Consider the following 72,089-nt stretch of genomic DNA (forward strand, 5'->3'; position numbering starts at 1 on the left):
CATAATTTATAAACACTACCAATGCTTATAAACAAACCTTACACACTCAACTCAAACTAAATCCCAACACTCTCTTTCTCTCTTTTCTTTTTTGGTTTTGATTTTTTTTTTTTAATGAATCAATCTCAATCCACAATCCCAAGACATCAATGTATACATTGGCTCTCTCAAACTCAAGATATAGACAGACACTCAACACACATCTTTTGTACACGTGCATTCTTCATCCTAAAACATAGAAAACTAGTTCCTCACACAAACCCACACCACATTCTTTAAATAACCTTCTCCTAATGCAGAACTCCCCTTGTAAGAATACTGCTTTGAGCCAAAGCAATATAACCCGTAGAAGCAATGATACATTCCTTAAATTTGTTCATAAATTTGGAGAAGATTGATCACGAAACAAAGATAGAAAATATATGACAAGACATGAAGTAGGAGGCAAACATAACAGAACCTGTAGAAACATAAGAAAAAGAAAAACTTACTTGTGAGCAGTAACCAAAACTTGCAGCAGTCGAAGAATAACGTGTAGCTATGTTGATGAACAACAGTAACTTCAATGGTGTCTCACAAAACAGCAGTAGCTTCACTTTGTAGCAAATAGGCAATAACGTGTAGCTATTTTTGTTTTTTTTCTCATGACTAATTGAGAAAAGAATGGCTGATATTAAATGGGTATTTTAGGGATTTTAACAAAAAATTCATTAAACCTAAATCTATTTCCTCTCATTCTTTCCAATTTTGAGAGAAACAAAAGTTTGAGATTTTAAGAGAAAATGGAGGAATGAGCATTCCCTCCTAACTATTTCATTCCCTCCTACTTAAACTCCCAAACAAGATAATGGGCCTTTCATTCTCTTCGTTAAAACTCCAAAACAAGACGAGGGAAGAATATTCTAATGATTATGTTATATATTTATGAGTTTTTAAAATATTAAATATCTCTTAGCATATGTATGTATGTATGGTGCAAATTTATTTTTTATATTCAAATTTTAGTTTATACAAAAATAGCCTAGCTAGTCAAGTGGGAATTCCAAAAATGTTGTGTTTGTGACATTATTCTTTCAATAATGAGTTTGTTGATAACCCTTCTTAGTTGGAATAGAACTACTTAAAGATCACCCCAAGAATTTAAAAAATAAAATAAATTTAATATTTTATGATGGTTTTGAATTTGAACCCAAGAAAATTCATCTTGGCCCCAAACAAAATTCTTACCATCTTTAAATAACAAAATTAGCGTGATCAACCAAATAAGATATTAGCCCAAACAATAACAAAAATAAATACCCTTAAAAAAAACTTCTATAGTAATTGATAATTTCTCTATACTCTAACTCACTCTTGTTTTCTTTTTAAACTCTCTCTCTCTCTCTCTCTCTCTCTCTCTCTCTTACTTTATTTTGTCTGAGCTCACCCATTAAGCTAGTTAACTTTATTTTACTTAAAATAATTAAACTTATGTTTTTTCAAAAAGCTGTAGAGTAATTAAAGTGCAGTATAATGCGCAGTGGGGGTTGCTCTGTTGATGAAAAATTAATAAAGTTGAGATGTTTTGTCTTTTAGTTTAGAATATCAAAGTGACCATTTAAATACATTGTTTAACGTAGACTTAGGTTTGATTTGGGATACGTTTATTCAGCTTAAAGTATTATAAATAAAGGTAAAAGTTAGTTGAAATAATATAGTGAAACTTATGAATAGTACAAAAAAGTGCAGTGAGACTCATGAATAGTAACAAAAATAAAGTGAATAATAAAATAAGTTGGCAAAATTATTCATACCACACTTAGTTAGTGGTTTACTTAGCAATTAGATAATAAAATTAAAAAGGCAACACTGCACGAGTCACAACACACTATACATTGTTCAATGGTTGATGCACACGCTCCACGATAGCAGTTAAAAAAACCATATACCATCCACCTTCACCCTCATATTCACTCTAAGATTCGTCACCCAAGATGGCATCCATAGCCTTGCCCTTAAACTCCTTGAGCTCCTTAGACTCAAGGAAAGTAGGGAATTCTCTCCTCACGTGTTCAAAGTCTAAGTACACATGACATTGGATGGGGGCTTTTAATTCTTGGCTTCTTGCCACTAGAGTTCTCCTCATTGGCCTTCCTAGATGATTCAAAAAAACCTAGGGGTTTTGCTCATGTTTTTCTTTCTATACTCATGAATTATCCTTAACTATTTGGCTAAGAAAGCAATATAACTTTCCTCATTCTCAGTGGTAGCACTCTCTACCTGCATAACTGTCTTAAGGGCAATTGTCTTATTTCTAAAAGTCTGGGGTATGGTAAGCTCATAAACCGGGTGGGACCCAAGTCACCCAACTATTCCTCCATCTAAGCTAAACTCTTCTTGAGACAGGGCCAGCATTAAGACCACAACGACTATTGAAATTAGCCTCAGCTTAGTCAGCTAATTGTTTCGTAGCCCACTGCCAAAAGGATGTTTTGGGTTTCGTTTAACCAGTCTCAATGAACCTCCACAACTTCTCATTAAGAGATATTAGGAATGATCTCATTTGAACTTCCCTATAGGTTAATTCCGTCAAAATGGCCGCAATCCATTTGATAACGAGGGTTGTAAAGTTGTGATTTTCAATTATTGTATATTGGCATTAATTTCACGTCAAATTTAATTGTAATGCTTTTAATTATTTACCTGTATTTTTGTGGGATTAAATGTAATAAGTATAAGATTCAATTTGGTGAAGAACTGTGAAGAAAATGGGATTTCACAACTTCCTCACAACTAGCTCGAGATTGCTGCAACCCACGAAAGGCCACGTGAGGAACACATGTTGGAAGTTCAAATGACGCAAGTATTAGAGGCAACTTGCGACTTGCTCACAACTGACTCGCAAAATGCTACTGACAATTGTTTTATGTGTGTATTCCTCATCTCTTTACCTACACTATAAAAGCCCACATTATTCACGAAATTGTAAGAAGAGTTTTAGAAAGAAAACCTTAGAAATCCATTGGAGAGTTAGAAATTACAAGTCAACAATCATCTACTCATTTCTCTTAGTTTTCTTCACTCTCTTTCCTCTCGAGTTCCATATCCTATGGGAAAAACTTAGCCCAAACATAATCCACACCTATTCAGAGTGTAGAGAGTTGATTTGGAGCATTTAGGAAGCATTGGGTTCATGCCAAATTTTTGGTAGGAGTAATTGGTGATAATTGCGGGATCTAGAAAGCTAGCAAAGACAAGACTCGGTAAAGTCCATTGGTAGCTGGAGCTTGGAGGGCTCAAGAACAGTGGGTAAACTAAGCTTGGAGGTTCTCTTTGTATTCATGTACTCCAACGGATTTACTAGTGGATCATTTTGGCTTGTAAAGCCGCAAAGAGCTTTTTTTACCGAGTTCTTTGGTTTTCTTCTCCGATAACACATCGTGGTGTTATCTTGTGTTTGCTCCTCTCTTCCCTTGAATGCACCTCCCTTCTTTTGTGGGAATAATTACGCATTTCCGAAGGTTCACATGTGTACTTTGCACCATAGACGAGAGTGTATGAGACTCCGTCAAAGATGGTTGGATTAAGTCCGATAAACCCTAAGCGAAGTGGGATAAGACTACCTTAGCCTTGGACAATGCTAATAGTAAGGCTATTCATGCTATTTTCTGTGGTATTTCTACTAATGAGTTCCACAGGATTTTTCATGTGTAGACGACCAAGGAAGCTTGGAAGATCCTTGAAACAACCTATGAAGGAACCAAGAATATAAATGACATAAAGCTTCAAATCCTTACTTCTCATTTTGAAGAAGTGAATATTGGAAAGGATGAGTCTTTTGACTCTTTCTTTAGTAGGCTCAAAGAAATTGTGAATGCCAAACTCAACCTTGGTGAGAAGATTGATGACAAAAATGTTGTGAGGAAAGTGTTGAGATCTCTTCCTAAGAGCTTTTGTGCTAAGGTCACTATGATAAAGGAGAGCAAGGACCTTGATTCCATCAATATTCAGGGGTTGGTTGGGTCGCTCCAAATATATGAACTTGGTCTTCCATCTCACAAGTATGGAAAGTCTTTGGCTCTAAAGGCTATAAATGAAAAAGTTGAAGAATCTTCAGATGAAGATGATGTGGAGAAAGAAGTTGCTTATCTTGCCAAGAATTTCCGGAAGTTTCTCAAGATGAAGAATAATGGGAAATCATTTGACAAAGGAAGTTCCTCATCCTTCAAAAAAAGAATTCAATAAGGATGATAAGGACAAGAAAGAACCTAAGTTGATTAATTTGGTTTTGTTTTGTTGTGTCTTACTATGTTTCGAATGAAGGGTTGATTTAAATAATAGAAGCATGCTAAGTTTTGTTTGATTATCATTTTTTTGCTTGCTTTAAAACTGTGTTTCTAGGTGTATATGTGTGCACATGCTCTAAGCATGCATATGCATACTCAAAGTATGTGTATGCATACAGTTGAGATGTGCATACATACCATATATATGCGCACGCATACTAATGCCAAGAAACCCAGATTTAGGATTCTTGTTTTTTGTTTGTTTTGATTAATTTTAATCACATGTTTAGGTCTTATTAAGTCTAGTTTTCACATGTTTAGGTTTAGGATTAGTAGAATAACATGTTTTACAAGCTTTGATTATTGAATTGATAATTAGGGTTTATATCGTGGTGAATCACATGAGCATGCATATGAACATGAACATGCATTAATACATAGGTTCTGTGGTGCTATGAGGTAAGTAAGGTAAGTCATGCATAATTACATGAACATGTATTTGATTTGGTTGATGAACATGGTGAACTTTCTTGATTAATGAACACGATGAATGTACTTGATGTTAATGCCTTTATGCCATGTGTGGGACATATGCTATGTTTGAATGTTAGATGCATGTTAGTGTGTGTGAGTTTAGAATAACATATTAGAGGATCCTTTGATGAGATTAGGATTTGGAATATAATGAATGGAGGCTGACCTACAGGTCAGGTAAGGTTGGGTGCCTAAAAGCATTGGCATCCGGGGGTGTAAAACACCCCCAGTTACTATTTTAGCCACTGAGAACCTAAAAAAATACTCCAACCCAGTATGCAAATTCTAAAAATTTTACAACCTGTGAACAGTAGGTGCTTATATTTAAAACCTACTGTTCACGAGTTTGTAAACCGAAATATATTACTCTTTTCATTTTTTTCTCTCTCTCTCTCACTTTTTCTCTGAACCTCTTAACTCTCTTCTCTTTGAAACTCTCCTCTCTCAACTCTTTGCTTGGTTGGTGATTGTCAATTTTGTGTGGATTTTACTTTGATCTTTTTATGGGTTTCTATGCAAATGGTGTTGCTGTGGTGGTGGGGTGTTGCTGTGGTAGTGAGGTAGGTTGTTGTCGTTGTTGTAGGGTATTGTTGTGGTGGTGAGGTGGAGGTCGTGGGTTTCTAGATTGGTGTGGTGGAAGGTGTGGGTTGGCGTGGTGGAGGTCTGACCTTGCTTTGTCTTGATCAGTGGCTGAGTATGCTTTGGGTAGATTGGTGACCGTGGGTTTTTGTATCTTAGAGGTGGTGGTGGTGTGTATGTGTATCGATGGTGGCGTGTATCAGTGGTAGGGACTGGGGTTGTTGGGTTTTTTTTTTGGTGGTTGCTGGGGGTGTGTGTGGTGGTGGGTGGGTGTTAGAGGTGGTGGTGGTGTATGTGTCGATGGTGGGGACTATGGGATTGCTAGGTTTTTTGTTCTTTTGGTGGTTGTTATGGGATGTGTGTAGTGGTGGGGTGGTGGACCGGTGGGTGAGTGAGCTAATCTTTCTGGTGGTTGCTGTAGAGAGGAAAGAGTGAGATCGGAGAAGAGAGAGAGTAATTTTTTATTTTATTAAGTAGTTTTTATTATTTTATTAAGTTGTATGTAAAAATAAAAACCGAAATGTAGGGTGAGTTATAAAATTGATTGGTAAAATAAATAAAGTAAGTTTTTAGAGTATAAAATAGAACTTTTTTGGCCACCCAGATGCTAATGCTCTAACACTTTCTCATCTCTATACTTAAAATCTAGACACTGGCTCTGGTAAAGATCAGTTCTTTCATGTAAGGACACTATATTTATGGTTCCTAGATCCAATCTAGGTGGCAACTCCATTTTTTTTCCACCTCAATCCACTCAACCGAGGCATACTCTTCCCGTTGCGCCCACAGAGACCCACCTACATATAAATACGTGGATTTGGGCGACGTACCCATATTTGGTATGGATACCTCTACGACACACCTGCTTGGTTGTCCCAACTGTTTTTTTTTTTCTTTTTTCCTTTTAAAAATAAATATTGTTTGATATGACTGGGATACATCTTCGATACTTTCCCGTGATATAAAATTTGAACTACTAAAAAACCCTTATGTTGCCGACGGCAAGGCCCACAACGAGTTGTCCAGTCAAGCTCCATCTTCCAATGGTGAAACCAGCATCCACTCGATATCAACACCACCGCCATAGTGCTGATCTTGCCTCCACCGCATCGATTAAAATCCTTGGTGTGTTGCGTGTGTGCGCCCGCGAGTGCACGTTTGTGAGTGTGTTTAAGACAACGAGTATGACTTTTTTTTTTTTTTTGGATGAACGAATATGACGTTTTGATTCTTATAGTAAATCACTTTATAGAACTTCATTGTTTAAATTGATAGTATATCACTGGGCTACAACTAGACCAGATTATGTAGTGCTATAGTATAGTATGTGTGCTTTCCAGCTAGCATTTAAATTATCTTATTTTATTTTAGATTATTTTTTAGAAAATGTTTATTTTAGATTAATCATATAAATTTGATAATAGTGACTTTTTATTATATGTTTAATTGATAGTAGTGGGCTTACAAATTAAATTAAGTGTATGTTTAGTTGGTATGATTTGGAGGAGGATGGAAACGAGGGAGAGAGAAAATAGGATGGACACCAGGTGATTGTTTATTTGGTTGGGGTCGGAAAATTGATAAGATTTTGGTTGGTTTTAAGTTTTTCTCTCTAGACCCACTAAAATAATCTACCCAATTTGGAGAGAAATTGGGGATAGATGGGAAATGACTCATCTACACCCATCATTTGTTGTGTGCATGTGTTTTTATATTATTATTAATGTTGGATTATAGATTGACCTCAGTTAATTAATTTAATTATCCAAATTGATTAATTATGCCAAATTATATGTAAATCGTAAAGTCATGAACAAATCACCAAATAATTTAAAGTGCAACGGAAAGTAAATTCGACACAGTGATTTGTTGACTAATCGGAAAAATCTCTCACAATGCCAAAATCTCACTGGGTGATTTTTAAGTCACTACTCTCAAGAAACGCTAATCAAAATCAAGAGATTACAAACACAAAGAATCTTACCTCAAACTTGGTCTATCCCAAAGTACTAACCTACAATTGAATCCTTACACTAATTCCCAACTGGTTTTGATTTTGTAAAGACTTCTTCCCTTTGCATGAATCTCAGTACATGACTAACTCCCAACAACTTGAATATTGTTATTGGATACAAAGTTCTTCAATACACTTATAGAGAAGGAACCACTTGTGAATACACTTTAGTGAATGAAACCCTTGAAATCCAAGTCGGCATGGGCCAGAGAACAATTTTGAAATTTATGGAACTGTGAAACTTGATAGATCAAGAGTTATCGAGTGTCCTCATTAATTCTCAATAGAGGCTTAGTATCATGCATGTGTCGAGGTTCACTTATTCAGCTTTTCTCACTTGTTTCTTTGTGCAGTCTTCATATTTTTAATAATACCACTTGATATAGTAATAAGTCATACTTTATGATATTCTAGAATTCACTTAGAACTACTCAAATACAAGTAAAGTGTGTTTTGTCAGAGAATATGCTAACACATGAAAAATATGACCCTAACAATTGAGTATTCGACTATTTCCTTTTGTGTAAGCAATTTCTACGCCCCCCACACACCAAGTTATTACAGAGAGGAAAATATTCCATAAAGGTACCCCTAAGATTCTAGCAGGAGTTTTCAAACCCAATATCTCATAGATATTATGAGGCTTTAGAAATCACTTTGCCAATCCCTTGGGGTTTTCCCACCTTTTCTTAGTTCTCTAAAATTGTTATTATGTTTGTTTATCATGAAGTTTCAGTATCCATAGCAGATCTAACGTAAAGAAAATGATTTCAATTTTTTTCTTTATTTCCTTCCTTTTCTTTTTTTCAAACAATAATAGAAAAATGAGCTTTGGTAGTTTGATATAAAGAAAATCATTATAAAATATATATATATATATATATATATATACACACACACACCGTCGCTTTAGGGGTAATTAATAGCACATTTTTAGTGAAGACTAAGGAGAGGACTTAATTGCATACTGTTAAAATTTAGAGAACTAAATTAAACGAAAATAAAGTTAGTGGACTAAATTAAATTTCAGGCAAAGTTTGAGGATGTTATTTGTAGTTTAGCCAATAATAATATAGCTTTTATGCCTAAACTTTGCCTAAAATATATTATATCTTTAGTATATAAATATACATTGAAAATGAGTCAATAAAAAAAATTAATTTTCAGTTTTATAATACAAACTTAATGAATGGATTGGAATCCATGGTTTACTTGGTCGGGTCTGGACAAATTTTAAACGGGTTTTATTGCCATTATCCATAACAATTTGTAAGCAGGTTCAAATGGGTTAAGTCCAAGGGAATAAAACAAAAAAAGGACTAACATTCCATCTCGATGGATCAAAGTTTTGTGGGTTATCATAAATTTCAGAATCCATATGGACAGCTCCATACCAGACCAAAACTTTCCATCCTTTAGGTATGATGCAGCCTGGAAAGTGGAAACAAATAATTGTAGTGAGACACAACAACTACAAGTGAAAAACAGATACTTGTAGTCTGGAAACTATTAAGCATGACTAATTAGTAATTACCATTGTTGCTAACATCGACTTTTGCCTCTCGGAATAATGAAAACATAGTCGTCATGCGCAACATCTCATCAATTACCTATATCATAAAAGATAGGAGTAAACGGCTTGATGCATGTAAATTGAGTAATGAATCAAACTTTTCGGCATAAGGGGTTAGATACTTAGATATTGGTACATTTGCTATGTGGAGTTTTTTATATGAGAGATTTTGATTTGTCCTTTTTCTTTCAGCAGCATTTGATATGTGTTGCTTTACATATGTATAGATGATTATTTCTTGCTACCGTTTTAAATGGTCTTCTTTTGTTTATTTGGTAAATCATATATTTGGTCCCTAATATTTAGGCTATTTGTCAATTTAGTCTCTAATGATTCATATATGTTAATTTACTCCCTAGCATTTTGGTATTGTATTAAAATAGTCTACACTGTTAAGTAATAAATATAAAATGCTAACATGGCTAATGATTAAAATAATACCAAAACTCAAATGCCACATGCCCTTCTAACATGGAATAAAAATTTATATATATATAAAAAAAAAAAAATGGTTTAATTAAGACCTCACAGAGGGACAATTAATTGGAAATTGGGATCAAACTTAAATCCCTAAAACAATCACAATCTGCATTTCAACAAAGAGAACCAGAGAAATCCAAGAATAAAAATAAGACAAAATCTAAAAATCTATTTCATAGTTTGACCAGAGCTTCTAGTGGATACTGTGAACAACAATCAAAGGCTAACGAAGACACAAGGAGATTAGGGGAAGGGGAATGTACCAAAACTCAAATGCCACATGTACTTCTAACGTGGAATAATTTTTTTTTAATATAAAAAAATAGTTAAATTAAGACCTCACAGAAGGAAAATGAATCAGAAATCGGGATTAAAATTAAATCCTTAAAACAATTACCATATGCGTTTCACCGAGAAATCCAAAAATACAAATAAGACTAACTCTAAAACCTATTTTATAGTTTGACCTGAGCTTTTACAGGATACAGTAAATAACAATCAAAGGCTAACAAAGACACAAGAAGATTAGGGGAAGAGGAATGTCTTCCAAGACAAACATGATCCTAGGGGCGTTTGGTACACATTACCTTATTGTGACATTAAGGTGTTTAGTTCAGTCATTTTTTTCTAAGATTACCATAATCTAATATTACAAAATATATCACATCACTTTAATCACATCACTTTCTTAAATCACCTTCTTAAATGGGGGTGATCTTACATTACTTATTGGCGGTGACGTAATAAGTGATTGAATTAACATAATAGCCCATACTAAAATAAAAATTATTTTACTTATGAGAATTACTAAAATATTAAAAAAAAAATCTCAAAAATTCTATAAACCTCTAAAATGACCAAAATACCATTGGAATTGCCAAAATAACTAAAATGCACCACAAATGTCCAAAATATCCTCAAAACCTCTACAATGACCACAATACCCCTAAACTTTTAAAATGATCAAAATACCCTTGAAACCTCTAAAATTGTCAAACTACCCTCAAAACCTTTAAATTTTCAAAATACCCTTAAAAACTCTAAAATGACCAAATTACCCTCGAACCCTCTAAAAAGTCGAAAATAACCCAAAACCTCTAAAATGACCAAAATGCTCCGAAAAAACTAGAATGACCAAAATACATACAAAACCACTAGAATGACCCAAATACCCCTAAATCTAAAATATTACTAAAATAACCCCCAAACTTATAAAATGATCAAAATACCCTAAAACCTCTAAAATGACCAAAATACCCCTAAAACCTCTAAAGTAGCAAAAATACCTTGAAACCTATAAAATGACAAAAAATACCTTGAAACCTCTAAAATGAGGAAAATACTATTTAAGCCACTAGAATGACCAAAATACCCCGAAACCACTAATATGACCAAGATACCCTTGAAATCACTAAAATGGCCAAAATACCACCGAGACCCCTAAAACAACCAAAAATACACTAGAACCTCTTGAATGACCAAAATACCCATGAAAACTGTAAAATGACTAAAATAACCTCAAAACCTCTAAAATGACCAAAAATACCTAGAAAACTATAAAATTACCAAAAATATCCCAAAATCACGAAATGCCAAAAATGCCCTTAAATCCTCTTGAATTAGCAAAAAACCTAAAACCTCAAAATGACCAAAATACCTTAAAATCACTAAAATGACCAAAAATACCCCCAAAACCATATGAATGACCAAACTACCTCGAAAATTTTAAACTACCCTAAAATACTTGAAACCTTCAAAATACCAAAAATATTGGGTTATTTGAAGGCATTTAGAGATTTTAGAGGTATTTTGGTCATTTTAGAGGTTTTAAGATTTTTTTTTTTTTTTGCCATTTTAGAAGTTAAAGAGTATTTTGACAATTTTAAAAATTTTAGGATATTTTAGTTATTTTAGAGATTTTAATGAAATTTTGGTCATTTTAGAAGTTTTTGAATATTTTGAACATTTTAAAAGTTTCATGGATATTTTTACTCATTTTAAAGTTTCAAGAGTATTTTGTTCATTTTGAAGTTTATTTTGCTCCTAAGAAAGAACATCATTATAAATAGGTAAGTTGAAAGTAGAGTTCATCATTGCGTGCACTCATTTCCATGGTTTTGAAACCCGAACCGTTCATTGAACCATAAAAGGGAGAAGTCTAAGGTTTTTGAGGTCGAACCGAAATTGAACCGGGGTCGAACTGTGATGATGTCATAATTAATTAAAGCCTAAATACAGATATTAAATTTATAAAACTAGCAAAATTGACTAATATATCTATATATGTGAGGGAAATTTAATGATTTTCAAGCATATATTTAATAATTAAATAAGAAAGTTAATAAAATAAAATAATAATCATGAAAACATTAAAATTTATGATTAATTTTTGAAGTAAAGTTGAATATCTTTGAAGGATTTTAATTATAATTTTTTTTTTTTCCTTGTAAGAGATGGATAATTTAATTAAGTGGAATAAAATTGTGTTAAGTAATTTATATAAAAATAAAAAATAAATAAAAATTGCTAAAGGGTTGGACCGCATGGTTCTTGCCACCGATTTGTGCAGTCCAACCCCGGTTTTAGGGGTTCATAGAATTAACAAAAAATCCGGTTCTTTATGCTTAAAAACCGGTTTTCATTCTGGTTCTCGATTTTCATGGTTCGACCTTCAGTCCGGTCCAAATCTGAAAATAGTGCTCATTTCAAGACTATTGGATAAGGTCACTATAGTTTAACGATGAAAAACCAATTATTATCCAAACAAAAACTATTCTAAAAGCAGGTGCTTGCTCTGGAATTATATGGCTGTGTTACGCCATTGTCTATTCCAAAAATAGTAATTTTGAATTTCACGTGTAAAACCGCACATGTATATGAAACAGATTCCTCACACTAAAAATGGAACCTACATATCCGTGGAGCCCCTACTATGATTCCAGCTGCTTGGTGAACAAAAAAATTTATCAAAACGAGTACAATAGTTTAATTAACCTTGTTTTATACTTTTATCACTCTAGTTTTCTATAAAATTTCCTTAGTTACATAGTTAGAAAAAGAAAAAGAAAAATACTTGTAAAGGGATTACAAAGTTATTTGACCGAACAACATTACAAATAATACTCCATGAAGACAGTTCTGGGATACAGTAAAGTTTCCACGACACAAATGTGAAATGTGTGACAACTCAATTCAATTATTTTGACATATCTTATCTTTTCCCTCATCCGTTTCAGACTTTTTTTTTTTTTTTTGTCTGCTATGTGGATATACTCATCGTTATTGTTGTTGTTTTTCCTAATCTAATAATTTGATAGTTTTACGATAGAGGAAATTTTGATTGGTGTTGTAGAGAAACAAAAGTAAATCTCTCCCTCACGTTTAATAAGTTTTATTATGTAGTAAAAAAGAAAAAAACTTTAGAAATGGATTACTTTAGTTTTAAGTGTTGTACATCATGCTTCACGCACCTAACCCCTAAATTTAAGCCACCTCAGAGGTGGATAAGAGTAGAGTTACATGTTGTTGCTTTGCATCCATCCTTTTAATTATTTATTTATAGAATATTTTAAATAAATTTTTCGATGTGAATTTTTAATAGTGGATACAAAGGAATGTGATAGAATATTTAGCCATTTTAAACCATGTATATCCTATTGCAGGGTTGTTATGAGTAATGTAATATGAAAAAGAATAATTATAGGTTATTTTATATAGTTGATCTCTATTCTTTACACCATATAATTATAGGGTAATTATAGGATAATTTATATAGGTGTTGTTCCTTAGGTTCTCCACTTGAGATTGAGCTATGTGGTTACTTAACTAAAAAATACACTTCTATCCTATGAGGAAAAATTCACATGGCAAAATCTTAAGAGGGGAACCTAAGAAATAGTACCTAAGTCTTGCCCTTTTAATTTGGTTCAATTCAATATCTGCGGTTATCCTTAGATGGGGAAAAATTAGGATCCAGATCCTCTCCATTTCTATTTGAAATGGAGAGTATCCATTTTATGGTCAGGATTTGTTTTAAATAAATCAAAGGTTTGAAGCATGCCACATCATTTAAAATCCAACTGACTTAACTCAGCAAGTTCAACCAAGGTTAGCTTTAAAGGTTATTGTCATTTAATATATTTATTCTTTTTTTTTAACTACTTCTCTGTATCTCTCTTCCTCTTCCTCTCTTTCTCCCTCTTCCTTAAAGCAACCCACAACCACAACAACAAGAACTCCACCACCATGCCGCCACCACACCACTTCTCTATATCTCTCTTCCTCTTCCTCTCTACCCTCTCTCTCTGTCTCCTCTGTTAGAAATACTGAATTGAATAGTATTGTATTTCTCACAGAAAGAATATACATGAGTGCCTTTATATAGGAGGCATATGAGTGCAGTACAAGTAAATATGAGTGTAGTACAAGTAAGAGTGCTATACAAGTAAGAGTGCTAAACAAGTAAACTAGTTGGGCCTAAAGCCCACAACACTATATATGTTAACAGCCCCCCTCAAACTCAAGGTGGATGTGAGACCAACTTGAGGTTGTCAACCAAAGTACGAAGGCGTCCCTTAGGATGTGACTTGGTGAAGATATCTGCAAGTTAATCTGTAGAGGAGATTGAGATTAGCTTGAGAGCACCATGGACAAGATGATAACGGATAAAATGACAATCGATCTCGATGTGTTTAGTCCGTTCATGGAAGACATCATTGTGAGCAATATGAATGGCACTCTTGTTGTCACAATAAAGAGGAGTAGCAGAGGATGTCGACACACCTAAGTCTTTGAGAAGCCATCGTAGCCAAAGAAGCTCAGATGTGGTATCAGCAAGGGCACGATATTCTGCTTCAGTACTAGAACGAGCCACATGAGTTTGTTTCTTGTTTCGCCAAGAAATCAGAGAAGAACCAAGAAGAAAACAATAACCAGTGGTGGACCTGCGATCAATGGGATCTCCTGCCCAATCAACATCAGAAAATGCACGGAGAACAAGAGGAGACCGAGCAGAGTAGAAAAGACCATGGAAGAGAGTGCCTTTTAGGTACCGAAGAATGCGCAGAACAGCAGCATAGTGAGTCGATCGTGGGGCAGACAGATATTGGCTCACCTAGTGAACAGCATAGGAAATGTTTGGACGAGTAACAGTGAGATAAACTAGGCTGCCAACTAAGCGTCTGTAAAGAGAGGGATTAGACAATGGTTTCCCCCCTGAGGGAGTCAGATGCGCATTAAGCTCGACTGGAGTGTCAACAGTCTTGCTATCAGTGAGTCCAGCTCTAGACAAGAGTTCAGAGGCATACTTGGCTTGAGTAATGTAAAGGCCATCTGTAGAATGAGTGATTTCAAGACCCAAGAAGTAGCTGAGATGTCCAAGATCTTTCATCTCAAACTGCTGATTGAGAAAATCCTTGAGTTCTTGAATGCCATTGAGGTCATCACCAGTTATGATCATATCATCCACATACAAGAGAAGTAAAATAGTGTCTTTGTCAGTGCGACGAAGAAATAAGGCAGAATCATAATGACTGGTAACCCAAACGAGAGATGGTAGAGCTGAACTTGGCAAACCAAGCACGTGGAGCTTGTTTAAGGCCATAAAGTGCACGTCGAAGGTGACAAACCTTGTTTGATTTAACAGAGAGACCAGGAGGAGGTTGCATATAAACTTCTTCACTCAAATCCCCATTAAGGAATGCATTTTTGACATCCATCTGGAAAAGATCTTATTTACTGGCAGCAGCAACAGCTAAGAGGGCACAAACAGATGAAATACGAGCAACCGGAGCAAAGGTCTCTTCATAATCAATCCCATACTCCTGTGTAAAACCTTTTGCAACAAGACGAGCTTTGTAGCGCTCAATGGACCCATCAGAGCGAGTCTTAATCTTGTAGATCCACTTACAACCAACCACAGATTTCCCAGGGGGGAGAGTGACCAAGTCTTAAGTATGGTTTTTAGATAATGCATCAAGTTCCTCTTTCATTGCAATCTGCCATAAAGGGTCAGTGGAAGCCTCACGATAGGTGTGAGGCTCGTGCAATGTAGCAAGGGCAGTGTAACAATGATAGTCAAGTAAATGTGCAGGAATGGACCTTACCCGAGTTGAGTGACGAGGTGGAATGTCTTGTACATGATCTTCAGGCGGAGCAGGAGCAGGGGAACCAAAATCAAGGTTGGGTAGCTCGTCTTCGACCTGTTCATCTTCCACCTGTTCATTAAAAGGGGAACTAGGAAAGGAATCAAGGATTTCTGGTGGTTGGACAGAGAAGTTAATAGGAGAATCAAGAGCAGCTACAGGAGGATCAGGATCAGCTATAGGAGGGTCAGGAGCAGCTACAGAAGGAATTTACGTCTCATCTAGAAATAGATCTAAGACAGAAGAGGAAGATAAAGAAGTACGGAAGTGAGAGAGCTCGATAAAGAGGCGATGTTCCCAAAAGACAACAATGTGGGAGACACGAAGACGATGAGAAATAGGATCATAACACCGATACCCCTTTTGAGTTTTGCCATAACCAAGAAAATAACAAAGTCTTGACCTAGGCTCAAGTTTGTTATGCTCATGTGGCTGAAGAAGAACGAAACAAGCAAAGCCGAATGAGCGTAAGTGGTGATAGTCTGGAGGTGACCCAAAAAGGCGCTCATATGGAGTTTGATTTTGGATGACAGGACTGGGAATGCGATTAATAGTATGAACAGCATGAAGAGCAGCTTCACCCCAAAAAGGAGCAGGAACTTTGGCAGAGAGAAGAAGAGCACGAACAGTGTCAAGAATATGACGAAGTTTTCGTTCGGCTCTACCATTTTGCTGAGAGGTACCTGGACAAGTTAGTTGATGAACAGTGCTATAGGAATGCAAAACAGCTTGGAAAGCATATTGAGTTTACTCAAGAGCATTATCAGATCGAAAAATTTTGATACGTTTAGAAAATTGAGTTTCAACCATTTTTGCAAAATTAGAATACACTTGCAATAATTCAGAACGATGTTTCATATTAAAGATCCAGCTATAGCGAGAGTAATCATCAACAAAGACGACAAAATATCGAGATCCACCAATACTAGAGACAGAGGAAGGTCCCCAAACATCAGAATGAATAAGGTTAAAGATATCAGTGGATATAGATTCACTAGAATTGAAAGGCAAAGCTGGTTGTTTTCCTAATTGTAATTGACATGAAACACAATCAAAATTTTCTGTAGACACTGAACCTAGCAAACCTCTAGAAGCCAATTGTTGTACACAGGAAGAAGATGCGTGACCAAGTCGAGCATGCCAAAGAGCAAGAGAAGGAATATAAGAAACTGTAGCAGCTGCGGCAATAGAAACAGGAGCAACAAGTGAAAGACGAAGGTTGTCCACGGGAAACATACGCCTAACTCTGGGACCGGTCCCTAGCTCCTGTCCCGTCCTTGGATCCTGCACAATACACCCAGAATAATCAAATATGATTCGATAACCCAACTCAGCTAATTGTCCCACATAAAACAAATTGTAAGAAAGGTCAGGAACATTAAAGACCCCAGAAACGAAGAGGTTGGAGGTTGAAACGGAACCTATATTATGACCAGACATTATGGAACCATTTGCTGTACGAATAGTAAGAGGGTGTGGTGCAGGTTTGAGTTCAGAAAATAAGGACGAGTGAGGTGTCATGTGATTGCAACAAGCAGAATCCATAAGCCAAGAGGAAGGAGACATACCGAACAAAGCTGAGAGAGAAGAGGAATAAGATGCATTACCAACCATACGAATGACATTAGCGATGATGTTTTTAAGGTCATTTGTGGTCATGGTGAAAGTGCGACCTGAAGACTTAGACTGTGCAAAGACGGAAGCCACTGGTTGGACACTCTCAATGTTAGCAATAGTGGCAGAAGAACCTGAAACAGCTAATTTATTGCGCTGAAAGCAAGTCTCAATATTATGGCCAAAACGTTTACAAAAATTGCAAAAGCATTTGCTAGATTGTCGGCGACGATTGTTGCAAAAGGAAGAAGACCTGTCCTTATTCTTCATTTAGAAGAAAAATATGCAAAAAATGGATTGCAAAAATGAAATCTACGCGAAAAACTGAGTAAGGAGCACCTGGGCTGCAAAAAGTCAACTCTGCGAAAAAGTCAACAGTCAACGGTCAACGGTCAGTCAACGATGACGTGGTGGGTGACGTCAGCAGCGCACTGGAAGGTGACGTCAGCAATGACGTGGCAAGCTGACGTAGGAAGCTGACGTGGTAGGATGACGTGGCAGCTGGCGTGGCAGGATGACGTGGCTTAGGGTTGACGTCAGTAGGAGCAGTCTAGCGCGTGAGGCGCGTGGAAGCTCCGATGACTGTGAGGTTTTCACGAAAAGGTAGATCGGAGCAAGACGATCTTCGTGGTACCTTCGAAAATTTTTTCGGAGCAATATTCACGGCGGTGCCGAAAAGGGCAGTAGTCTTTGTAGTGTTCGAACTCCCCAACGGCGGCTGCTACAGGTCCGGAACCTGAGGACGATGTCTAGAAGACTCGAAGGTTCAACAGCGAAAGACTGTGGCAGTTGTTGTGACAGCGGAAGCAATATTAAGAATGGAGTTACACCAATAAAGACAAGACTGCTAAGAAAAGGTCAGAGTAGTGGCTCTGATACCATGTTAGAAATACTGAATTGAATAGTATTGTATTTCTCACAGAAAGAATATACATGAGTGCCTTTATATAGGAAGCATATGAGTGCAGTACAAGTAAATATGAGTGTAGTACAAGTAAGAGTGCTAAACAAGTAAACTAGTTAGGCCTAAAGCCCACAACACTATATATGTTAACATCCTCATTATTTCATTTATCTTTCTCTCTCTTCCTTCTCTTCAAATCATTATGCTCTCTCCTCTTCAAACCTAAAGCATTTCCTTCCTCTCTCTCTTTCAAATCAGTATGGAGACAACCCCATCAAATCGGCTGGGTTTCAGTTTGGATGAATATCAATTTTGTAAATGGGTTTCAGTTTTGGCTGGGTACCAAAGTGAGGTGGGTTTTAGTGGTGGTGGGGTGGGTTGTTGTCGTGGTGGTTTAGTGGGTGGTGGGTGACGTGGTTGTTGCAACGGTGAGATTAGCGTGGTGTGAGTTTATATAATCAAATTTGGTCGTGGGTTTGATGAGTGTGGACGCGGGTGTCGTTGGGGTTTGCCGTGGTGGTGGGGATGGGTGATTGATGGTGATGGTGGCTGATGTGGGTTTGCGGTATTGTGGCGGTGGCATGGTAGTGGTAGTGGCATGGTTCTGGCATGGTGGTAGCAATGTATTGCAATGTCTGTTGGGTAGTTTTTTTAATGGGTTATTGTGTGATGGCGTGGTGGTGGCATGGTGCTGGAGTTATTGTTGTTGTGGTTGTGGGTTGCTTTAAGGAAGAGGGAGAAAGAGAGGAAGAGGAAGAGAGATACAGAGAAGTAGTTAAAAAATAAAAAATAAAAAAGAATATATATATATATTAACTGGCAATAACCTTTAAAGCTAACCTTGGTTGAACTTGCTGAATTAAGTCAGTTGGATTTTAAATGATGTGACATGCTTCAGACTTTTGATTTATTTCAAACAAATTCTGACCATAAAATGGACACTCTCCATTTCAAATAGAAATGGAGAGGATCCCGATTTTTATTATGGGTTAAATGGAACAATAAATAACTATATTTCATACCACATAAATTGGCATTTGTCATATCAAATTATTTTAAAAAAAAAAAAATTCTGCACACGCTAAAATCATTATCATCTCATTAATCTCTCTCTATTTTCCTTTTTTTTTTTGGTAATGCATTAATGTCTCTCTCATCACTAGTCAATATCGTCCCCATCTCTTTGCCCAAAAAAAATCAACTTGCAATATTTTCTTATCTCTTCCAGATTCTTGGCAGCCAAACACATGACTTCTAAAATAACTTATAATTGCTAGCCACCATGATCTACTTATAAAACTATACATCTAAAACAAAGCATAAATGACTTCTTAATTTTTGTGTTTTCGGTTTTGTTTCATGTATGTAGCTCGGCTAGGATGAGAGCCTCTGAATCCAAAAAAAAAAAAAAAAAAATCATCAAGAACAGAGCAAGAGCAATAGAAAAAGGAGAACAAGAGGCAAAAAAAAAAATTGTAAAAGGTTGATATTATCGGTCATCCCACAGCTCTTTTTATGAAATTTCACTTGGGTTTTTTTTATCATAATAGCCTCTGAATTGAAAAATAAAAGAAAAGATCAAGAGAAAAAAGACAACAAGAGCAAAAACGGCAAAAGTTTGAAAATTTTCTGCTTAAAGAAGCAGAACCCAATAATGTTTTGTATAGATTAGGGAAGAACCTCTGATTTGACAATTAATGAATAAGAAATAGGCAACAGTACAAAGGGAAACAGATTTTCCACATCTCGCCCCCAAAAATAAAGAGAAAGATATTGTTATGGATGAATAGGCGTGACTTCTTCACCAATGACAACTGGATCTTTGCAAACCAGTTTATTTCATAAATAAAAATCCGGCTGCTCTCTATTCTTTTTTCTTTTTTCTTTTTTTGAGAAAAGGTTGCTCTCTATTCTGATTCTACAAGAAAAAAAAAAACATTGAATTGGGAAATAACCTTAACAAATCCGAAAAACCTTCGAATATATCAAACTCAAAACCAGAACAAAAAACCCAAATGACATCTTAAAGAGAGAGAGAGAGAGAGTTATTTGATTTCACGTGTTTAGATTTTAATTTGGGTTTTATTTTTAATAATTTGATGTGGCAGTACAATTAGTAGTTAACATGGCATGATTTTTTTTTTTTTTTTTTTTTCTGTTTGACACATTATTTTTTTCCATCTTATAATAATGGTAAAGACTAAATTGGCATATCATTAAAAATGTTATGGACCAAATTGACAAAATTGAAAGGTTAATAACCAAATTGAGATATGGTGCAAAGGATAATGACCAATTTTGTAATTTAACCATAATTATATTAACATAATAATTATGACATTGATATTTCAAATTTCAACAATTACAATACACTGAAAAACACATTAATACTTAATGTCACACACTAACAAGATCATTCTCACCTTAATAAGTAACTAACAAGAGGAAAATAATTTGAGTAACATGGCGCTCTGCGTACCTGCGTACCCTTGAATTGATGAAAACTAAGTAAGAACCATGACATATTACAAGCCTTGGTGACATATTTTATTTAGCCTTCATACTGAACCATTTTGATAGAAGCCATGAACGTGGCGTAGACTCTCCGCTCATCCATTAGGTGAGACGTTCAATGTCAAACCAGAACCAGCTAGCTTTTGCTCGGTTATTTGATCAAGTCGCTTTGCCATTTCTGGTGTGAGATGATTCTTCCAATCTCCAACTTACTTTTCCTAAAAAATGCGTTATTTTTGAACTTATGTGTGTTGACTCCATCTTGCGTGATTCCATGCTCCAATCTTGCCATTCCACTTTTATTCACCTCTAAACTAGACATGTGCTCAAAACTGCATAGGTCTATAATCTTTTGCACCACACCTTTATTTTCCTCCTCCAAGGAGAAAGAGTAACCTATGAATTGAGCCATTTTCTTTACCCAAAATACAGTTTCATTTTCTAAATCTTCATACTTTAAAACTTGTATCATTTCTGGTGATTCCAAACTAGCTCTCCAATACCCTAATAAATGATCCCAATATGGTCCACAAGCAATTAATCCTTGACAAAAGAACTCAAGTGCATCCTCCAAAGGAACGTCTTCCATGGATGAGACTTCCTCTTTACCACTCATCTTGTGATTAAAGTGCCATAGAGACACAAATGCATCTTTTGAATCCCTGCATATGTAAACAATTTTACAACTAGAATTTGTAATCGATTTTGGTAAGGAAATGTAGGGAATGTGTGTAGCCACAAGTGGAACATCTAGATTCAATTTTCGTGGGCTTGAGCAAATATTCACCTCAATGAAGGGTATGCAATCATGTGCCAATCTTGTGAGTAAGGGTTTGTAGACTCATCAACATGAAATCGTGTCATAATGGCAAAAGTCAAAGCCCTAAGCCAAGTTGTGCCAGATTTTGGAGTACTACTCACAATCACCTGATTGGGTTGAGGCTTGAAATGTTCTTGAGCCGACAACATTCCTTCTAACTGGAATGAACCGCACCAAAAACCTTCGTACTTGTATAGATCAAACACCCAAGCATCCTCTCATTGCATTTGTTATGGGTCGCTGGATCAAACCTGTACTCTTCTTTCTCATTGCATTTTAGACTCTGGTTCATTTTGGAAGAAGAGGATTCCATTGTTAAAAAAAGAAAGTAAAGAAAGCTAACTCGAAATATGTTGGGTGTGCATACCTTTTTTGGAAAGAAAATATTGAAGGTGTGTATATATACCTGAATGGGAAACAACGTCATTATAAATAGGTAAACAACAAGTAAAGTTCATCATTGTGTGCACTCATTTCAAGACTATTGGACAAGCGACAAGTTTACTAAAGTTTAAAGTTAACTTTTTAAGTTTTACCTATTAGGTCAGTATTATTTTCAACAATCTTTTCAATTTATATCAATTTTTTATTTGATAAACCTCACAACAAATCATCTTTAAGAGATATCTTATAAAAGTATTCACATTGGGCATTGAAAATGGTATATGCAGAAAAATTTTAGCATCAAAGCACAAAACAACCCCATTACCGAGTCTTGTACTTGTAAAAAGTTTTACAAATAGTGCTACAGTGGACTTCTACATATACAAGTGATTGTTCACCCATTGTAAACTTAAATTTCATTTTTTTTATTGGGTAATATATATTATTTTATTGAGAGAGAGATTGGATTATATTATTTTATTGGGTAGTATATATTATTTTAATGAGTTGAATAGGAAAATAAAAGTTGAAATGTTGGGTGTGTTGTAAAATGGTATGGTATAATTAATAAAGTAACTTTTGAGACCTCAGGAGATCCCATGAAATCATCCACAACAACTAAAATATATTTCTTTCCACCTAAACTCTGAACTCTGGTAGGACCCATGAGATCAATGTGCAACAACTCTAGAGGTCTTAAGGTTTGAACTTCAATTATAGACAGATGTTTGGACTTCACTTGTTTACCCATCTGACATGGTCCACATATGCACTTCTCTATCTTTTCAAACTTGGGCAAACCAATAATTGCATCACACTTGGAAATTTTCTCTAATTGCTTATGACTTGCGTGTCCCAACCATTGATGCCATAAGTTTACTTGATTGATCTTCGCACTAAAACACTTGTTGCTTATACTTGGTGTTATGTCATAACAGTTATCAGCTGTCCTAACACCAATACACATGCAGTCCCATCCTCCATCAAGTATCTCACATTCATACTTGGTAAAGAGAAAATTCAGTCCATTGTCACAAATTTGACTAATGCTAAGTAAGTTAGTCTTCAGCCCATCAACATACCAGACATCTTCAAATACCGGCAACCTTGGAATGTCCACAGTTCCAATGCCTCTTATCATAGATTTGCTCCCATCTCCAAACGTGATTGTCCCAATCTTTCCTTCAAAAAGTGTCTTGAATAAAGCTTTATTTCATATGCCTAGAACAACCACTATCCAAATACCAAAGACAGGAATCACATGCCTTTAAGTCAGTTAAAGCAATATAAGACACAAAATTGTCATCATATTTAATTATACCGAGATACTCAAGGAAAGAATTAACACATGCAATAAGAGATATAAACCAAAAGTAGACAAGTTGGAGTTTTAGCAAAAAGAACTTCAAAGAATCCATGACAACAAGGGTCAAAGATCAACTCTTAAATCAAAAGATCTAAAAACAGAAGAGCTAACCTGCTCTAATACCACTTGTACGTTTTTAGACCTCTTAACACAAGTTGTTTAACCTAGTTATTTAGCCAAGTGATTACTTAGATAAATTATTTAGATTTAGGTTAACACAATAGAATCATATCATGTAAATAATGCGGAAATATAAAGAACATAACAATATGATAATGCAAGAAAACCAAACCGATAAAAAACCTAGAGAGGATTTAACCTAACTATCCTCAAGGTAAAACAGATCCACTATAAAATAATTGAAGTTTTACAATAGAACTTAAACCACTAACATCATATTGCTACCTCATGTAGAAAACTTACTACCTTGACTACGTGACTACCTTGACCACGTGACAGCTTCGAGTCCACGGACTACTTCATTCTTTGATTCACTGCAACCACAAGTTCTCCTACTTGTGACTTTGAGACTCCATTCAAAGGTTTCAAATCTTCTTTAAAGTTCTTTAAGTAGCAACTGAAGATATCACTAAGTTTTTGTCATGAATCTTGATCTTAATAACTCTAAGTGTGTGTATAAAAGTAAATACCTCTAAATCTCACAAAAGATTCAATACACAACTCACAAAAAGACTTCTAAAACGTAGCTAGGGTTTTTCCTTTTATACTTGGAGTAAAACACAAAACCCTACACGTCAAACAGGGTTAGGCTGAATTAGAATTTCTGTAAAAAAGAAAATTTACACGTGGTTCGATCAATTGAGTCTAATTTTCGATCAATCGAGCCTTGCAGATTTAGTTTAATAATTTTTGCAATCACTCGATTCCAATTTTACAAGTAAACACACTTTTAGCAAGCCTAAACATAAACTTTATATTTTGATCATGGTGTCCCAACTCAATACAAATTGAAATTTTAATACATTAGTTCCTAAAATCTTAGAACCTAACATTATGTTATTTCATTCTCCATTCTAAAAACATTAATCTTGAATTTCACGTGTAAAACCCCACATGTACGTATATGAAACAGATTTTTCACACTGGGTGGAACCTACGTACCCGTGGAGATCCCACTATGATTCGAGCTGCTTGGTGAATAATAAGAGAAAAAAGAAATTATCAAAACAATCGAGTACAGTACTGAACTACAAAGTACTGAACTAGTACATAATGCTATGGAAGGACAGTTTCTTGATTGTGAAACAATAAATTAACCTTGTTTTATACTTTTATCATTTTAATTTTCTATAAAATTTCCTTATTACATAGTTAGAAAAAAGAAACTGTAAAGTTTTTAGACCCCTTAAAAACACAATTGGATTAACCTAGTTAATCAGCCAAGTTATTACTTAGTCCAAATTCCAGATCTAGGTTAACACAATCATATAATCATATCATGCAAAGCAACTGAAATATAAAGAACACAATGATATGATGACCTAGGAAAATCAAACTGGTAAAAAACTTGGGGAGGATTTAACCTAGCTATCCTCAAGGTAAAATCGAATCCACTTATGAAAGAATCGAAGTTTGTACAATAGCGACTTAGACCACTAACATCCTATTACTACCCACCAGTAGAAAACTTACTGACACAACCACGTGCAAGCTCCAAGATCACGGACTCCTTCTTTCTTGGATTCTCCAACAAGTACAAGCACTCTCGCTTGTGTATCTTTAACCTCTTATGGCAGCAACTGAATGATCATCAAGTTCTTGACATAATCTTGATTCTTGCTAACCCTAAATATATGTGAAGACAAACACTTCTAGATCTTACAAGAGATTCACACATATAGCATAAACAGAAACAACAAAAACTCTAGAGAGCTTTTGGGTACAAACCTTAGATACAAAAAAAGGCACACTCTTCTTTCTCTTTGAAGCCTTTAAAAATGTGCTTAAAGTTTCCTTTATATAATGGGAGAAGTAGATCAGAAACCCTAATCCTTAATGGGCTTGGGCTGAGTTGGAAAAATCTGCACGACTTTCGATCAATCGAGTCTAATTCTCGATCAATCGAGCCAGGCAGAATTGCACAGTAAATTCTGCAGCAACTCGATTCCAACTTTACATAAAAGACACATACTTGGGACACCTCAATTCAATTATTTTGACATGTCTTGGGCCCGTTTGGTACATGTGTTTAAAAATTGAAAATTGTTGTTTGAAAACATTTGTGGAAATACGTGTGGGTGAAAAGTGTGAAAATGCGTAAAATGTTGTTTAAAAACTGAAAATGATTGTCTAAAAACAACCACCAAACACCACCCTTATCTTTTCCCTCCTGCATTTCAGATTTTTTGTCTGCTATATGGAAATACTCTTCGTCGTTGTTGTTGTTGTTGTTATTGTTTTTCCTAATCTAATAATTTGATAGTTTTACGATAAGGATTTTTTTTATTTGTGTTGTAGAGTAACAAAAGTAAATCTCTCCCTCACGTTTAGTAAGTTTTATTAAAGTGTTTAGGTTGTGTATTTGTTAATGTAACAAACATTACCATTCTAGCCTCTTCCATATAACAATGTAAAACACTCAAAAAGATCCTGCTGATTTGTAAGATTTATTCATAAAAATGTATGCGTAGAAAGAATGCTTGGTTTTATGTTTATAATTTCTGCTATCCGACAGTTTCATATAGTAATGAAAGTGCACCTTTAGTGCTTTATGGAAAGCAAATCAAACCAGGGATATTAATGGCCATGGACGTTAATCCCTTACGATAATCGGCAAACAAATTGTGTGTTGTACATAGAATAGAATCGTTAACAGAGCCCATGAAAATGTGTCATTATCTTGTAAGTAGCCCTCTTTATCTCTGTATAGAACTCGAATGGCTGCTTCATGCTAGCCCATTCATCCAAGGAATTAATGACAATGTCCTCTGTATGTTGAATATACAATGTTAGTGCCTCATGGCCATTGATGGGAGACGAAATAAGCCGGCGCAAACGCCTATGACATTGATATTTCAAATTTCAACAATTACAATACACTGAAAAACACATTAATACTTAATGTCACACACTAACAAGATCATTCTCAACTTAATAAGTAACTAACGAGAGGAAAATAATTTAAGTAACATGGCGTTATGCATGCACTTGAATCGATGAAAACTAAGTTGGAACCATGACATATTACAAGCCTTGGTGACATATTTATTTAGCCACCATACTCAACCATTCTGAGGGAAGCCATGAACGTGGTGTAGACTCTCCGCTCATCCATTAGGTGAGACGTTCAATGTCAAACCAGAACCAGCTAGCTTTTGCTCGGTTATTTGATCAAGTCGCTTTGCCATTTCTGGTGTGAGATGATTCTTCCAATCTCCAACCTTACCTTTCCTAAAAAATGCGTTATTTTTGAACTTATGTGTGTTGACTCCATCTTGCGTGATTCCATGCTCCGATCTTACCATTCCACTTGTATTCACCTCTAAACTAGACAAGTGCTCAAAACTGCATAGGTCTATAATCTTTTGCACCACGCCTTTATTTTCCTCCTCCAAGGAGAAAGGGTAACCTATGAATTGAGCTATTTTCTTTACCCAGAATACAGTTTCATTTTTTAAATCTTCGTACTTTAAAAATAGTATCATTTCTGGTGATTCCAAACTAGCTCTCCAATACCCTAATAAATGATCCCAATATAGTCCACAAGCATTTAATCCTTGACAAAAGAACTCAAGTGCATCCTCCAAAGGAACATCTTCCATGGCTGAGACTTCCTCTTTACCACTCATCTTGTGCTTAAAGTGCCATAGAGACACAAATGCATCTTTGGGATCCCTGCATATGTAAACAATTTTACAACTAGAATTTGTAATGGATTTTGGTAAGGAAGTGTAGGGAATGTGTGTAGCCACAAGTGGAACATCTAGATTCAAGTTTTGTGGGCTTGAGCGAATATTCATCTCAATGAAAGGTACGCAATCATGTACGAATCTTGTGAGTAAAGGGTTTGTAGACTCACCGACATGGAATCGTGTCATAATGGCGAAAGTCAGAGCCTTAAGCCAAGTTGTGCCAGATTTTGGAGTACTACTCAAAATGACCTGATTGGGTTGAGGCTTGAAATGCTCTTGAGCCGACAACATTCCTTCGAACTGGAATGAACCGCACCAAAAACCTTCGTATAGGTAGAGATCAAACCCCCAAGCATCCTTTCTTCTTGGAATGGTTGACATTATCTCTTTGAATTTGTTATGGTTCGTTGGATCAAACCTATACTCTTCTTTCTCATTGCATTTTAGACTGTGGTTCATTTTGGAAGAAGAGGACTCCATTGTTAAAAAAAGAAATGAAAAGAAGCTAGCAAGAAATATGTTGGGTGTGTGTACCTTTTTTTGGAAGAGAAGATAGAAGGTGTGTAGACCTGAATGGGAAACAACGTCATTATAAATAGGTAAATAGCAAGTAAAGTTCAGCATTGTGCGCACTCATTTCCAGGCTATTGGACAAACAAGTTCACTAAGTTTAAAGTTAACTTTTAAAGTTTTCCTCGCCATATTAGTACTATTTTCAACTATCTTTTTAATTTATATCAATTCTTTTTAGATAAACTTTACAATAAATCATCTTTAACCGGTACTTTATAATGCCCCTTAGAGCATCCGTAGCAGATATTGTAAAAAAAATATATCATTTTAACACACCAAAAACCTACTTTATTATTTTACTATATCATTTTACAACATTCTATTTATTAAATGTTTTATATTTTTACCACTTCATTTAAATATTATTTCTTAATTCTTTTTAATTGTTATTTTATTCTTTCTTTATTATTCATTCTTAACCGTCATATTTTCAAACATTTTCTTATTCTAACGGTAACATTTTCAAACAATCCTCTTAATTCAACTGTCATATATCTATATATATATTCCTAAGCATTTTTAAAAATAAAAATAAAAATAAAAATAAACTTAAAAACTGTTACCTTAAAAATAAAAAAAAAAATAAAAAACACATGTATGGTTCCCCTAAAAGCAGGTGCCTGCGTGCTCTGGAACTATATGGTTGTTTTAGGTCGTTGTCCATTCTAAAAACATTAGTTTTGAATTTCACGTGTAAAACCCCACATGTACATATATGAAACAGATTTTTCACACATGTAAGTAGGTGGAACCTACGTACCGGTGGAGATCCCACTATGACTCGAGCTGCTTGGTAAAAAAAGAAAAAAAGAAAAAGAAATAATCAAAACGATCGAGTACAGTACATAATGCTAAGGAAGGACGGTTTCTTGATTATGAAACAATAATTAACCATGTTTTATACTTTTATCATTTTAATTTTCTATAAAATTTCCTTCTTACATAGTTAGAAAAAAGAAACAATTTTGTAAAGGGGTGCTACAAGTTTATTTGACTGAACTACTTTCCAAAAAATACTCCAGGAAGACAGGTCTGGGATAAAGTAAAGTTTCCACAACACGGTGACTTCTATTAAACATTTCTCCTCATTACAGTAACTTGCTTCTTTTTCTTTTTCTGTTTTTTCTCAGCAACTTGCTTATTTAATAGAACCTTGAGAAATGTTCTGTATTGATGATAATAATCAAATACCAAAGTTTTAAGTTGACGAAGACTTGAGCGAATAAAGCAATTTTACTGTGGCAACGGAATTAAGAATCAAAACGCCAGCTTATATATTTTGTTGGGTAGCTAGACATCCAATAAACTAACTTCATTTCCCCATTCAGCCTCGCGTGATATAGATTTAATTATTTGTCTAAGGATCTAAACGACAAACTTCAAGTTGACGAGACAGTAATTTAGAAAGGTCTTCACAACGTAGTAGGTTAGAGATCTGTCCAAAGTTGTGTCCTTGTCTGCTTGGCAAGTGAGAAAGCATGTTAGATATCTCGGCAAAAGTAAACAAATCATTAAAATAAAAGTTGTTCCTCGTAGGGAAATAAAATATAGGATGACGTTTTGATGGTTACATTGCTGGTCACATCCGGAATTCCGGATAGAGTCTTCCTCAAGCAATGTTACTGATCATTTTTTAATACTTTCTCGTCTTAATTTGTTTACCTTATTTAAAAAGTTAAATTTTTTAAGAGAATATCATTTATTATCTTGTTTGTTTTATAAAAATTTATAAATTTATAAAATTATCCTTAAATAAATTTATCAGTTTTTTTTTTTTTTAAAGAGTTATTCTTAATGAGGCAACTAAAAGATACTACAGGTTAGGATAAGACGCCTTTACCTAACAGAAGCAGTCGTCGAACCCATCCGCAGAGCTGCCGAGCTCCCCCAGAACGGCATCGAAGTCATGATACTCTTGTATCGCATCCTCCTTAGCTTGACAAAGCTGGTATTTGGTGTCAGCAATTTCCTTTTCCTTGTCCTTAAGGACCTTTCTCAACACCTCATTCTATTTCTCCAACTCGCCCCGGAGCTGCTCAGACGCCTCAAGTTTTCTCTCCTAGATCGCCTTCCAAGCCCGCAACTCCTCCAACTCCGTCACCGTCGCCTTTGCCCGCACCCTGACCTGTTCCAAGGCCGTCTCGTGGGAAAGGCAGCGGTCCATTAAACCTTTCATCATCACCAAGGCCTGGAAAACCAACAAAGGGATTAAAAGGCAGATGGAGATAATTTGATAAGCAAAAAGAAACGGAAGGAAACAAAAAACTTACCTGCATGGCGCTGAAGAGCCCTGTCTCCCCTATCGCCTATGTCGTATGATTACTTAAATCCTCATAATCTTCTCCCTTGATGATGGACGACAGTTGTTCAAGAGCGTACTGGGAGTCTTCGTAGAGGAGAACAAAGGGCTTTTGGCCGACAGGGACCTGACCCTTCATCAAACCCTTGCTCGTTCCCGACTAGGGAGCGTGGCCATCTCCTTGGCCTCAACTTTCGCCCCGACGGTTGACTCGGCCACCTTGGGCTTCTTTGGGGGATGGTCAGACTTCTTCGACAGTCTTTTCTTCGACAGAGGGATTTGGGTGACGGACTTAGGAGGTAAGTTGCCCTCTTGTTTCTTCTTGGCAATAGCCTGTTGCTTTATGTAAGCCTTCCATCTGCCTTCTTCCATTTCTATACCAACATGGACGAAAAGAAAGAGTTAGCCAAATTGCAATATTAAAGAAAAATAAAGACTAAATGAGAGAGTCTTACGTCTGCAGTCCTGATCATTATAGCGACGGGTAGCTTCGCTAGGTTTAGGACCGTCGCAATACAAGTGGATTTTATCCAATGTGACGAGCTTAGCCCACATCCTCTTTTTCAACTTGATTGCAAAAAAAATTTCCAAGAAGCTCGACTGCTCCAAGGTCATCTATGGACGGTCTCAGGCTATAAAGAAAAGGATGGTTAGAACAAAGGCGGAGAGTGAAATACGAAATTTAGAGAGGACAGATTCTTACCAGACGGAGGCATTATGGCCCAAGTTTTGTCTACGGGCATAAACTCCTAATCGTTAGGGTGACACATCCAGTTGTCACCCTGCATGAAGAAGTAATGACACTTCCAGTTCCTGTTGGATTCTAGGAAGCTGACACACCAACCTAAGTACAGGCTTCATTGGTAGGAAGCTGTACATACCTCTAGATTGAACAATCTCGGACGGACGGTAACAATCGAAGAACTCCTCTATCGTCATCTTTCACTCCCCGTCACTCAAAACTCCATAGAGGACTTCAGCACCAAGGAAAACCCTCTAAGCGTTTGGAGAGATCTAGGTGATGGCAACTCTGAGGTATTGGAGAAGGCGATGGTGGAGAGCACTTAGTGGGAATCAAAGTCCAGCCTTAAACATTTGCTCATATACACTGACGTCCTTAACCCCATCGTAGTAACATTTCTCAAACTTACGAGCTAGACGGATGGGAACGTTGGCAGAGATTTGGTACCTTTCCCTAAGGGTTTCGAAGTGTCTTTCCTTGACAGATTGGACAGGAGGATCAACGTAGATGACGTTGCAACTATTTGAGTCACCACCTGAACCTCCCTTTGATCTAACCACATCCACATCCTTATCCTCCTCTGAAGGAGAATTGGCAGATGGCTCCCTTTCATCATAAGATGTGTCGTGGTCTTCATGACCAGACAAGTACACTTCATCATAGCCCGCTCCTTCGCGGACCCACGATTGATCACTCGAAGCCTCACTAGACATCTATCACCTACACGTGACGGGTAAACCCCTAAGACTCTACAGGTCTATGAAGACGATGGGCTAACAACATTTAAGCTAAGAAACGAAATTAAAAATAGGAGGCAAAGGAATGCTTACTAGCTAAGGACTTGAAGGAGAGACGGACATAGCGTAGCTGACGAACGAAATTGGCGAATGGTCTCCGAGAAGCAACGGAAAAGGCAACTCAAAAATGGAAAGTAGAGGGTGACGCTCTGGCTCTAAAAATTTGTGAAATGTAAAAATGAGAAGGGCAAGCCACAAATATATATAGAGGGAATAGCATGGAAGCTGAAGGAACACTTCGGTACTAGCAATTAACCAGTAGAAACGTGCCACGTGCCCTTATTGCATTAAATGCGCCAGGCTAGCCTGTCTAATCAAGACGCATTTCCTAAAAATTTGTGTTAAACCATCACTCTATAGGTCTGTCTAGGAAACGTGACGATGAACCCATAGAGTGAAGGGGCAGCTGAAGAGGATGAAATTAAGATGGACAGTCAGATTTTACAAAAGCAACCTCAGACGGCTGCACTAAGGTGACGAATGGAGAGAGAAGGTAACACGACAACACGCCTAGTTGGTGAACGGATTAACCTTGGTGGACCATGGCAATGCCACATGACACCCACGTGATTTAATTGGTCCACAAGGAACTTCGAAAGGAAATGATTTGTGCTCCACAATTAACCTTAGTCAACAGAATCTCTGTATGGAAAGGATCTCGTAAAATACGCGCATTCATGAGATCTTTTCTATAAGAAAATATTCCCCTTCACCAAGGAACCAAGGTTGGTTCCCTACTACTATAAAAGCCCTAAACCCTCAGAAACCAAGGTACGCATAATTCACCCAACTCTAGCACTCTAGAGTTGTGACAGTCTTCAAACTTAACATTCGGAGGGTATTTGGCCGGTACCACACTGGTACTCTCTTGAGGTCTTCTTTTTCGGTGTTGTTTTGAGCACATGAGGACTATGTAGTTTACTGACGATTTCCAGCATCATCAATGATGGAAGAAATTGACGTGTCAAACGAAACAGTAAACAACTATTTTTCATACAACATCAATTGGCATATGACATGTTAATTTCTTTTTAAAATCAAATTAAAATCTGCACACGCTAAAATCATTATCATCTCACTAATCTCTCTCTCTCTCTCTCTCTCTCTCTCTCTCTCTCTCTCTCTCTCTCTCATCACTAGTCAATATCGTTGCCATCTCTTTACCCAAAAAAGAATCAACTTGCAATATTTTCTTAATTCTTTTAGATTCTTGGCAGCTAAACACATCTAAAATAACTTATAATTGCTAGCCACCATGATCTACTTATAAAACTATACATCTGATTCTAAAACCCAAATCAAAGCACAAATGACTTCTTAATTTTTGTGTTTCTAGTTTGTTTCGTGTATGTAGCTCGGCTAGGATGAGAGCCTCTGAATAAATAAAAATCATCAACAACAGAGCAAGAGCAAGAGAAAAAGGAGAACAAGAGGCAAAAAAAAAAAAAAAAAACCATAAAAGGTTGATATTATCAGTTATCCCACGGCTCTTTTTATGAAATTTCACTTGGGTTTTCTCTCACAAGAGCCTCTGAATTGAAAAATAGAAAGAAAATAGCAAGAGAAAAAAGACAACAAGAGCAAAAACCTCAAAAGTTTGAAAATTTTCTGCTCAAAGAAGCAAACCCAATAAAATTTCCACACCTCATGGCTCTAAGTGAAACTTCAGATGTGTTTTTGTATAGATTGGGGAAGAGCCTCTGATTTGAAAATTAATGAATAAGAAATAGGCAACAGTACAAAGGGAAACAGATTTTCCACATCTCCCCCCCAAAAATAAAGAGAAAGATATTGTGATGGATGAAAAGGCGTGACTTCTTCACCAATGACAACTGAATCTTTGCAAACCATTGTATATCATAAATAGAAATCCGGTTGCTCTCTATTCTTTTTTTTAGAAAAGGTTGCTCTCTATTTTGATTCTACAAGAAAAAACATTGAATTAAACATTTTCAATTGACCAAATATATTTTTCCATTGACTCTTTTTTTTTTTTATACAACCAAACGCTGGAAAACACGAAAAATTACTTTTAGACAATTTTTCATCGAAACAAACAGAGCGCTAGTTACAAGCTATTGAGAGTATAACGTGTGTGTTTGGTAAAAATTATTTTTGCTAATTTATTTTAGTATTCAGTTTAATTTTTGGTACTATTCATAGGTCTCACTGCACTTTTTGGTATTATTCATGAGTCTCACTGTACTATTTTAGCTAACTTTTACCTTTATCTACAGTACTTTCAGCAAAAAAATTTCAAATTTCGGAGTACTAGTCACAATCACTGGTCTGGTTGAGTTGAGGCTTGAAATGTTCTTGAGCCAACAACATTCCTTCTAGCTAGAATGTATTGCACCAAAGACCATCATAAGGGTAGAGATCAAACACTGAGCATCATTTCTTTTTGAGATCGTTGACATGATCTCTTTGATTTTGTTATGAATTTTTGGACCATGATTCATTTTGGAAGAAGACGATTCTATCGGTAGGAAACAAAGCTTGTCGAAATGAAATATATTTAAAATGCATACTGATGAACCAGAAATTTATGGTCGTCATTATACACAGATCATCATTCACCCAGAGAAGAAGTTACGCATTTATTACGATCATTGATGATAAAACGTAACTGGTGGAACAACAGTCACAAAATGATCTGTGACCTCTAAACAAAGATTCTGTAACACACTAGCCGTTGAGCATAAATGCAGCACATCATTGCCCATTAATGAGGCATACAACTATAAAAGAGAAGATAACATAAGCTAAAGGGACACACAAATACTCTACGAAATCACTCTCTACTCATTTTCTCTCTAGAATCTTTCTCCCTTACTGACTTAAGTATCGGAGGCGGTTTGGCTGACGCCACACCGGCGTGTTACTCTTCCACTTAGTTCATTTTGTAAGTTTCTCATCTACAAAGACGACCTCATTCGCAGCATCGTCCATCCGCTACGACGAAGAGCTCAGCTATTGATTTTTTGCATCATCAATTTGGCGCCGTCTATGGGAAGCGCTAATCATTCAAGCCATCTTTCCCAGTGACAAAAGAGTTCCTCGAAGTACGAGATGGAAGCAAAGACTGGACCATAACCAGATGTCGTGCAACAACAACAAATTCGAGCCCTTTTGGCCAATGCGGAAGAGCTAACTCGCCCAAATGAAGAATTGTGAAAGACAATGGAATCTCAAAACTTGGAACGTCGGCGAACAAGTGAAAACCAAAATGAAGAAGAATCAAACTCTCAAGCCAATAGATGAGACAAACTTCAGAAGAAGATTCCACTAGGGTGGAGAATGAATTTCGCAATATGAGGAAAGAGATGGATGAGCTAAAAAGTGCTATGAAGGACAAAGGTGGAGAAAATCTAGATGGGATGATTCAAAGGACGGACTCACCATTCACCAATGAAATGCTGAACCACCCCCTCCCACCAAAATTCTGTCTCCCACAATTGGAGTCATATGACAATTCCAAGGATCCCTTGGATCACATTGAATCATTCAAGACGCTGATGCTATTATAGATGACCCTAGATGAAGTGATGTGTAGGACATTCCCAACAACTCTGAAGGGAGCAGTTAGAGTATGGTTCAGCAAGATACCCCTAGGAACCATTGTAGACTTTGAACAACTCTGCAAGGTTTTGTTCGTCACTTCATTGGGGGGCAAAGACACAAAATGCCAACCAGCCATCTTTTCAACATCCAACAAGCAGAAGGAAAATCACTAAGGCAGTACATCACTCGATTCAATAAGAAGCTGCTGCAGGTAGACGAAGCTGAAGATCAAGTCATCCTTACAGCCTTCCAAGCAAGATTGCTACCAGGAGATTTCTTCTTCTCAATCACTAAAAGTCCACCAAAAACAGGAGTGGAGTTGCTCTGTAAAGCTCAGAAGTACATGAATGCAAAGGATGCAGTGCTCGCAAAGGAGATGAAATGGAAAAGGAAGAGAGATGAAGGAACAAACAACAATCGAGATAATAAGAAGGAGACACGAAGTGGTGGATAGACCACAGGGAAAAAGAAGGAGCTTCCAGACAAGAAACCCAAGTTCACCAACTTCACTCCCCAAATAATACCAATTGAGCAAGTCCTTATGCAAATAAGAAACGATCCTTCCCTGCAATGGCTGAAGCCAATTAGCATTCCAGTAGAAAAAAGAGATAAGTGCAAGTACTATAGATTCCACCAGGGCCACGGGCATCGTATTGATAAGTGTAGGCATTTGAAAGACCAGGTGGAGACTTTAATTCAATAAGGGAAGTTGCAGAAGTACGTCAAAAAGACGAAGCCACACAGGTACCAATGGAAGGACGACTAAGACAGAATCCGGAGATAGAGGATACCAAACCCCCTACAGGAGAAATAAAGACGATCTTGGGAGGAATAACAACAGGCAAAACATTGAAATCCCTGAAAAAGGCACAGGGAAGGGAGATAAATAGCGTCCATTCACGGCTCCCTCCAATGAAGATGCCAAGGAATGACGAACCCGATATTGTCTTCTTAGAAAAAGACGATCGAGGCATCAGGCAACCCCATGACGATCCACTTGTAATCATGCTCAGAGTAGAAGAGTTCAACATCCACCGAGTACTCATTGACAATGGAAGTTCAGCAGATATCATCTATTTGCCTGCGTTTCAAAAAATGAAGTTGGATAAGAAGAGGATCAGGCCTTTCACCTCGCCTTTAGTAAGCTTCACAAGGGATAGAATCGTCCCTAGAGGCATCATCACTCTAACTATGATTGCAGGAACTTATCCGGCACAAGTCACCAAGGAAATTGATTTCCTCATAGTTGATTGCCCTTCAACATACAACATCATCTTGGGAAGACCTGCACTCAACAAACTAAGAGTAGCAACGTCAACATATTACTTGAAAGTGAAGTTTCCAACAGCCCATAGAGTAGGAGAAATCAGAGGAGACCAAGTTATGGCAAAAGAGTGCTATCAAGTTGCCTTAGCATCTAAAAAGAACCACACATGTGTGATCAACGAACCAAAGCCCATTCCCAAACCGTCAGAAACACCACAAGAAGTTGAGATCGTCCCAGGAGATTTGACGAAGGTATTGAAGATTGGAAGGACACTTCCAACTTCATAGAAAGAGAAAATGATCTCCTTCTCGAAGGCAAACCAAGACGTTTTCACCTGGAAACACCAGGATATGCCCAGCATTGACAGGAAGATCATACATCATCGTCTCAATGTCAACCCAGAATGTAAACCTGTACAGCAGAACCGAAGAGTATTTGCACCAGAACCCAAGAAAGTTGTAATTGAAGAAGTAGAGAAACTACTAGAAGCTGATTTCATTAGAGAAGTCTTCTATCCAAATTGGCTAGCAAACGTGATGATGGTAAAGAAGAGCAATGGCAAGTGGAGAATGTCTGTTGACTTCACAGACCTGAATAAAGCCTGTCCAAAAGATAGCTTCCCCTTGCCAAGGATTGATTAGCTGGTAGACTCAACTGCTAAACACAAGCTCTTGAGTTTCATGGATGCATTTTCTAGATACAACCAAATTCTTATGGATGAAGATGATTACAGAAGACCTCGTTCGTCACCAACCAAGGGTTATACTGCTACAAAGTTATGCCCTTTGGACTGAAGAACACAGGAGCCACCCACCAAAGATTGGTGAACCGTATGTTCTCTCACTAGATTGGGAGGAATTTGGAGGTTTACGTGGATGATATGCTGGTAAAAATCAAAGACAAAGCCAACCACTTAGACGATCTAAAAGAGACCTTCAGCACACTACGTAAGTACAATATGAAATTAAACCCTGCAAAGTGTGTTTTTGCTGTTACTTCAAGAAAGTTCTTGGGATTCATGGTGTCCCAATGAGGTATAAAGGCAAATCCAGATAAAGTGAAGGCAATAATTTAGGTCAGATCACCAAAGACAGTGAAGGAGGTGCAAAGCTTGACAAGAAAGGTTGCAACCCTAAACAAATTCATCTCTAGGGCAATGGACAAGTGCATACCATTCTTCAAGGTATTAAAAAAAGTTTTTCAATGGACTGACAAATGCGAGGAAGCCTTGGCCAAGTTAAAAGAGTACCTGACGAAGCCACCTCTACTAAGCCCCTCAGTGATGGGAGAGAAGTTGTACCTCTATTTAGCAGTATCCAACACTGCAGTAAGTTCAACACTAATCATAGAAGAAGGGAGCGTACAAAAGCCCATCTATTTCACTAGCCAGGCATTCCAAGGTGCAGAGGAAAATTACCCAAAGATGGAAAAGATAGTTTTTGCATTATTGGTTGCCTCCAAGAAGTTTCGTCCTTATTTCCAAGCACACCCCATCGTCTTCATGACAAAAAAATCTATAAGTAAGATGATAAACAAGATAGATGTAGCAGGATGAGTCATTCAATGGGTAATTGATTTAGGTTAATTCGACATTGAAAATCGGCCCCGAGCAGCAATTGAAGCCTAGGTGCTAGCAGGCTTCATTGCAGAATTCACTTACCCCTATAAGGAAGAAGAACCTCCCGTAGAAACATGGACGGTTCAAACAGATGGGTCTGCCAACAAAAAAGTTGGAGGAGCAGGAGTAGTGCTCATATCTCAAGAAAAAGAAACATTGAAGTATGCAGTCGGATTACAGTTCCCAACAACAAATAATGTGGCAGAGTACGAAGCATTGCTAACAGGGCTAAGTCTAGCAGAGGCTCTAGGAGCAAAGAACCTTATCTTCCAAGTCGATTCTTAGCTGATAATTGGACAAGTGAAAGGAGATTATGAAGCCAAAGAAGAAAGGATGCAGAAGTACTTGAAGATTGTCCAACGACTCTTGCAGTACTTTTACAATCTAGACTTTGTGCAAATCCCTCGAGCCAAAAATGCAGAAGCTAACTTTTTAGCAAGATTGGCCTCATCAGACGATTACAATGCGACCTCCGACCTATGTGTAGAGATAAGGGGGCAACCAAGCACAATAGGTGAGCAAGTTCTGAAGATAAAAGAACAAGATAAGTGGATGACTCCCATCGTCCGTTACTTGAAAAAAGGATGGCTCCCTGAAGATAAGATAGAAGCAAGGAAGATACAGATTGACGACGTTCTGTATAGACGAGGATATTCACTCCCATATCTAAGATGCACCAATTCAAAAGAAGAAGATTATGTGCTCCGCGTGATACACGAAGGAATCTGTGGAAACCAAGCTGGGGTGAGATCCTTAGCAGGAAAGGTGCTCAGAGTAGGATATTAATGGCCAACCCTGTAGAAAGACGCGTACAACATCGTCAGAGCATGCTACAAGTGTTAATGCTTCGTAAATCTCCAGAAGAAACCAGGAGAGACGATGACACCCATATCCTCACTGTGGCCCTTTGCCCAATGCTGAATTGATATCATGGGTCCATTCCCTTTAGGGAAGAAACAACTTAGATTTTTTATTGTTGCAATCGATTACTTCACAAAATGGATAGAAGCAGAACCAGTGACGACGATAACAAATGCTAAAGTCACAAACATCATCTGCAGGTTTGGAGTCCCACGAGTTATAATATCAGACAATGGAAAGTAGTTCAACAATCCCAAGTTTTGAAAATTTTGCCAAGACGTAGGAGTCAAGAATCACTACTCTTCTCCAAGACACCCTCAGTCCAACAACCAGACAAAAGTGACGAACAGAAGCTTGCTCAAAATTATCAAAACTAGGCTTGAGGGGGCAAAGGGGGCATGGCCTAAAGAACTACAAAATGTCCTTTGGGCATATAGGACGACCACAAGAGCCCCACCAGGAGAAACACCATTCAAACTGACGTTCGGCACTGAGGCCGTCATACTAGTGGAAGTAGGACTGATGAGCTTCCAAGTCAAAACAAATGAAGACCAGAAGAATCAGCAAGAGCTTAGCAACAACCTGAACCTAGTTGATGAAGTTAGAGAAGAAGTTATGAAGCGAATGGCCAAACACAAGGAAGCAATGACCAAATACTATAACAGAAAGGTTAAAGTAAGAAGGTTCAACATAGGAGACCTCGTTCTTAGAAAGGTATCACAAGCAACAAAGGACCCATCACAAGGAAAACTAGGACCAATCTGGGAACGTTTGTTATTCCAGAAAAGGCTCCTACTACATGAAATATTTATATAGCCAAGAACTGCCTCAACCATGGAACATAGAACACTTAAAGAAATACTACCAGTAAGGAATGCTTTACATTTTCAAGTTGCCTAATCTTCATATCAATATGTATGACAACCATTACTTTCGTCATTCATGAGGTCAATAATACATGAAAGCATTATCTATGCGTATTTATCAATGATTATCCATGACTTGTCAAAACATGTACAATACATATTTATCAATGATTATCCATGATCTATCACTATCAAAATGTGTGCAACGCTTAAGAGTCGTCCTAGAGAGACGTCTTAAGGATCTACGTCATTAAAATTTCAAATTAAAAGCTATTCGTGCATAGCCAACGGCATCATAGCCATTGAAGATGTTGATACACAACTACCAAAGTCGACTAAATCAGAGTTGTTCAAACACAACCAATATAATCGTCATTCAAGACAAAAACAAAAAATGGTTAACCTAAAAGACGCTCCAATACCACGACTCTAAGTCACGAGTAGAGTGCAACATCGTCATTCAAACATGACTCAATGAAAAGATGTTCAAACACAGCTAAAAAATACTAAGTTGTTTAAACACAACTAAGATCATCATTCAAAAATGACTCAATAAAAAGCTGTTCAAACATAGCTAAAAAATAATAAGTTGTTCAAACACAGCTAAGATCATCATTCAAACATGACTCAATAAAAAGCTATTCAAACAGAGCTAAAAAATACTAAGTTGTTGAAACACAACTAAGATCGTCCTTTAGACATGACTTAATAAAAATCTGTTCAAACACAGCTAAAAATACTAAATTGTTCAAACACAACTAAGATCGTCATTCGAACATGACTCAATAAAAGTTGTTCAAACACAGCTAAAAAAAACTAAGTTGTTTAAACACAACTAAGATCGTCATTCAAACATGACTCAATAAAAAGCTGTTCAAGCACAGCTAAAAATACTAAGTTGTTAGAACACAACCAAGATTGTTGCTAAGCTGTTCAAATACAGCTAGGAATCACTAGTCAAATATGACTCAATAAAAAAATCATTCCAACGCAACTGAAGGTAAAAAGTTGTTCATATACAAGCTAAGTATGAAAAAGCTGCTCAAATGCAAAACTAAACATAAAAGTTGTCTCAACACAACTAACATTGTCATAAAGTGTTGTCCAAGCATAAAAGAGTTGTATATTACAGCTAAAAGCAGGAAATCGATAAACCTATCTATCGTCATCAAAGAAATTGTTTAGTTGCCCAAAACAAGGGGCCCAAAGAGAAATATTGTTCTTGCCTTACAAAGAAATAAAAACTGGAAAAAAAAATAGAGGAAGAAGACAAAAGGAAAGAAGCACTTACTCTTTTTTAATACTTCTAAATCCTTTTGAACCTTAGTAGACGATTCCAAGCCCGAAAAGTGAAGAAGTAAAGATTGAGGAGAAACGAGCTCGTCAAAATCTTTGACGGACTCCAAGCACTCCTTCACTCTTTCAGCTCAACACTGATACCTCTTCTTTAGACGAGGACATTGGGAAACTACAAACAGAAACACAACTAGGTTACTTGTCATCATCACTCATAAAAGAAGGGAAAAACAACTGGAAGACAAGAAAGACACACCAAACAAAGGAACTCCCCAAATACGAAAAAACTTGGGGGCTTCGTCCAGGTCTTCACCTGGGACGAACTCCCAACCACTTCCAGAGATAAAAAAGAAATTTGACTTCCAATTTCAAAGAGACTATGGGTGATTGAGATTTAACCTAGAAGCCCTATCCCATCGCTTAAACTCATAATAGCCAGGGTCCTTTAATTTCCTCAAACAATAAAAATGGAGGAATTCGTCCCTCCTAATGACATCACCATCATTGGCAGACATCCATACCACCGTGCAAGAGACGATGATCCGCCAATAGTTAGGCACCAACTGTGCCGGAGCAAGATGCAAATAAGAAAAAAGTTCCCTAACAAAGGGATAAACAGGGAAACGAAGGCCACTGGTAAAGTCGGCCTCGTAAAAGCAAACCTCATTAGCATTCGAGTGACAAGCCCTCTCTTCGTCACTCGAGCTCCTAATTTTTACAAAATCAGGGAACTGAAATTTGTTCCTGGTTCGCTACTCGTCCTTTCCCATAAGGGAACACAAAAGTTTCCAGGCTTTATATAGGGTGGAAATAGAAGTGGCCTCCAAGACCACGCGATTGTGAGATGAGGATAACCCCATCTCCAGGTCACTAGACCTTACCTTAGACATCTTCAACAACCTAGCTACTTCAACAGAATGGGAAACTAAAGGAAACAAAAAAGAAAGGACAGAGGTATACGAACAATCCTCCTCTATGAAGGAACTGATCCTCTCAAGACGCGCTCCCCCTTTACGGACTCAAGTAAACTACCTAAGTGAGCAAAACAAGTGAACATCTTCGCACGTCGAACACATCCTAGTCGTACATGTGGCACCCAACCACCCAGACATCAAATCATCATAAATGCGCAGCACATGAAATATGAAGCGTCAAATGAATTTGTTCTTATCTCGTCTAAAAGACGAGAAAACGAACATAGGGGCAGCTGATGAACCAAAAATCCATGGTCGCCATTATACAAAGATCGTCATTCACCCAGAGAAGATGTTATGCATTTATTACGATCATTGATGACAAAACATGACTGAAGGAGCAACGGTCACAAAATGAGCTATGACCTCTAAATAAAGATTCTGTAATGCACTAGCTGTTGAGCATAAATGCAACACATCATTGCCCATTAATGAGGCATACAACTATAAAAGAGAAGATAACACAAGCTAAAAGGACACACAAATACTCTACGAAATCACTCTCTACTCATTTTCTCTCTAGAATCTTTCTCCCTTACTGACTTAAGCATCAAAGGCGGTTTTACTAACACCACACCGGCGTGTTACTCTTCCACTCAGTTCATTTTACAAGTTTCTTATCTACAAAGACGACCTCATTCATAGCATCATCCATCCGCTATGATGAAGAGCTCAACTGTTGATATTTTGCATCATCATATACTTTAATGGTAAAGAATGTAGATTTCATCGCTTTAAGCCCCTTATTTCAAGACTATTGGATAAGGTCACTAAAGGTTTCCGCCGTCCCCATTCAAAGCAAAGTTAAATGTCATTTGAAAAATAGCCTCATGTCTTGCCTGCCACTACTTAGACATAACGAAAAATGGCTATTGACGTAATGAGTAGCATCAATTCTACGATTAAACCTGTTTCCTTAAGGGTTAGCGGTAAACCCCAGATTGTTTTTTCGTTAGGATTTTCACTTCTTAACCATATTCTTTTTGTTCTTTACTTTTCGCACTTGTTTATTTAGCAATATTGGTTTGCAGTGTGATTAACCAAAACTGAAATTGAATATCATAATTGATTAATTAAGCTGTTGGGAATAAAATTGGTTAAAAGTTAACAACTGGGATATAAATTTCCAACAGCCCAAAATCTACCAAGTAAATATCTAATATATGATTCAATGCATGTCTACAAAAACACACACTAAAAAAAAATCTAATTCAATCAAATCCACACAATTTGAAGTATTACAAATATAATACAAAGAAACTTGTAGTTGAATTGGATTGTTTGTTTTCCGTTAAGAGGAAAATTATACTTGTTAGTTTTGGGCCCCTAAACAAATAGTGTTTAACCAATTTTAAGAACAAGTAGTTACTTGGATCAAATTATGAACGCCCTTAAGTTAAAAAATTTATCAAACATATCATGTAGAGTGGGAAAATAAATGACACAAGCTATATGACCTACACTACAAGAAAAATGCTTATTAGTGACCAAGAATTTTTGACGGACCCAAAGACACCTCTCAAAAAATCTTATTTGTGATGGCAAAATAAAGCTCTCACAAATACTTGGTATAATGTGAAATATTTGTGACCAATAAAAAAAGCTGTCGCAATTATGTGTTATAGCCATCACAAATACTCATATTTTGGAGGGATATTTTCCCTCCATATTATTTGTGAATGATAATTAAAAATCTCTAGCAAAACGTGTATTATTTGTGACGGTTAAAAAAAATCATCACTAATACTAAATTATTTGCAAGGGCTAGGATCAACCTTCACAAATAAATCATTGAAATGTCAAACATTTTGGAGGGAAATGTTTCCACCAAATTATTTCCGAGGGAAAATAAAAATCCCTTGCAAAAAGTTTATTTTTTGTGTGGGTTAAAAATATGTCTTTACTAATACTAAATTATTTGCAAGGGCCACGATTAACCTTCGCAAAAAATCATTAAAATATTAATTTTTTTTTGGAGATAAAAGTTATTCTAAAATTCAAAGAAAAATAAAAAGAAACGCATAAACATATAGCACTTTGTATTCTTTAGATGAACCTTTGTTTATAGTCTAAAAAAAAATTTATATACATCCTATATAAGAAAGGTCTGTCCTTAATTTCTAAACAATTGTATGCATAAAAAAATGATAGCACTTTCAACTTCAAACTGGTAGCCTAAAATTCAAGAATTCTAACCTTTTGCACTCTCTCTCTCTCTCTCTCTCTCTCTCTCAAAAGTGAATAAAAATTTCTTCCCATTAAAATAATGCATAAAAGATGATTTCATAATTCAAATAGTAAATTACATCCGATTGGCAGGAAAATTGGTATGTATATTAAGAACATATAGAACATGTAATCCAATGGTTGGATTTTCAAAATATGAATTCAATAATAAGTTATTGGGTGATGTAATATCTTTTAGAGTTACAACACGTGTAACTTGAACCCAACTCTATATTTCTTAATTCGATGTGAATTTTGACAAATCTACCGTTAGATTATATTATCTTTATATATTTTTTATGCTTATAAAATTTCAAGGTGATCAAATATTAATTGTCATGTTATCAATCAATTGTTTAAATTTAAGTTTTTGAAGTTTAAAATAATGCATAAAAGATGAGTTTATTAATCAAATGGTAAATTACATCCGATTGGCATAAAACTTGGCATGCATGTTAAGAACATATAGTGCATGTAATCCAACGGTTGGATTTTCAAAATATGAACTCAATAATAAGTTATTGCGTGGTATAATAGTTTTTAGAATTACGTCAGGTGTAACTTGAACTCAACCCTATATTTCTTAATTCGAAGTAAATTTTGACAAATCTACCATTAGATTATATTATCTTCGTATATTTTTCATACTTACAAAATTTCAAGGTGATCAAAGATCAATAGTCATGTCATCAATCAATTGTCTACATTCAAGTTTTAGTAGTTTAAAATAATGCATAAAAGATGAGTTCATAGATCAAATGGTAAATTATATCCGATTGGCATGAAAATTGGCATGCATGTTAAGAACATATAGAACATTTAATCCAACGGTTCGATTTTTAAACTATGAATTCAATAATAAGTTATTTGGTAGTGTAACATTTTTTAGAATTACATCAGGTATAACTTGAACCCAACCCTATATTTCTTAATTCAATGTGAATTTTAACAAATCTACCGTTAGATCACATTATCTTTATATATTTTTCATGCTTATAAAATTTCAAGGTGATCAAATATTAATTTTCATGTTATCAATCAATTGTTTAAATTCAAGTTTTTGTAATTTAAAATAATGCATAAATGATGAGTTTATTGATCAAATGGTAAATTACATCCAATTGGCATGAAACTTTGCATGCATGTTAAGAACATATAGAGCATGTAATCCAATGGTTGGATTTTCAAAATATGAATTCAATAAGTTATTGGGTGGTGTAACATTTTTTAGAATTACGTCAGGTGTAACTTGAACTCAACTCTATATTTTTTAATTCGAAGTGAATTTTGACAAATCTACCATTAGATTATATTTTCTTCGTATATTTTTTATACTTACAAACTTTTAAGGTAATTAAAGATCAATAGTCATGTCATTAATCAATTGTCTAGATTCAAGTTTCTGTAGTTTAAAATATTGCATAAAAGATGACTTTAAAGAGTAAATAGTACATAACATCTGATTGGCATGAAAATTGGCATGCATATTAAGAACATATAGAATATGTGATCCAACAGTTAGAGTTTCAAAATATGAATTCAATAATAAGTTATTGGGTGATATAACATTTTTTAGAGTTACATTAGGTGTAACTTGAACCCAGCCCTATATTTTTTAATTCGATGTGAATTTTGACAAATCTATCATTAGATTATATTATCTTCATATATTTTTCATGCTTACAAAATTTCAAGGCGATTAAAGGTTAATAGCTATGTCATCAATCACTTGTTTAAATTCAAGTTTTTGTAGTTTAAAATAATGCATAGAAGATGAGTTTATAGATCAAATGGTAAATTACATCCGATTGGTAGACTATGAATAGTTAACCATTACTTACACATTGGATCTATAATTGTTTTTCACTAATCACATTTTACCATGTCCCAATTATGACAAGCAAGTATAAAATTTTGTGTTCCTAGAGTCTTACATCAGACTTCACCTCATCAATAAATAACCCCAAAGTCCCAAACCCAAGATATTACTCTATTCAACATAAGCATGGTTCAACCTTGGAACTATAGTGTCAGTAAAGTTCAGAAGATTTCGATATCTTGTGGTCCTTTTTTACCCAATAAACCCACTCTTTGTCCTCATTTACTTTTATTTTACTTTTCCAATTCAAAACTTCAGTTTAAGTTTAAAATCATATGGTATGTCCAACAGCTTCTCCATATTTTTGTATTGTTTGGACAGTAAATAGTGACATTTAACTTTTACCTACCTACTTTTTCAAATACATATTTTAATAGATTCTTTATCATTTCTCTATCTCATTTAAATATTATTTCTTCTTTCATTATTTATTTATTATTTATTCTTTTTTTAGCAAATATATTTTTCAATGAGAAGTGTTACGTCCACAACATTTTTCGCAATACTTTCACAACAAAATTTATGTGAAAAGTTGTTACTAGTTCTAATTTAAACCCACAACTGAAATTATTTTTTACTCGCCAATATTAACTAATAACAATTTGTTACTTAAAATTTATTATAAAAATATTGTGGTAGCATTTCACAATTAGGGTTTTTTATTCTTTATATAATTTTTTAGCTCTTTCATTTCATGTTCATCCATACGTTTCATTTCTTTTTTTCTTTTCTTTTTTCTTGTTTTTCTCCTCCACACACACATGTCTAATGTCCTATCTCTATCACCCCCTTCTTTTATTTTCTTTTTCTCCCTCATTCAAGAATGTTCCAACTCTCATTCTCTCTTTCTTTCTCTAGCTCTCAATTTAAAGGTTGTTTCTTTCTTTCTTGTGCTTCCTTTTTTTTCACTCAATATTTTAGCGCCCAACATATCTGATAACCCTTTTTCTTGCTCTACGCCTCCACTGCCTCCCTCTAGCTCATAGAGAAAACCTTGATTGAGAGAACTTGTAAGGTAAGTGAATGGTCTTCACTGGATTGTCCTTCATGAATGCCTCTTGTTTTTCATTAGATTCTTCTATTCCTTTTGTATTCATTATCTCACTCCCCTTTTCTTTTCTTTTTGCTTTTTTTTGTGTGTGTGCGTGATGTAGCAAGTCTGTGTGATCTCAGATTTAGGGAAGTATTTCATAATTTTAGGGACCCAATCACTCAAAGGTACGGGTCTTTTCCTTTTTTTCTTTGTTCATGGATTATTCCGAAATTGCTTGAAGTTTGCTATGTATTTTGCGTTGACTCTGGGTTTATTCAGAATGGGTATTTTTTGTGTGTATGGTTTAGGATTTTGGGGTTTTGGGTTTGCTTTGGCCGTGTTGTTATGCTTGTGGGCTCTACGGTGTTGGGTTTGTGTGTGTCTTGCATTCCTGTTTTCTCCCCTGTTTAAGTGTTACCTCCCCTGTTGTTGCTGGTTGTTGTGATTTGAATGTAACAGCATATGTGGTTTGAAAAAATTGTTGATGTTTTGTGTTTGTAGTTATTGTTGTCGTTGGTTGTTGTTTAGAATGGTTTGAATTAACAGTATATGTGATTCGAATTAAAGAGATTTTGCTTTTTTTAAAATTAAAAAAAAAAAAAAACTCAGGATCCCAATCTGTTTTGTGTAGCCGTGTGTGTATGTTAACAAAAAATTATTGACTTACTACAGTCAGCAATTTATTTATTTATTTATTTTTAGAAACCGTTTTGTAAGCAAGTTTGTGAATAGCTGAATGATGGAGGCAAATCTAAAATAGGGACACAAGTTGTTTGATGTTAAGGTTGTACACAGTTTATTATAAAGCAGCACTAAAGCTATTTGATGTAATGCTTCATTCAAATAACATTAAAAAAAAAATTATAAGATGATTAATTGTTAGGAGTGTCTAGTTGTATGTGTGTGTAGGGTACTGATGGGCAGTGTGTGTGGTGCTAATGAGACATGTGTGTGTTGCTGCATGGGGGGTGCTGCAGGGTGTGCTTGGGCTGCTAATGTGGGGGTGCATCTGCTGCTAATGGGGTATGCGTGCACAGCTGATGTTAGGTGCGTGTGCCAGTGCAGCCTGAGTGTGTAATATGTCTTTGCTTCAGATAGTGGTTGTATTGAATAGCTAGCATTGTATACTTGTATTTTAGTATAGATACACATGTATTACTTGTAGTGGTGATGTGTTTACATCATGCTTGTGTGGCATATGAGAGTTAGTTGATATAGTTAGTTAGTTGGAGGGAATGGGCTGGCAAGGTAGTTACACAGCTGGCTTGGAGTTAGTTACTGAGAGATATTAGAAAAGGAAGATGTTTTGAAAAACTCACTGTTCAAAAAAAAAAAAATTTCGTTATTTATCTTTTAGTTAAAATCTTTAACACTTAATCTTCTTCTTTTTTTAATTATTGCTTAATTTTAATATTTAATGCTTACCCCTAAAGCATAATCCCCTTTTTTCTACATTATCTACTACACCTTCAATTTACCACTCTCTGCTAGATCCTAAAATTTCCCACACTTACCGTCAGTTTATGAGGTATTTTCCTTTCAGTTATCACTCTTTGTTCAACCCTAAAATCACTTACACTTACTGCTTGTTGATGAGGTATCTCTCTCACACACATGCATATTCTACTTTTTTGCTTCACTTTTTACAATTTCTTAAGAAAAGAAAAATATTCTCTCCCTTACTTTGGTGCAGCCGTAGAAGGATTAGGTGCAAATAGTAGGACAGTTAAGGAATTGAAGAAGTTACTTCCCTATCTTAGGTCTCATCTCGGTACACGACATGCTTGATTTTTGTAAATGTACACCACATATATTTGTTTTTTTTTTTTTTTTTTTTGTCTTCATCAACTATCATTTCCAATTCCAGCAATTTGGATTTTGGAGGCTATGAATAATTTTTTCATTGTATAAATTTAATTTTGAACCAAATGACAAATGGGTACTTTTTATTTTATTTTATTTTTTTTGTATATTAGAATAAACCGATATAATAATTAGTCATATATATCTATAATGATATTGATTGAAGCTATTTATTTATATTTGTTTTTATAATTAGTTTTTTTTTTTTATCTTGTATACAGGCAAATACAAACTTTTGTATCTTATTGAAAATATATTTATTGTGGTAATTTTCGGAACATTATAATGAATGCTAAATGCAAAAATTTTGTAGAGTTCTCTTATGTGAGTTTTAAATTTGTAAGGCTTGTAATGAGCTGAAAATCTATAGATTACTTGAAAAAGTTAACTAGGATGACGATGTTGACAACATATTTGTCCAATCTCAATTGTTTGGCTTGAGATTTGCTTTAGGTTCTGTTGATATTTCTATTTTGTGGCCAGATATGCGAATCCTTGATATTTCTATTTTACAAGACCCAATGTTAACTGTGCTAGTTATTTTTAAGAGTGCATAATTATACATGTGTTAGCAACCATTATTGTTGTTAGTTATATAATATGATGCTTTATAGGGATTAGATAAAATGTCCGTTGATAAATTTTGGATGTATCATTCTACTAGATATATTAATGGGGTTGAAAATTTTCTTGAGTATGCATTTAAACATTCAATAAATAAAGATATGAAAATCAATTATTTGTGTGTTGATTGTAGCAACAAGTATTGTTGGATTGAGGATAAGGTCTAGTATCATCTTATACTAGAGTCTCATCTTTTATTAGTGGGTCGTGTCTTTAACACAATCATATTTTATATTATATACTTTCATCATACTAATACTAACTAATAGTAGGTAGACGTGTCAAGGGCTTATAAAATAAAAAAATAAAAAAAAAGGTAGACATGGCAAGGGAAGGTAAAAGTAAAGGCAGAATCATCACACCAAAAACTACTCGAGAGATTACTATTCTTTTTTACCAAAAACTGAATGGAGCTTAGACGACTTTTAGTGAATACCCAAGATCTAAACTTGAAACTCTATATGCTTGCTATAGAGCTCAACATTTTAAGTATAAGCAACCAGATGAGGAAGTGAAGAAAGAATTTGTAGACTTGGTGAAACGCTGTTATTTTGATTGGATGTTTCACATTAAAAATCATATTTTTAAGAAGTACACAGAGAAAGAAGATCGTTATAAGAATGGTCCTTCCTTCATTCCTACACTCTTTTGGAAAAAGATGGTGGATAAATGGATGGATGGAGATTAGGGGGTGAGTATAAGTGAAATACATGTCATGAATTCTCTCTATCTCTCTTGCACTCTCTTTAACCATTATTTGTTATTATTTTTATAAAAGCTAATATTCTAGTGTATGAATTATGTTTAATGTTTTGTTTTGTTTTGTTTTTTTTAAGGATGGTACTAGTAGAGATGAAGAGGACAACTCAATCAATAACACGAGGGAGGTTGAAAACAGCTTGGGGGGTAACTCAGAGGAAGACTAGTATAGATCTTGTCATAATTCTAGTTGTTTAAGTTTAAAACAAGGTTTAATTTCAGGATTTCTTTGTATATTATATATTTTAAAGTTTGAACTTATATGAATTTTTATCTTTCAATTGATCAATTTTTAGTAATTATTGTACTATCGTAACATGATAGTTAAAAAATTTATATAAAATAATTAAAAATAAATAAATAAATAATAAAATATTTCAAAAATTATATAAAATATTATCACTGATGACATAAAAATTTGCTCATAAATAATTTTATAGTGATGACAAAGTCCCTTGTAATTATAGAATAGTGATGCCACTTAACCCCTTGCAAAAACATTTTAAGCGATTGCTTAATGTTGTCACTATTATTCCTAACTAATTGCGAGGGGTTAAAAGCCCTCACAAATAAATTTTAGTGACGACATTATTTGTCTCTAAAAAGTATATCGTTAATTTGAAATTCACAAATAACTAATTAGTATAAAGGTCCTCACAAATAATTGTTAACGACGACTACTCCCCCTCGCTAAAAATAAGTGATCGACTTTTCTCGTCCTTTGGTAATATATTTGCAAAGGCGGATTTGTTCAATAACGATAATAAATTTCCCTCGTAAATTATCTATTTGCGAAGGCATGGTCGCAAAATCTCTTTTAGCAATAAGACGGCCTTTGAGGGCCACATGCCCTCACTAATAGCCTTTTGCAACGATATTTGAATTTTTGCAAGGGCATTTTACCCTCGCTAGGAGACTCTTTTCTTGTAGTGCTAATTAATCCCGAGGTAACATTTTCACTATAAGTTAGAGATTTATAATCAAGAATAACAATTCATAGTAAATCTAACTTTAGTTACCAAACTGAGCTCTCAATCCCACAATAAACTGCTACAACATGATCCTCCAATTCATGCACCTCAAAATCCAATTGAAGCTTTATATCTCTAGTACACTTGATCACTAATGGTTGGCAACTTGATTCTGCGAGTTCAATGAGTATCTGTGTGATCTCCAATAGAAGCTTGAAAGAACAGAAGGTACAAAATCTCTTAAATCTCAAAAGAGTAGCTTCCAAGTCTTTGAAAATGTGCACTTGGGTTTCAATTAAATACTAAGTGTAGTTGGACTGACCCTAATCACTTACTGGGCTTTATGGGCTGAAATACAAATTTCGGAAATCTACTTTCAATCAGTCAAAATTTAGTTTCGATCAGTCAAAACTGTCAAATTATAATTCCTTGAATCTGACTTGTTAGCATCCTGAATATTGTCTAATCAAACCTATAGATACTATGATTTATATCTTGACTAGTTTATGTTCACGATATATATATATATATATATATATATATATATATATATATATATATATATATATATATGTAGACACACACACACATGATGTAGAACAAACAGCACATGCATTCCTAGAGCAACAGCAATGCCAAAAGTCACAACGCAAGATCAAATGAGGGTACTAGTAGAGGGCATCAGGGCGATAGTGTCGGAATTGTATGAAATTTGGCAAGTTGAAGGGAAACGGCATTCTGATCAAGACTCATGACAACCCATAAGCATAGCCTAAATTTAGGCGAATTCCTTCATTAAGGCCCCAAAAACAATGTTTTTGCTATTTATAGTAATATTTTTTTCCTTAATAACTTTTAGTTTAAGAGTCATAATAAGGTCCCGTTTGTTTTAGGATGACCCCTAAGGTCAATAGTTTATGATTTTTCATTTAACTCAATTTTGCCATTTTTGGTAAATTTCAGTATTTTGCCACCTAATCGCGTAATTAATGCGAATTAGGGTTTTTTACGTTGTTTTTAGTATTTATATGTTTTGTAACTATCAAAAGCAAAGGAGACTATTATCAATCAACACAGACGTTTTGTCAAATTTTCTTCTGGTATATTCGAGTTTTTATCTCCTTGTGGATTCAGGGAAACTCCTCATGGATTCGAGGTTTATTACCCAAAACTAACAGTTTAGTTTTTGTTCCCTTATGAGAGTATCATGTGTGCTTTTTTCAGGCTTCATCAGCATCAATATATATATAAAATCTAACAATAGTTTGGACTTTGGATTTCCCTTCGGTCAATGTTGTAAGTTACTACTATCGAATTATAATTTATAATCCAACAAGAAAGTATTTTCCTACAAAGTCACGCAATCATCAAACAAGAAACTTCAGCAAGTATTACAAATATAGTATAGCCAAAGATAGTATGGCAAGTATTACAAATATAATTTATAATAATAATATGCATGATGCATATTCCCAAAGATTAAATATGTAACGTTTCATGACAGGAATGAAGCAAGGCGAAGGTTCACTACGCATTGAGTCAACGTTCTAGCTAAAATTAGCTAAAGGTGGTAAAGAATCAATTTCCTCATGTATTGGTAATTAGCTGATGGGATCCTTATGACTTAGGCGAGGAACTTGTCTTTAGGCATTGGTCCTTGTAGGTGACTTAATGGGGATTCTGTATTAAGTCGCTTCATCCTGCACTCATAATTGTAAATTATTTTTCAAATAATTTGCGCATTTATAAACTCACCCCAGCAGAGGAAAAAAGAAGAAGAAAAAAAATTTTCATTAGCATGAAATAATAGAATATACTATCCGGTGCCTAAAAATGCTGCACTGTCACATTAACTTAAACAATAAGTTTAGAGAAACTAAAAAAAAATAACAATTGTCGTGGTGGTAAGTTTTTATTAGTAAGTAAAAAATAATGTTAGTAATGGATTCAAATGAGAATGAGTAAAAAACTGTCAAACTCAATTGTATGTGAAAATTGTTGTCTATAGCATTACTCTATACCTTATGTGGTGATTTTCCATTTTCTCAAGGGAAGTAGAAAAGGAAAGAAAAAATTTCCCCTATTTTAAAATTATTAGGGAACGCAATTGTGGTTAATTAGAAAATAGAGTAGGAAAACGGTCATGTCAAGCTTGACCAGTTTGCTTAATCAATTGATAATCCATGGAATTCTAATAGAGCATGTATACTGTGCATGGTGGTGACATATATATTTCATTCTATAGATAAAGAAAAGAAAAAATTGTTGCCCACATAGTAAAGGTTTGAGAAAACTCACCTGTAGTTAAAGAGAAAATGATGTAGGAAAATAGTTATCACAAGCTTAGCCAGATCACTTCTAGGACAAAATCTGCTCCCCGCACCAAATGGAATGAAAGTCTCTGCTTTGGCTTTTAAATTCTGTTTGCAAGAAAAATAACAGTTTAGTTATTTCAAGATATATAATTGGGGCTTTGACAACTTCTTTGAGGTTCCAAATGTATGACGTTTTGATTCTTATAGTAAATCACTTTATAAAACTTCATTGTTTAGATTTTGCTATAAATAAACTCATTTCAGACCCAATCCAAGTTACTGCAAATATACACTAAAAAAAAATAGAAAGGTTCTTGGCAAGGAAGGGTGTTCTTTCTGGTAGAGCTTTGGGCTTGAACACTTTGTGCAGAGGTTGTTCTAGCCATACGACACTTGTTGGGCTATTGTATCCTGAGGGAGACAAGTTAGAGAAGGTTTGCACTGGTTACAAAGTTTAGTCAACCAAGGGCTTGAATCTCTTTAAAGAGAGCGAGTGTCGCGCCTTAGTCCAAATAGTGTTGTGTAATTTTTTCTCTTTAAATTAATAATATTCAAAAGTATTATTCAGTTTTTCTTTATGTTATTTCCATTATTATTGTGTTTGCACCAATATAAAGTGTTGGAATTCATCTCTTCAAGAGATGAGACTTAAAATATGCTATTTTTTAAAATAACTTCAAACTTTGTTAATTTGTTAAATATAATTTTTTGAAAGTATTATTTAGTAAAATGGACTAAGTTTTCAAGACACATAATATGTACCGAAGGTTTAAATAGAGAGAGACCGACCGTGGGTTCTAGTTAGCTTAACTGGTAAAGTCTCTGGGGTTCAATCCTCGCCTACACCAAAAACTAATTGATATCTTGGTCTAATGATAAAGAGCTACCATCAGGAGTGGACACTATCATTAGGAGCGGACGCTATAGGTTGAAACCCTCTAAAAAAAAATAAAGAGAGGCCGACTGACCTGGAGATGAGGTTATAGATGAAAGAGTTAGGGTGAGCAAATCTTAAAGTTTTGCAAAGAGACAACACGTTACCGAGTAAAGGCCATCCTATATCACCTGGAGCAAGACGACATATCGTTTTCCCCACCTTGGCAACATAATACCACTCATTCACTCACTTGAGAAACCAAAATATAAAGACATAGCAACCCAACAAAGCAGAAACAATGAACCACAAGAAATCCAACTCCGTGTTGAATTTCTCCTCTTCATCAGTCAACTCACAAGATGCATTCAAATGGTAGTGGTTCGTTTTTTATAGTTTGCATTTGCCCTATCCCACGTACAAAATTTTACTTTTATGTATATAATACTGTTTAGTGTGAATAATGACAATGGGGTTGATTCTTTTTTTTTTTTTGTTAATATTTTGCAGGTTTCTTGATTTCAACGATGGTGGTGACTGGTGATGATTCATTTGTTTGTATAGTTATGTAGATTTCTTGATTCCGTCCAACTAGGGCATTTTTAGTATATGGCAGCCAATATTAATTGGTGAGATCCACTAATTAATATTGTTAACATGTATTAGGGTATGTGGGCTTTAGGCCCACCTTGTTTACATGTACAGCACACTTACCTGTACTACACACTCTGCCTCCTATATAAAGGCACTCATGTATATTCTATTACTTGAAAAATACAATACATTCATTCAGTATTTCTAACATGGTATTAAAGTCATTGCTCTGACTTTTTTTTCGTAGTCTTGTCTCTCATAAGTGTTATTCTAGACTCACAATTGCTTCCGCCGTTACAACTACTGCTGCAGCCATTCGCCGCTAAACCTCTGATACATCTCAGTCATCATCTCTAGTTCCGGACCTGCAGCCACCGCCGTTCAGAGTCTCGAGACCATTGTCATATCATCACTACCATGATCCTTGCCCTAATTGTGTTTTTGTAGGTACCACTGAGATCGTCCTCCGCCAATCTACAACTTGGAGGAAACCTAACCATCATCGGAGGCTCCACGCGCCAGTCAAAGTTTCGACAAAATCATCCACGCGCCACCAGGGTTGCTCTGATCTTGTTGCTACCGCCATCATCGGAATCATCTTTCTTCAATCTACATCTTCAGAAAAGAATCGACTTCATCATATAGCTCACACGCTCCCACGCGCCGCCAGTATACCCTACATCGAGTTCACGCGCCTCACACACCGTCTATGTTGCGTCACGTGCCAACAACTTTGCCACGTCAGCCCTAGCTGACATCAGCGTCTTGTCATCTGCTGACGTTATCCGTTGAACTACCGCTATTGAACGTTGACTTTGACCAGGGTTAACCATTAACTTTTTGCTAAAGTTGACTTTTGCAGTCCAGGTGCTTCTTACCTAGTTTTTTGTGTAAATTTCATTTTTGCAGTCCATTTTTGCATATTTTGCTTCTAAATGAAGAATAAGAACATGTCTTCTTCTTGTTGCAATAATTTTCTTCGACAATCTAGCAAATGTTTTTGAAATTTTTGTAAACGTTTTGGCCATAATATTGAGTCTTGCTATCATCGCAACAAATCAACTATTTCAATTTCTACTACTACTGTTGCTAACACTAAAAGTGTCCAACCAATGGCTCCCATCTCTGCACAGTCTAAGTCTTCAAAACGCACTTTCACCATGTCCATAGATGACGTTAAAAACATCATCACTAATGTCATTCGTATGGTTGGTAATGCATTTTATTCCTCTTCTCTCTCAGCTTTATCCAATATGTCTCCTTCCTCTTGGCTTTTGGATTCTATTTGTTGCAATCACATGACACCTCACTCATCCTTATTTTCTGAAACTTAAACATGCACCACACCCTCTTAATATTCACACAGCAAATGGTTCCACAAAGTCTGGTCATAATATAGGTTTCGTTTCGACCTTCAACCTCTCAGTTCTTGGGGTCTTTAATGTTCCTAACCTTTCTTATAATTCATGTTCTATGGGATAATTAGTTGGGTTAGATTATTGCACTACCATTGATTATTCTGGGTGTATTATGCAGGATCTGAGGACATAACAGGAGCTTAGGACCGGTCCTAGAGATGGGCGTATGTTTCCCATGGACAACCTTCGTCTTCCACTTGTTGCTCCTGTTTCTGTTGCTGCAGTTTCTTCTATTCATTCCCTTGCACTTTGGCATGCCTAACTTGGTCACGCATCTTCCTCTCGGGTAAAACACTTGGCTTCTAGAGGATTGTTAGGTTCAGTGTCCACAAAAAATTTTGATTGTGTTTCGTGTTAGTTAGGAAAACAACCAGCTTTTCCTTTCAATACTAGTGAATCAATGTCCACTGATATCTTTGACCTAATTCATTCTAATGTTTGGGGGCCTTCCTCTGCCTCTAATATTGGTGGATCTTGATATTTTTTTGTCTTTGTTGATGATTATTCCCGCTATAGCTGAATTTTTCAAATGAAACATCGTTATGAATTATTGCAAGTATATTCTAATTTTGCAAAAATGGTTGAAACTCAATTTTCCAAACGTATCAAAATTTTTCGATATAATAATACTCTTGAGTACACTCAATATGCTTTCCAAGCTATCTTGCATTCCTATGGCACTATTCATCAACTAACTTGTCTAGGTACCTCTCAACAAATTGGTAGAGCCGAACAAAAACTTCGTCATACTCTTGACACTATTTGTGCTCTCCTTCTCTCTACCAAAGTTCCTACTCCTTTTTTGGGTAAAGCTGCTCTTCATGTTGTTCATGCTATTAATCGCATTCCAAGTCTTGTTATCCAAAATCAAACTCCATATGAGCCCTTTTTTGGGTCACCTCTAAACTATCACCACATTCGCTTATTCGGTTCTGCTTGTTTCGTTCTTCTTCAGCCACATAAGCATAACAAACTTGAGTCTCTGTCAAGGCTTTGTTGTTTTCTTGGCTATAGTGAGACTCAAAAGGAGTATCGGTGTTATGATTCTGTCTTTCATCGTCTTCGTATCTCCCGCAATGTTGTCTTTTGGAAACATCGCTCCTTTGTCGAGCTCTCTCACTTCCGTGCCTCCCTATCTTCCTCCTCTGTCTTAGATCTTTTTCTAGATGAGACACATATTCCTTCTATAGCTGCTCCCAATTCTCCTATAGACTTCTCTATCCAACTACCAAATATCTTTGATCCCTTTCCTAGTTCACCCTTTAATGAACATGTGGAAGATGAACAGGTCGAAGACGAGCTACCCAACCCTGAGCTTGGGTCCCCTACTTCTACTCCACCTGAAGATCTTGCGCAAGACATTCCACCTCATCACTCAACTCGGGTAAGATCCATTCCTGCACATTTACTTGACTATCATTATTACACTGCCCTTACTACACTGCACGAGTCTCACACCTATCATAAGGCTTCCACTGACCCTTTATGGCAGATTGAAATGAAAGGGGAACTTGATGTATTATCTAAAAACCATACTTGGGATTTGGTGACTCTCCCCCCTGGGAAATCTGTGGTTGGTTGTAAGTGGATCTACAAGATTAAAACTCGCTCTGATAGGTCCATTAAGCGCTACAAAACTCGTCTTGTTGCAAAAGATTTTACATAGGAGTATAGGATTGATTATGATGGGACTAACGAAGTTAAAACATAGACGAGGAAGCCTTCACGGACGAACATGACCAGTATCCGCGTCATCAAAGAAAGAGTTAATGCCATTCAATGCTGCCAATAAAGCCTCAACCGTTACAAGACCAGCTAGACGAACCGGTAGAAACGCATTGAAACCTATAACTCCACCAGAGACGTTATCAGGGGAGTCATTAACACCCCAACGGCTATAATCCCCAAGGGTATATAAAACCCTCGCAACACCAATACAAGGTACAGAGACAACATCGCAACCTATACTAAGTTATTCTTGATATTTTGACTATCGCTTTCTTTCACACTGACTTTACCATCGGAGGTGTTGTGGCAGGCACCACACCGGTGACCATTCGGATAAGTTCCTGCCCCTGTAGGTTCGTCAGAGTACTACCTGGAACCATCTGGACAAACTCCAGAGAGACAGACGAGATTCTGCTTCATCAGTTTGGCACCGTCTGTGGGAACGATTTTCTCATACAACGAGAACGTGGTTCCTACCAGCTCCAGATGGAATCCAACCAAGACTCAGCAGCCTTGGCAGAGCAAGTTCGAAATCTCGCGGCCACCATTGAAGAACTCACCAGACAGAATCAAGAGATGAGACAGATGTTACAGCAAGAGGAGAACCGGTCAAGAGCTGTCCAAGAGGACGAGGGGGATAGCCATGGAAGAAGTGACCGACGGAGAACTGTTACCCCAGAGGAACAGCATTCCGACATCCTCCAAGAGATGAGAAAGGAGATGGATGAATTAAGAAATGCCATCAAAGAAAAGACCGATCGAAGCCTAGATAAAATGGTCAGGGCGACGGACTCCCCTTTTACCATGGCAGTCCTAGAACGACCGGTACCAGCGAAATTTCGGCTGCCTCAGCTCGAGCCTTTTGACGGGCTCAAGGATCCCCAAGATCACCTTAATACCTTCAAGATGACCTTAGGCCTTCAACAGCCCCCTGATGAGATCATGTGTCGTTCCTTCCCCACTACGCTGAAGGGAGCTGGACGAGAGTGGTTCACGAGATTGCCCACTTCGTCCATCGATAACTTTGAGCAGTTAAGTAATGCTTTCCTGCGCCATTTTGTCGGGGGGCAACGCCCCAAGAGACCAGTGGATCACCTACTCACTATTAAGCAAGGAGAAAGGGAGACCTTGCGGTCGTACGTAAAACGCTTCACTCGAGAGACCCTAGAGGTGGACGACGCGGACGATAAGGTCCAGCTGACGACATTTAAAGCAGGGCTTAAGTCCAGAGAATTCGTCGTCTCACTAGCAAAGAATCCGCCCTGGACAATGGCGGAGATGCTATTGAAAGCTCAAAAGTACATGAATGCTGAGGATGCGCTAGCGGCCATCGTAGACGAGGAAAAGCCGAAGAAGGAAGGAAGTAAGGAAGACGAACGCAGGGGACAAAAGAGGGAGCGCCCAAGCTGCCGAGGAGGTGACATTGACAGACGAAGAGACGAGAAAGCTCCACGACCGGTAAAACTCACACCTCTAATTATGCCTGTTGACAAGATTTTGACGCAGATCCAGGATCAACACCACCTAAAATGGCCGAGACCCTTGCACTCGTCACCAAGCGTGCGTGACAAAAGCAAATACTGCCGATTCCACAAGGATCACGGCCATTACATGGAGAATTGCCGAGACCTGAAAGGACAGATAGAAGAATTGATACGAAAAGGAAAGCTTCAGAAGTACGTAAAAAAGGGGGACTCCAGCAGGTTTAGGGAGGGCGACACGAGCCAACGCGAGTCCTCGTCCAAGAATGAGATTCGCCCATCTCAACCACAACAAGATGTGATCGGGGAGATAAGCACAATAGTAGAGGGACCCTTCATGGGGGGATCATACAAGTCCCTCAAGAAAGCGTGCCAGAGGCAAGTAAACAGTGTCCATATGGAACCCCTATTGAAGCAAAGACGGACGAGCCAGGATATATTCTTCAGCGAAGAGGACACAAGGGGAGTAAGGCAGCCCCATAACGACCCTCTGGTGATAGCACTCACAATCGAAGGGTTCAACACTAAGAGGATCCTCGTTGACAACGGTAGCTTTGCAGACATCATGTACTTATCGGCCTTCCAACAGTTGAAACTAGGTCCTGGTAGATTGCGCCCGTTCGAGTCCCCCTTCGTCAGCTTTAGCGGTGATAGAGTATATCCCAAGGGCATTGTGACACTAAAAGTCACAATAGGCACTTACCCGAAGCAGCAGACCCGTCATTTGGACTTCTTAGTGGTAGATTGCCCCTCTTCGTATAATGTGATCATTAGGAGACCCACACTCAACCGGTGGAAAGCAGCAACGTCCACCTACTGCCTAAAGATAAAATTTCCAACCGAAGACGAAGTCGGCAAGGTAAAAGGAGACCGAATTTTGGCCAGAGAATGTTACCAGGCCGTGTTGGCTACAGGAGAAAACCACACATGGACGATCAAGGGAGAAAAAGAAGACAACATGGAAGCCCTGGAAACGGTGGAACTCGTCGAGGGGGAAAACTCAAAGGTGACGAGGATAGGTACGACTATGAGCCCCGAGATGAGGAATAAACTCGTCCATTTCCTTAAGGGAAATTTGGACGTATTTGCATGGAGTCACGAAGATATGCCAGGTATACCACGCCAAGTAATCCAGCACGAGTTGAAGACAGACCCCGAGAAAAAACCCGTTCAACATAAACGACGGGTCTTTGCCCCCGAACGAAACCAAGCAATCACGGAAGAAGTTAACAGGTTGTTGCAGGCAGACTTCATCCGAGAAGTTTACTATCCCGAATGGCTGGCCAACGTCGTGCTGGTGAAGAAAGCAAATGGAAAGTGGAGAATGTGTGTGGACTTCACGGACCTGAACAAGGCTTGCCCGAAGGATAGTTTTCCCCTGCTGAGGATAGATCAGTTGGTAGACTCTACGGCTGGACATAAGTTACTAACATTCATAAATGCATTTTCAGGTTACAACCAGATAAAGATGGCTAAGGAAGATCAGGAAAAAACTGCTTTCATCACAAGCCAAGGACTCTACTGCTATAAGGTAATGCCCTTCGGACTGAAGAACGCAGGAGCAACGTACCAAAGACTAGTAAACAAGATGTTCAGCAAGCAAATTGGGAGAAATATGGAGGTATACGTGGATGATATGCTCATCAAGAGCAAAGAAGAGTTGACTCACCTGGACGACCTGGGAGAGGCATTTGATACCCTCCGAAAATACCAGATGAAGCTGAATCCTAGTAAGTGTGTGTTCGGGGTGGCTTCAGGAAAGTTCTTAGGATTCATGGTATCCCAAAGGGGAATAGAAGCAAATCCGGCGAAGGTGCTTCGAGAGGAAGATAAGAAGCAGCTTCCAGTTTACTATGTCAGTCAAGCCTTCCAGGGAGCAGAGGCCAGGTATCCCAGGATTGAGAAGATCGTGTTCGCCCTAATAGTGGCTTCACGAAAGTTACGACCGTACTTCGAAGCACACCCTATCCTTGTAATGACGGACCAACCTATCAGAAAATCCATGAATAAGCCTGAAGCAGCTGGGAGAATGGTCCAGTGGCCAATCGAACTTAGCCAGTTCGACATCGAATACCATCCTAGAACGGCCATCAAGGCACAAGCTCTAGCAGACTTTATCGCCGAGTTCACCCTTCCAGAAGATGACAACGGCAAAGACGAGGTGGAACAGTGGACGATTCAAACTGACGGATCGTCAGCCCAAAAGAGGGGAGGAGTAGGGGTCATTATAAACACCCCCGATGGAGAAAAACTCCAATATGGAGTCCAATTAAAATTCTCGGTGACCAACAACGAGGCTGAGTACGAAGGCATACTGACGGGACTAAGACTCGGCAAAGCTCTTGGGATTAAGAACATGCTTATTCAGAGTGACTCGAAGCTGGCAATAGGGCAGATCAGGGAAGAATATGAGGCATAAGAAGAGAGGATGCAGAAGTACCTCAAGCTGATTAAACATTTAGCCTGTGGGTTCGATAAGTTGGATTTCGTTCGGATCCCGAGAAACCAGAATGCGGCGGCAGATGAGGTCGCTACAATGGCCTCGTCTGAAGAAGAACCAACAATCAGTGAAATTCTCATGGAGATTCAGAAACACCCCAACATCGAAGAAGTCCCGGTATCTCCCTCATGATTCAGTGGAAGCCAAGAAGATTAAAGCAAGAGCGGCTAGGTTTACAATTTTGAATGATACCTTATACAAAAGAGGGTTCTCCCTGCCTTATCTGAAGTGTATCGACGAGGAAGAAGCCAAGTACGTCCTTCACGAAATCCACGAAGGGGTTTGTGGAGACCACGTCGGGCCTAGGTCCCTGGTAAGCAAAGTTGTTAGAGCAGGATATTTCTGGCCAACCATGCAGGCAGACGCTACGGAGCTCATCAAGAGGTGCGATAAGTGCCAGAGGTTCGGGAATGTCCAGAGGCTGCCAGCAGAAAAGATGACGATGATTACCTCCCCGTGGCCATTCGCACAATGGGGAATTGATATTGTCGGCCCATTACCCCAAGGAAGAGGACAGGTAAGGTTCCTGCTCGTCGCTATCGACTACTTCACTAAATGGGTCGAAGCAAAAGCAATAGCAACAATCACAGAGGCGAGAATCCGCAGCTTCGTGTGGAGAAATATAATTTGCAGGTTCGGGATTCCGCGAACGATTATTTCAAAATAATGGCCGACAGTTCGACAACCAGGGATTCAGAGACTTTTGCTCAGGGCTAGGTATCAGGAATAAGTTCTCGTCACCTGGACACCCACAGTCAAACGGACAAATGGAAGTAACTAATCGAACACTGCTCAGAATCATCAAAGCCAGGCTAGACGAAGCTAAGGGCGCGTGGCCGGATGAATTGCCCAATGTCTTGTGGGCCTACAGAACAACAGCAAGAACCCCAATGGGAGAGATGCCTTTCAGGCTCACTTATGGCACTGAAGCGGTAATCCCAGTCGAGGTGGGTATGGCCAGCACCAGGCGAGAAGTGTTCCGCTAGGAGAACACCGACGACCAACTTCGAATCAATCTGGATTGCCTAGACGAGGTAAGGGACAAGGCCTCGAACATGACGATGAAGTACCAACAGAAGATGATGGAATACTATAACAAAAGGGTCACGCTCAGAAGACTAGGAATTGGCAACCTCGTCCTACGCAAGGTGACTACTGCAACTAAAAACTCCGCCCACAGGAAGCTCGGTCCCACGTGGGAAGGACCTTACAGAGTAGTGCACTACTCCCGGCAACGTAGCTATCATTTGGAGACCCTAGACGGACAAAAGCTCCCGCGACCTTGGAACATAGAACACTTGAAGAAATACCACCAGCAGATGTAAATCAAGAATGTACCAATTCCTCAAAATTAATGAAATAATGGTTCAAATAATGTGTTCATACAGGTACCGTCAGTAGAAAGTCCCGGAGACCCGCTACCAAAAAAAAATAAAAAAAATTTGCCTAAGTAATAAGATTCCGCATGGACGGATGTACATTACTGACGAAGGCAAAAACAAAAAAAAAAATTGCCTAAGTAATAAGATTCCGCATGGACGGATGTACATTACTGACAAAGGCAAAAACAAAAAAATTGCCTAAGTAATAAGATTCCTTATGGACGGATGTAATAAGATTCCGCATGGACGGATGTACATTACTGACGAAGGCAAAACAAAAAATTTTGTCTAAGTAATAAGATTTCACATGGACGGATGTACATTACTAACGAAGGCAAAACAAAAAATTTTTGCCTAAGTAATAAGATTCCGCATGGACGGATGTACATTACTGACGAAGGCAAAAACAAAAATTTGCCTAAGTAATAAGATTCCGCATGGATGGATGTGCATTACTGACGAAAGGCAAAAACAGAAGTAAAGGAAAATGCTTAAGTAATAACGTTCCAACCAGATGAACATACATTACTGACGAAAACAAAGGAATTAACATACAGGAGAACATATGTAAGTAGATACGATAAAAGCCTAAAAACCAAAGGCCATTGTTAAAAAAAAAAAAAAAAAAAAAAAAAAAAAAGAAACCCATAAACACTGGGCTAAAAATACACATGAAAATTTTTAGATGTTCTGGAAATTGAGCCTTGAAACATATCAGGCACCTCAAAAAAAAAAACAAAGAGTGAATTTTGCTGATTGATAACAGGTTCAAACGTCCGGGGCGGCATCGTCTTCAGCTGGGGCATCGACGACAAGAGCATCAGGAATGTCTCCAAGAGCTTCAGCTGCGGTGGCTTGGGCAGCCTCGTCAGCAGAGATCTCCCTGTCGACTTCCTCCATATCCAGCGCCTCCAAATCTACCCCGGAAGGATGCTTGATGCAATACCTCCTCAAGAGCTCGAACCCTTTAAAATACCAGCTGAAGAGCACGGAGTTGTACTCCTCGGTCTGCTGGAAGCCCTCAATGGCCCTGGAGGCGACGACCTTAATCTTTTCCTTCGCGGCTGTGAGCTGCTCGTCCTTTTCCAGAACCAGCTGCTGCTCAACCTTAAGGTCGTCACCCAGCTTCTTGATCTCTTCCTTGGATTGGTGAACATCCTCTATCGCAGCTATCAGATCCCTCTTCAGCTTCGAGTTCTCCATCTCCAGGACTTTGATCCGAGAAAGCGAGGACTCGACCTTGGCTTCCTGAGCCAAATACTCCGCCGAAAGATGAATAATTTCCCCCAACACCTAAAAAAAAAAAAACACACGAAGGAATAAATAAAAAGGGGGGCATATATGTAGATGCGTCACGTAAAACAAACAGGTTACTTGGACGAGCTTACGGATGTGATGACCCATCAACTCATTTGGGGTCAAACCTGAGAACACCTTTAGGTCCTCAGCAGTCACGACCCCATGAGCCCGAGCCGTCGCCAACTTCTCATCGTCCCAAATAGTGGACGAGCAAGCAGCTTCCTTCCCTCTGTCCGATGTACGAGGCCTTTTGGAAGTAGGTGTCGGGATCTCTTCAACCAAGGTTGCCGGAGAAGCCGTCCTCGTCGTCTCGGCACCCGAAACCACGGGTGTGGCCGAAGCCGCCGGAGTAACAGAAGAGACTTTCCCTTTTACACGGACCACCTTCTTCCCGAGGTTGGATAAAGGTTCGTCTTTCTTAGACCTCATTTTCTCGTACATATCCTTGTTGAATTTCGTCGTCATCTCTGCGAAAGAGGAAAATTTTATAAGAAAAAGAGCAAGTCAAACAAGTACAGCTATAGGGTCGAGTCCGACGAACTCAGAAGCTTACTCTTCTTCCCCTCGATATCAAGGCTCCACAAAACGTAGGGAGATGGATCGGGGCCGAGGTTGTAAAAAGCAAGTGTCCGCGGGTCTACTAAGTCGTCCCAGTTTTCGATGGTCTGGGAATACATGATGGCCGCCTCAACGCGCTCTTTGTACCTACTTTTCAGCTTTGGCCTTCGTTTAACTGCACAAGAACGAAAGAAGTTAGTAACGATAACCTCGAGGACAAAAAAAAAAAAAAACAAAAGAGAGAAAGGAGACTGACGCACCTAAGGTCGGGGTTCCCCACCGACGAAGCAACCTGGGGATCTCACCCCAGTCCTGGCTAGAGGGAGTCTCAAAGTCGTCCCCGAACACAAACACAAATCTGGACTTCCAGTACCTGAAGGACGAAGGTAAGCCCTTGACGATCCTGGTTCTTCTCTCCCAGGGTACTAGCTCATAATACCCGTACTCTTTGAACTCTTTTAGACGGTATAAATAGACGAGCTCGTTTACCTTCATCATATCCCCGTTAGCAGCCAACCATATTTCCATACAGTTGACCACTATTCTCCACGAATTGGGCATAAGCTGCCCAGGGGCGATCCCCAGATATGCCAGGAGCTCCATCACAAACGGGTGGACAGGAAGCCTAAGTCCACAAGTAAAAGCGGCCTCATAGAAGCACACTTCACTTGGGAAAAACTGACAAGCCCTATCCTCGTCAGTAGGCCGACGAACACGAACCCGCTCTAAAAACTGAAACCTATCCCTAAACCGACCGACGGCGTCGGAATCTAACCCGCACGGTTCCACGAGGGCATGAAAAGCCCTAACCTCTCTAAAGGTCGACACGGCTGTGTCTCCCTCCATAAGGTCGCCGCTAGACGACAACCCAGTGTCGAGGTCACTAGACCTAACTTCAGACATCGACTGCGACTCCCTCACCAAGCCTTCGAACCAATCGATCGACTCTCGAAGCAATGGAAATAAGTCACCTAAAACAACGCCTAAGCTGCTACCCTCAAAAACAAAACCCCTCAAATTGAGAAAAGCGCCTAAATACCCCCTTAAGCGAGCAAAGAGAAAGGAAATCGAAGGACAAGCTTCCCTAACCTCTAAATTATTGACCATGAACTCCCAGGCTAACAGGAAAATACGAAAATTCCCACAAAAAAAAAGAGGGGGAGAAACAAACAAAAACACAGAAGGAACCAGGAAACAAAAAAAAAAAACAAAAAGAAATCAGATATTCGTAAAAAAAAAAAAAAAAAAAAAAAAAAAAAAAAAAAAAAAAAAAAAAAAGAAGAAGAAGAAGAAGGAAGAAGAAGAAAGAGCTTACCTCAAAGAAGAGAAGCGAGAAACCCAACAGCCAAGCAAACACCAACTCGGAAAGAGGTGAAGAAATATACGAAGAGGGTGCTCAGAGGAGATGAACTGAAGTTTGAAAGAAAATGAAAGGTAAAGTACAAAGAAAGGAGTTCAAAAACTAAATGGAGGTGAAAACTGAAAATCGGCGGGAAACCCAAGGGTCAATCCCTTTCCAACCACATCACGCCACGTGGTCACAACCCACGTAACGCCGCCACTACGCATTCAATGTGGCACGAAATCCCAAAGGACAAAAAAAAACTGTTTGGCTTCCATGGTCGTCACTGACGACCATGAAACTCGGGGGGGTATCTGATGGGACTGACGAAGTTAAAACATAGACAAGGAAGCCTTCACGGACGAACATGACCAATATCCGCATCATCAGAGAAAGAGTTAATGTTATTCAATGCTGCCAATAAAGCCTCAACCAATACAAGACCAGCTGGACGAACCGGTAGAAACGCATTGAAACCTATAACTCCACCAGAGACGTTATCAGGGGAGTCATTAACACCCCAACGGCTATAATCCCCAAGGGTATTTAAAACCCTCGCAACACCAATACAAGGTACAGAGACAACATCGCAACCTATACTAAGTTATTCTTGATATTTTGACTATCGCTTTCTTTCATACTGACTTTGCCATCGGAGGCGTTGTGGCAAACACCACACCGGTGACCATTTGGATAAGTTCCTGCCCCTGTAGGTTCGTCAGAGTACTACCTGGAACCATCTGGACGAACTCTAGAGAGACAAACGAGATTCTGGTTCATCAGATTATGAAGAGACCTTTGCTCTGGTTGCTCGTATCTCATTTATTTGTGCCCTCTTAGCTGTTGCTGTTGCCGATAAATGGAACCTTTTTCAGATGGATGTCAAAAATGCATTCCTTAATGGGGATTTAAGTGAAGAAGTTTATATGCAACCTCCTCCTGGTCTCTCTGTTGAATCAAACAAGATTTTTCACCTTCGACGTGCACTTTATGGCCTTAAACAAGCTCCACAAGCTTGGTTTGACAAATTCAGCTCTACCATCTCTCACTTAGGTTACATGGCTAGTCATTATAATTTTTTCTTATTTCTTCATCGCACTGACAAAGGCACTACTTTACTTCTCTTGTATGTGAATGGTATGATCATAATTGGTGATGACCTCAGTGGCATTCAAGAACTAAAGGATTTTCTCAGTTAGCAGTTTGAGATGAAAGATCTTGGGCATCTTAGATACTTCTTGGGTCTTGAAATCACTTATTCTATAGATGGACTTTATATTACTCAAGCCAAGTATGCCTCTGAAATCTTGTCTCAAACTGGATTTACTGATAGCAAGACTGTTGACACTCCAGTTGAGCTTAATGCGTATCTGACTCTCTTAGGGGGGAAACCATTATCTAATCCCTCTCTTTACAGACGCTTGGTTGGTAGCCTAGTTTATCTCACTATCACTCATCTAGACATTTCCTATGTTGTTCACTAGGTGAGCCAGTATTTGTCTACTCCATGATCGGCTCACTATGTTGCTATTCTGCGTGTTCTTTGATACCTAAAGGGCACTCTCTTCCATGGTCTTTTCTACTCTACTCAATCTCCTTTTGTTCTCCATGCATTTTCTGATGCTAATTGAGCAAGAGATCCCACTAATCGCTGGTCCACCACTAGTTATTGCTTTCTTCTTGGTTCTTCTCTAATTTCCTAGCGAAGTGAGAAACAAACTCATGTGGCCTGCTCCAGTACTAAAGCTGAATATCGTGCCCTTGCTAATACCACATCTGAGCTCCTTTGGCTACTATGGCTTCTCAAAGACTTAGGTGTGTCTACATCCTCTGCTATTCCTCTTTATCATGACCACCATAGCGTCATTCATATTGCTCACAATGATTTCTTCCATGAACGGACTAAACACATCGAGATCGACTGTCATTTTATCTGTTATCATCTTGTCCATAATGTTCTCAAGCTAATCTCAGTCTCTTCTAAAGATCAACTTGCAGATATCTTCACCAAGTCACATCCTAAGGGACACCTTCATACTTTGGTTAACAACCTCAAGTTGGTCTCACATCCACCTTGAGTTTGAGGGGAACTATTAACGTGTATTAGGATATGTGAGCTTTAGGCCCATCTTGTTTACTTGTACTACACACTTACTTGTACTACACACTCTGCCTCCTATATAAAAACACTCATGTATGTTCTATTACTTGAGAAATACAATACACTCATTCAATATTTCTAAAAAAATATAAAATACTCCAAAGTCATCACAACTTGTCAAGCCATAAACTCACATCCATCTATAAGTCCAATAACACAATACACTTCAGGATTTTTTTTTTTTTTTTCATATAGGTTAAGATTGGCATATAATAATGTTGATTGTATGTAGTAGTAATTTCCTAATTAAAAATTATATATGTATATAAGTCAAAAGAGTAGCAATTATAATTCTGCACACTTTTATTGTGCCACATCATTCACCCATTTCTAACTCTCTCTCTATTATTTTTAACTCCTCTTCCTCTTCAACTTATTGTTATACTTCTTTCTCAAAAAAAAAAAAAAAAAAACTTATTGTTATACTTTCTCTAACATTTCTCCTTTTCCTTTTAATGTTTTTATCTCTCCACTACTCTTTACTTTAATGTCACTCTTTCTCTATCCGTTTATCTTCCTTTATTTTGGCTATTCTTATTATCTTCATCTTACTCTAAATTTTTCATTCTCTCTTGCATTCAATGGGTATTTTTCTCCCACAAAAAATGTTATCTCTCTCTCTCTCTCTCTCTCTCTCTCTCTCTTATTTATTTTTATTTTTTTGGTGGATCTTTTTTTTTTTAAAGTTTAATTTTGTGTTTTTAAGTTTTTATCTTTTTTTTTTTCCTTTTTTTAGATTTAGATCCCTGAGAAAACACTGTATTTAACCAAATTAAAGTCAAGTTGATTATTAGATCTGTTATGCAAGCATTAGGTTAAATAAACAATCGTGCATGTCATGTAAGTGCAAAAAATAAAAAGAGACACAATATGATGACTCAAGAAACCTTATGAAACAAATTTTTCCAAGTGAAAAAACTGGGGGGACTTGACCTTATCTATCTTAAGGTAGATAGTTTCACTATAAGATAGAGATTTATAGTTAGAAAAATTCTATTCATAGTAAATCTAACTATAGTTATTGAACTAAGTTCTAAATTCCATAGTTGTCTCTGATAGTGATATGCTACAACGTGAATCTAGTACACTTTGTTAGGTTCTATATTTGCATAGGTTTATTGGCAAACATGTGGGCACAAACTTGTCTAGATATAGATCATAATGTCTATAAGTATGATTGGGCAATGCTCAAGGTGCTACAAATCAGTGTACAAAAACAAGGGAGCTATAGCTTCAAGGAATCAAATTTTAGTTGTTTTGACCTATCAAAAGCAAGCTTTAATCGATCGAAAGTCAATTTTGTAGATTTTGTTTTTAGCCTAGTAAGTGATTAGGGTTTCAGTCCAACTTCACTCAAAACTTAAGTGAAACCCTAATACACGTTTTCTAAGACTTCAAAGCTACCCTTTTGAGATCTGAGAGGTTCCGCACCTTCTGCTCCTTTAGGCTTCTATCGAAGATTACACACAAACTCTTAGTACTGGTGGAATCAAGTTGAAAATCAAGCTTCAACTATCAAGTGTACTAGAGATCTAAAGTGTGAACTAGAGGTTCATGTAGAAACAAATCTATATCAAAGAAGTTTGTAGGATTCAGTGCTAAGTTTGTTAACTTTAGTTAGATTTACTATGAATTGCTATTCTGACTGTAAATCTTCATCTAATAGTGGATTTTTCTACTTAAGATTGGCCCCTCTAGGTTTTTCCTTTGGAATAAGTTGTTTCATAAAGTTTCCTAGGTCATCATATCTTTTGTTATTCACTTTTCCGTTGTGCATGATATGCTTAATTAATTGTTTAGCCTAAGGCTTGCATAATTAATCTAATTAAAAACTTGGCCTTAAAACAAGTTAAATACTATTTCTTCAAGGGTCTAAATGTAACACACTTGATAGCTAGAAGATAGCAACTTGAATCCACCAGTTCAATGAGTGTGTGAGTGATCACCGGCAATGACTTTGAAAGAGTAGTAAGCACAAACCTTTAGATCTCAAATTGAGCTACTATAAAGTCCTCAAAAACATGCCTTAAAGTTTCCCTTAAATACTTAGTGAAATAAGTCTAAAACCCTAAACATCTGATGGGCTAATAGGCTGAAAAACCAATTTTGGTATGTGACTTTCAATTGGTCGAATTTAGTTTCAATCGGTCGAAACTGTTAAATAGCAATATCCTTGAATCGACCTTTTTTTTTTTTCCTATTCTTGTACACCAAATACTAGCTTCTTGAGCATTATCTAATCAATCCTATAAACTCTATAAGCTCTATCAAGACAATTTTGTGTTCACGTGTTTTCCAACAGAATTATACAAGCATAGAGCTTAACACTTTTTTTTTAATTGTTAAATGTTATCTTAATGCATTATAAAGATAGTATATAAGAATAAAATTTTATTCTATTATATAGTATGGCTTGGACAATTTGGTATCTATTACCATATCATTTATTTTTACTCTTTTTCTTCTCGTATTATTTTCTATAATTTTGATTCTCTCTCTCTCTCTCTCTCTCTCTCACACACACACACACACACACACACACACACATTATTTCTTGCAACTATATTTTAGGGGAACAAATCATTGTGTTCTTTATAACTCTATTCTGGGTTAATACATTTTGGTGTTGTATTTTGTAGTTCCCCATCACAAGTAGTATCTCTATCTCTTATAACCTTGGTTTAATTTTAGTTTCAATTAATACTTAGTTATTTTGGAAGTGAGATTTAAATGTATATTCAAACATAATGTTGGCTATGCATTTGAATGTGTCTATCAATTATTTGAGTAATATCAAGTGTAACTTAGTTATGAGTTTTGAATTTCATGATAAGCTCCTTCAAGATAATGAATAATTTATTTTTAACTTAAAAATTTTAGTCGTACAGGAAAAAAATTTAGGAAAACATAGAATATTATAATATAATTTTGAATAATACGAACCACCTCAAAAAGAAATAATATCAATCAAAAACACCTAAAATAATAGAGTGATATATTGGCAGATATAGAAAGACGATAAATAATTTTAGATGTTGATTAATTTGTAGAGAGAACAAATTACCATCAACAAAGTTTAGGGAAAAAATATACATTATATTACAATTACAAAATAATTATTTATTCCCACGTATCGTGTAGATCTACGACTAGTGATAATAGT

At 37.0% G+C, this 72,089-nt stretch overlaps 3 protein-coding genes, 1 long non-coding RNA gene and 1 pseudogene across 4 annotated transcripts; 3 read left to right on the top strand and 2 right to left on the bottom strand.

Annotated features, from left to right (window-relative positions):
- Positions 1-20,715: 20,715 nt before the first annotated feature.
- On the bottom strand, positions 20,716-21,753 carry LOC142628610 (flavonol 3-sulfotransferase-like; annotated as a pseudogene).
- A 4,544-nt stretch (positions 21,754-26,297) lies between these two features.
- Positions 26,298-27,542, bottom strand: LOC142627025 (flavonol sulfotransferase-like). The gene has a single exon (XM_075800804.1). It carries the CDS (start codon positions 27,540-27,542, stop codon positions 26,478-26,480), a length of 1,065 nt encoding a protein of 354 aa, XP_075656919.1. The 3' UTR covers positions 26,298-26,477.
- Positions 27,543-35,787: 8,245 nt separating this feature from the next.
- Positions 35,788-36,591, top strand: LOC142628612 (uncharacterized). Its single transcript, XM_075802671.1, has one exon. It carries the CDS (start codon positions 35,788-35,790, stop codon positions 36,589-36,591), a length of 804 nt encoding a protein of 267 aa, XP_075658786.1.
- Positions 36,592-38,255: 1,664 nt separating this feature from the next.
- On the top strand, positions 38,256-38,708 carry LOC142628613 (uncharacterized). Its single transcript, XM_075802672.1, has one exon. The coding sequence runs from the start codon at positions 38,256-38,258 to the stop codon at positions 38,706-38,708; it is 453 nt and encodes a 150-aa protein (XP_075658787.1).
- An 8,212-nt stretch (positions 38,709-46,920) lies between these two features.
- LOC142627161 (uncharacterized) lies at positions 46,921-50,588 on the top strand. The gene is made up of 3 exons (XR_012842773.1): positions 46,921-47,039; positions 47,179-47,242; positions 50,381-50,588. It is a non-coding gene; the product is annotated as an uncharacterized LOC142627161 (long non-coding RNA).
- Positions 50,589-72,089: the final 21,501 nt, after the last annotated feature.

The sequence above is a fragment of the Castanea sativa genome, chromosome 3, assembly GCF_040712315.1.
Source record: "Castanea sativa cultivar Marrone di Chiusa Pesio chromosome 3, ASM4071231v1".
NCBI classification, from domain to species: Eukaryota; Viridiplantae; Streptophyta; class Magnoliopsida; order Fagales; family Fagaceae; genus Castanea; species Castanea sativa.

Bases quoted from the DNA above. Each gene is read 5' to 3' on its own strand.
- LOC142628612 (XM_075802671.1), top strand. From the start codon at position 35,788: ATGGAAGGACGACTAAGACAGAATCCGGAGATAGAGGATACCAAACCC.
- LOC142628613 (XM_075802672.1), top strand. From the start codon at position 38,256: ATGCAGAAGTACTTGAAGATTGTCCAACGACTCTTGCAGTACTTTTAC.
- LOC142627025 (XM_075800804.1), bottom strand. From the start codon at position 27,542: ATGGAGTCCTCTTCTTCCAAAATGAACCACAGTCTAAAATGCAATGAG.